At 39.6% G+C, this 72,089-nt stretch overlaps 2 protein-coding genes across 2 annotated transcripts; both read right to left on the bottom strand.

Annotated features, from left to right (window-relative positions):
* Positions 1 to 15,776: 15,776 nt before the first annotated feature.
* LOC306852362 (uncharacterized protein) lies at positions 15,777 to 26,873 on the bottom strand (the record flags this gene model as incomplete). Its single annotated transcript, XM_079389105.1, has 8 exons — positions 15,777 to 16,020; positions 16,461 to 17,091; positions 17,389 to 17,453; positions 18,302 to 18,442; positions 23,157 to 23,813; positions 24,373 to 24,429; positions 25,091 to 25,175; positions 26,851 to 26,873. The coding sequence occupies 4 exons, from the start codon at positions 26,871 to 26,873 to the stop codon at positions 23,160 to 23,162; spliced, it is 819 nt and encodes a 272-aa protein (XP_079245231.1). The 3' UTR covers positions 15,777 to 16,020; positions 16,461 to 17,091; positions 17,389 to 17,453; positions 18,302 to 18,442; positions 23,157 to 23,159.
* A 28,196-nt stretch (positions 26,874 to 55,069) lies between these two features.
* On the bottom strand, positions 55,070 to 61,223 carry LOC306852216 (G protein-activated inward rectifier potassium channel 1-like; the record flags this gene model as incomplete). The annotated part of the gene is made up of 3 exons (XM_079388913.1): positions 55,070 to 55,707; positions 55,964 to 56,180; positions 60,546 to 61,223. 3 exons carry the CDS (start codon positions 61,221 to 61,223, stop codon positions 55,070 to 55,072), a joined length of 1,533 nt encoding a protein of 510 aa, XP_079245039.1.
* Positions 61,224 to 72,089: the final 10,866 nt, after the last annotated feature.

The raw sequence follows: 72,089 nt of genomic DNA, 5'->3' as shown, positions 1-72,089 counted from the left end.
AAATAAGGAAAAGCCTAAAACAGGCCCGATTATATTTTTCTGATTTTTATGTTGCTCTGCTCTGAATACCTTAAAATTGTAAAGATTTTCTGCAATTCAATTTTGTCTGATATGTGAATTATTTATTAGCCTATTTATTTAATCCATGCTGCAAATGCTTTAAAAACAGCTTTAAAAATTACTTTATTGCATTCCAGATGATTTTAAAGAACTTTTCACTAAAAATGAATTGTTGTAGTCTAACCCGATCTAATGAAAGTGCATGTAGCACAATTTTCTGTTTCTATTTGGCATAGCTAATGTTTAGAAGCAGAAATTGACTTTAGCATGCAAAAGACTGATACATTCATTAATAGCATGGCTAGTTCAGTCCACAGAATACGGGACACACGGGCCTATAATTTACTGCTGAAATGTTTGCGGGGCAAATCTCAGGTCAGTCTGAGTGCTAATGGTACGCACAGTGCGTACAGCCGTACACCTGCAGGCACCACAGACAGCTATAGAAGAATTCATGTTCACTTTTTTAATATTTAGCTTCAGTTTGTTTTCTATTCTATCAGTTTAAATAGTTTGTTTTGATATAATATTATGTTAAGCCTATATTATAAACCTAATAATTAATTGACCTTGTCTCTTTGTTACAGAAGCAGACTGTACACTTGGGATAGAAAAAAGGTAAGGTTTATTTGACAGATGAGCAATGGCAGGAGAATGTAACGGTGAGTATCAGATGCAGAGATGTTGAATGATGAGATGGGAATATCACTGAACCATGATGTTTTCTGACAGGAGCTCGTGGATGAACGGGAACCACACACCTCGACGCTTCGTCGTGAAGCTCTAGGGAGGACAAACAGGGATCCAGGACACGGATGGACACAACACTCGGAGGAAACACAAGAGGTAAGTTCACAGGCAGTAAGTAACAGGTAGGTCGCTGAGATAACATTCAAGAGTCCACTTCAAAAGAACGAGACTTTATATTAGATCATATTAGATCAGCAACACTGATAATAATTCAGCATATCAGAATGATTTCTGAAGGATCATGTGCCACTGAAGACTGGCATAATCATGCTGAAAATTCAGCTTTGCTTAACAGGAATTAATTATATTATATTAAATAGAAAATGTTTATTTTAAATTGCAATAATATTTCACAATATTATTTTGTGAAATAATATTGAGTATTTTTTATTAAATAGATAAGAACATAAGACACTTTTTTTTAAACTTTACTGATCCCAAACTTTTGAACGGCAGTGTAGTATACTGTAAAAAAAAAGTTTTCTCAGGTAACCTAAAATGTACATCATTTAGTTACACCAAGGGTCAAATCAAATATAAATAGCACATTATAGTTAAAACTAACATACTTTTTTGTGTGCGTGCTGTACAGGTCTGGTATAAAGAATGTTTTTGCTCAGGTGCCCAAAATGTCCGCCAAATAGAGAAAAGTTTTGCTCAGCAAGAAAAAAATTAAAAATTAGAGGGAACATTGAGTGTACACCATCGTTCAAAAGTTTGGAGGCATCAGGATTTTATGCTTTTGAAAGTAGTATCTCATGCTCACCAAGGCTGCATTTATTTGATTAAAAATACAGTAAAAACAGGAAATTTGTGAAATATTATTAGAACTTAAAATATCTAATTTCTATTTTAATATATTTTTAATTTAATCAATTCTTGCAGTGATTGCAAAGCTGAATCTTCAGTAGCCATTACTCCAATATTCAGGCCAGGGTCAGATGATCCTTCAGAAATCATTCTAATATGCTAATTTAGTACTTTTATTATAACAGCTCAAACCAACTTATGCTGCTTAATATTTTACTAAAAACCACTAAATATTTTTTTATGTTTATTTACATTTTTTTGCTTTGTTTTGTTTCCAGGATTCTTTCCTAAATTAATTTAAAATAAAGATCTTTATGAATGTCTTTGCTGTCATGTAGAATGAATTCAATGCATCCTTCCTGATTTAAATAAAAAAAATAAAATAAAAATCTCACTGACCCCAAACTTTTGAATGGTGTATTCCAGTTACATGAATACATAAGTAAAACCCATAAAAGAAGGGGAAACCCATGGGAGACTAAGATTATTGTCAATATGAATGATGCATGGTATTGCAATGAACCCGTTTTTTATCTTAAAGTATGTTTGCCTTTCATATTTTAACATACCAAACAGTGCAGTGTCTCATACCATACAACATACCAAACTATGTTTAGCCAGGTCACTTCTGATTTTTGAACTAATCAATAATGTTAAGAACTTTACAGTACTTGTTGTGAATTTCACTGACACTGTAGTAGGGTCGCTTTGTGAAAATGTAAATGGTTAATTATAGATATAGTAAGACAGAAACTCACCTGTTCCCCGCTCATATTGGTCTGAAAAGGTAAAGAGGTGTTTCAGGTCTCGGGAGACTAGCGTTGACCTACAGCGCAATCTGCTGTTTTGGAAAAGAAAGTTGCTCAATTGCACGTGTGAGAAAATCTGCCCGCACGCATTTGTGAGAAAAGCGAAGTTTCCTCATAAAAAGGCAAATGAGTCTCACAGTTGTAACACACAATATATATATTTGTCCATACCTCTGCATTTTCTCTCAAATAGAGTTTTGTATTTGCAAATCACTTTGCGTTTGTTTGAAAGTCGAGTTTTTCTTTGCAAAGCAGATTGTTTATTTGCAAAACACTGGATTTGTTTGATGAATATTGGCACAAAATTCGCTCCATAAACACTCCACTTTTTTTGGAAATAGGCTCATTTTACAACTCCCCTAGAGTTAAACAGTTGAGTTTATGAATCCATTCAGCCGATCTCCGGGTCTGGCGGTAGCACTTTTAGCTTAGCTTAGCATAGATCATTGAATCGGATTAGACCATTAGCATCTTGCTCAAAAATGACCAAAGAGTATCAATAATTTTCCTATTTAAAACTTGACACTTCTGCAATTACATCGTGCACTAAGACCGAAGGAAAAGGAAAAGCTGCGATTTTCTAGGCCAATATGGCTAGGAACTATACTCTTATTGCGGTGTAATAATCGTGGAATTTTGCTGCTGTACCATGGGTGCAGCAGGCGCAATGATAATGATATTATGCAGTTTCTAGCCATATTGGCCTAGAAAATCGCAGCTTTTCCTTTTCCGTCGGTCTTAGTATACGATGTACACTGCCCTCCAAACGTTTGGAAACACCCCTGGCAAAGTGGGGTTTTGGACGATTTTTTTAGTGCAAATACATTAAAGTAACTTGGCATTATCATTGAAGACCAGCAATAAAACATAATATTGGCAATATATACGTCAATGTCAGACATGCCCCTTTGGCAGCTGTGATGCCTGGTTACTGGTTTAAACTTGGCCCAGGTTTTTAAAAGATTTTTGGGTCAGCACACCTTAATAGCTTCAACAATTGATTGCCAATTCAAAGTCAATGTTTGAATAAACTGACAGCTCAGATGCCCAGATTATGCAGAGCTGTAATAGCTGCTAATAGTGGATATTTTGATTAATCGAAAATTTAAGTTTTTTCTATGTATAAACTGTTTATGTAATAAAATATGTTTCTGTAGTTTGTGTTGTCCCTTATCAGTGCAAAATTATCACAAATGACAAAGGATTCATGCCAATATTGTCCAAAACCCCACTTTTCTAGGGCGTTTCCAAACTTTTGGAGGGCAGTATAACTACAGAAGAGTCAAGCTTTAGATAGGAAAGTTATCGAAACTCTTTGGTCATTTTTGATGACCAAATACTAATGGTCTAATCCGATTCAATGATCTATGCTAAACTAAGCTAAAAGTGCTACCGCCAGACCCGGAGATCAGCTGAATGGATTCAAAAACGGTAAAACTCAACTGTTTAACTCTAGGGGAGTTGTAAAACGAGCCTATTTCCAAAAAAAGTGGAGTCTTCCTTTAAGCTAATGGATGTAACATGAAAGTCAGGCAAATTTTGGGTGATCTAATTTGTCAAGCAATTATTTTCTTATTTTTTTATTTTAAACTTAGACACATGTGAAATGAAACCTTACTGCAAGATTTATTAACACCCTAGTGGCAAATTTAATTTATGACGGTGAGTGATTTTATTCCTGAGCTCTGGGGCTTGGTGGATTGCTGCTCAGCCAGACGTAAAATGCATTTATATATTTATAAAATGTGAGAATGATGTTGTAACCCGTTTCATGAACATTTGTATGCTGGTCAAAGCAGCTTTTTAAGTGTATGGAAGAACAATCTTTTTTAAATCTGCAGTACTCAGCTGTTCTTTCACATCATGTTTATGGGCTGTGTTGGTTATAGTTTTGTTGTGTTGTGCAGTTTGTAGACTTTGGAAGGAAACATAAAAACTGTACAACAGATACATTTTATTGATTGTAATTAATCTTGTAGTCTGTCTTCCAGTCTTTCTGTATTTGTCTGAGCTTGATATTGACAGGCATTTCTGTGTTTACTGTGCAGATACAACTTTGATTGAGCTATAACGTTTTGTTCTCCCCTCTCTGCAGGACATCTACCTCAAACGCTGCAAAAATAGAGCTGTCAAAATCATCAAGGACTCTAATCACCCTGGTAACCGTCTATTCACTTTGCTTTCATCTGGTAAGCGCTTCCATAGCCTGATGGCAAAAACTGAGAGACTTAGGAAGAGCTTCTTCCCCCAGGCCATCAGGCTCCTAAACTCTAACTCTGTGCCATAACATCACTTGACTCCATGTAAATATCAATATACCTATAAGCTTTTCATATTTTTTTCTACCTCATATTGCTGCTATTTAAATACCCTGTACATCTTTTTTGCACCGTCTTTTGCATATTCCAGTTATATTACTATTTATGTCAACAACATACTGACCTGCACATTTATATTTATATTTTTATATTTATTTTATTCTTTTATTTTTTAATCTACTTTTCTTTTTCTTAATATTTGTATTCTATACAATTGCACTGTCCTTGGAGCAGACCTGACTTACTTTTCACTGCTGGTTATACTCTGTATAATTGTGTATGTGATGAATAAAAAATCTTGAATCTTGAATCTTGGTAGGTGATTTGACAGTATTCCCTTTGGGGCCAACATCTTTTTCTAATCTTTACTTTCTGCATTATTGAAGTATTTTCTGTGTCACTGATCTATGGCATCCTGAATGTATCTATCTGTGATCGAAAAAGCTAAAATCCTTGACTTTGCAGCAAGGTTAACTGCTTATGCCAAAAATCTCTAAAGATTTTCACTTCAAGTCTTTTGTGCTCTCACATATCAAGAGCAATCTGAAGTGTATTCGGTGCTGCAGAAATTATTTCCTCAACTGTTTTCTATTTTTATTCAGTCATACTTTTAAGATGTGCACTATGAGTGTAAGCAATGGCTGTAAACATATGCTTTGGAGCATAGTCGTGTTTCAGTGCTGAATGTAATTGGCTGTTCAGTGTTCTGTGATTGGCAAAAACATTGTGTGAATCCCTGAAGTTCAAAGCCAGTGTCCAAACCTTTTCCTGGAGGACCAATGTCCTGCAGAGTTAAGCTCCAGCCGTAATAAAACACATTTGAACCAACTAATCAAGGTCTTCAGACTAACTAGAAACTTCCAGACAAGTGTGTTGAAGCTGGTTGGAGCTAAACTTTGTAAGACGTTGGCCCTCCAGGGGCAGGATTGGACAAAACTGTTCAAAGCCATCACTGTCTTTGTCTTGAAACACTTGGGCTGCATCCGAATACTGACTTATCAGGCAATGACTTTGCAGGTAGTGTTTGCACATGAAGGAACTTAACCAAACTGATTTCAGACAGGCTTCTGATGCAGCAGAACGGTTTAATAATCTAGAACAAAATAGAGCGATCTTTGGTGATAACTAAGCAAATATGTAATAAGTATCATACTGATTTCTTGCTAGAAGTAACATGAAAAGTGGAAAAAAGTTGATCAGAAACATATACATTTACACACAAACTGACCACTAAATACAACTTTCAGACACATTCTTTCTTTTTTATGCTTATGGAATGGAACACAGAGTATCGTGGGATATCAAAGACAGCAAACAATATATATGCTGCCTTCAAAAATTGATCCGATAGAGGCATGTCAGGAGACGGGAGGTGAACCTGACATTGGATTCGGACATGCCTTGATGCCTTTCTACCTTGCATTGCATCCTCCGAAGGCAGCTTTTTCAGCTTTCGAACAAAGCCTGGATGCATGTAGGATGTGATCCAAATTACATAATTACCTTTCATTGTTCACCTTAATAAATTCATTAATGAGATTTTTTTGTTTTTAAATGATCTGATGAAGATCATGTCCATGTACGTACTGCTACCGGGGAAGAGCAATTGTGCATCTAATACAAAATGTAGCAAATATTCCATGTAAATCAGTTTCAAAATCATTCTGATGGTACACCGAAGTTTCTTTATATGAAGTTAAACAAACAGACAATTTTATTTTATTTATTTATTTATTTATTTCATGCTCCGCCCAAACGTCTGTTCTTGGAGTAACCTATGTACGTTTTATGAGTTTTTTTCCTTGGCAACAACAAATGACCTAGCTCTCCACTGTAATTCCGAAAGTTATATATTTTGAGCTCCAAAATTGCAAAAATACATAAAACTACATACAGTTGCTTTAAGGTAAGCACTCCGTAGATTGAAAATAATTTCTGAATAAGTACAACAAACCATCATGCTGATTACAAGACAAGGTGGGTCATTTTTCAATCTGTTTCACTTTCAGTAGTTTCACGTCAGTTTTACAAAAGGCCATATTTTCTAGGCCAACTGAATTACTTTATACATTTGTCCTCCATGTCCCATTCAATTTCCTACATGACATTTCTGTTTGGTCAGAACTCTCTCTCTCTCTGCTCCGGCTTGTCAAATGACACTTGAGCAGAAAGAGTCATTAACACTCATTTGATCATTCATGCTCCCAAATGCCATTTTGTCCAGAGGCTAACAGGAGGAGAATGGGAGCAATCGAGAGCAGACTGTTGTAGAATACTGATTCGGTATTGAGACAGTTCTCAGAGCTTGAGATTCTATCAAAGTCATATTTCGGACTGCAGTGGAGCACAGTAGGCCTTATCTTGTACTATTCCAAAACGTAATCTGTGTTATGCATACTGATGAAGACAATTACAAAACAACAACTTATTTGTGCTTATTTGTGCATTCAGTATCTCCAGCTCATTTTTTTTTTTTTTTTAATTAAAGCTGATGTTCAGGGTGTCGTTTTCAGTAAACTTGTTTGGAATAGTACCAAAAAGTGGATGCTTTAACTTTCAAAATGTCTTTTGACAATACCAGGTGTACAACTAATAAGTTAAATACATAGCATTGTTATTCAGTGAATACTATAGAAAATAAAAACAAGATTGAACAGACAACCTGTATTGAACTGGTTTATAACGAAATGTCGTGCCTCGCAGGACCACGGTGCTACATAAATACAGACATACAACAATGAAGTAAAAAACACTATAAACCTATACACAACTAACCTACTGACAGATTTAACTATAAGTATACTATATATAAATATTTACCTTATACAAACTAAAAAATAGAAGATAAAAAATACAAACTATACGAATGCTTCACATAAATATTTACCCTATACAAACTAAAAAATAGAAGATAAAAAATACAAACTATACGAATGCCTCACATAAATATTTACCCTATACAAACTATAAAAATAGAAGATAAAAAAAATACAAACAATACGAATGCTACACATAAATATTTACCCTATACAAACTAGAAAAATAGAAGATAAAAAATACAAACTATACTAATGCTTTACAAATACTGTACATGTGCAAAGAGAGACATTTTGAGTCAAGCAGCTGGTTGGGGAACAGTGCAGGATGATTTGTAGTGCATGAGCATGTAAACATACATATATTGCTGAGTCTTTTGTGGGATTGTGTACACGCAGCAGTGTGTGTAAAGTGTCTAGTGCACATATAGGAGAGTGTGTTACTACAGGTGGTTTGTACAGGCCCACTCACCTGTGTGTAGCACACTTCGAATTGCACAGAAAAAAAAAAAACGTTCCATACAGTTTTTCTTTGGTGTGGTAAGGTTGGGGGGGGGGGGGGGTGTTTGAGGCGGGGGGTGGTCCATGTTTCAGGAGGTAGGGGTTTGCATGGGGTTTCAGAGGGGGGCGGGGTGATTTGAGTTCAGGGCTCTCACAGCCTGGGGGAAAAAGCTGTTGAGCAGTCTGGCGGAGTGGGCTCTGATGCTCCGGTGCCGTCTTCCTGATGGTAGGAGCTGGAAGAGACTGTGGGAGGGATGGGTGGAGTCCTTCACGATGCTGTTGGTTTTGCTGGAGCATCGTGTAAGGAAAATGTCCAGGATAGAGGGGAGAGGGGCACCGATGATCTTTGCAGCTGTGCAGTGCACTGCAGTTCCCGTACCAGACAGTGATGCAGCTGGTCAGCACACTCTCAATGGTGCCTCTGTAGAATGTGGTGAGGATGGGTGGAGGGAGACTTGCTCTTTTCAGTCGGCGGAGAAAGTGTAGGCACTGTTGTGCCTTTTTGGAGAGTGACATGGTGTTGGTGGTCCAGGTGAGATCCTCTCTGATGTGCACCCACAGGAATTTAGTGCTGCTGACTCTCTCCACAGTCGAGCTGTCAATGGTCAGTGGGGGGTGGTCAACGGAGCTTCTTCTGAAGTCCATCACAACCTCCTTTGTCTTCCCCACATTGAGGGACAGATTGTTAGTGCCACACCATTCAGCCAGCTGTGCCACTTCCTCTCTGTAGTGCGTTTCATCATTGTTGCTGATGAGACCTACCACTGTTGTGTCATCAGCAAACTTGATGATGTGGTTGGAGCTGAACTTGACAGTGCAGTCGTGGGTCAGCAGTGTGAAGAGCAGCGGGCTGAGCACACAGCCTTGTGGATCCAATTACAAAGGGAATTGTTAAGGCCCAGCAGGTTTAGTATATTTATGAGCTGTTGTTGGATTATTGTGTTGAATGCCGAGCTGAAGTCAGTGAACAGCATTCTAACATCTTTATTCATTCAGTTTGATCCTGAGCAGATGGTGTTTGTCTTTGGCACTGGTTGCTATGCTTGCTTTTCATTAGAGAACAAGAGGTCAGTGTTCTTTCAATTGAGGCCTATAAAAACGTGGATGGAGTGAAAGACAACTCAAGTCAGGGCTTCTTAGGACTGGTCAGAGAGGAGCAGTTTAGTTTATGAGAAGTTTAGTTTCTATCAGAGTCAGAATGTTGACTCAGTTTTAAATACAAGAAATTTGTCATTTACATTAGCCAAAACTTTTATCCAAAGAGTTCTACAACAAAAGCAAAGTCTTTTTTTTTAATCTAGAGTGGCAATCTGCATGGCTGGTCATCTGTGCGATGTATATGGTCCATGAAGTTCAACTGCTCACAACTAATCAGCAGTTTAAGTCAGGTCAGGTCTATTCAGTTGACTATTGTTCCTGGATTTGTACTGTTGCACAGAGGCACTGCACATTTGGAACTGTTTTCGTTGGTGGAGCAAAAATAGACAAAATAAATAGCAATAATTTGTCTAAAATGTATATCATTCAATATGGGTTTACTTGTTTTAAAGAAATAAAGTAATTGCTAACAAAACTCTTTGCATTGCAAATAAATATTCTTTGCAGTTCCCACACTTTTTGCTTTTTTGCTTTCTGTTCTAATCAGAATCAGAATGAGCTTTATTGGCCAAGTATGTTTACACATACAAGGAATTTGTTTTCGTGACAGATGCTTCACAGTGCAACAGAGAGACAGCAACAGGACAGGACAAAGATCATAAAGAATAATACAAATGTCCAAATAGGCAATGTACAAAACAGCAAAAACACAATATATAATATAGACAATTATGTGTGTACAGGTCTGATATGTACAAATTTGAAATGAAAAAAAAAATTTGATAAATAAAAAAGTAAGCAAGTGTGGTGAATAAATAATAGAGTTGTATGTTCCTTGTTTTATTGTCAAGTGTTCATGAGATGGATTGCCTGAGGAAAGATTTGGCATCAGATTTGGCAGCTGAGCTGAACCAGACGGTTATTGAAGTTCAGAGGATGGAATCAATGATGGCAGAGTAGAATTGTTTCAGCAGCTCCTGTGCCAGGTTGAACTTCTTGAGCTGGCGAAGGAAGTACAACCTCTGCTGGGCCTTTTTCACAATAGAGTCAATGTGATTGTCCCACTTCAGTTCCTGAGAGATGGTGGTGCCCAGGAATCTGAATGACTCCAATGCAGTCACAGTGCTGTTCATGATGGTGAGTGGGGGGAGTGCAGGGGGTTTCTCCTGAAGTCCACGTTCATCTCCACTGTTTTGAGTGTGTTAAGCTCCAGGTTGTTAAGACTGCACCATGCAGCCAGCTCCCTAACTTCCTGTCTGTAATCAGACTCGTCACCGTCCTGGATGAGGCCGATCACTATGGTGTCGTCTGCAAACTTCAGGAGCTTGACAGAGGGGACTTTAGAGGTGCAGTCGTTGGTGTAGAGGGAGAAGAGCAGTGGGGAGAGTATGCAGCCCTGCGGAGCTCCAGTGCTGATGGTGTGGGTGTTGGATGTGAATTTACCAAGCTTTACTAACTGCTGTCTGTCTGTCAGGAAGCTGTTGTTCCACTGACAGACAGAGGTTGGGACGGAGAGCTGAGTTAGTTTATTCTGAAGGGTGTCCGTGATGATGGTGTTAAAAGCGGAGCTGAAGTCCACAAACAGGATCCTCACATAAGTCCCTGGTCTGTCCAGATGCTGCAGGATGAAGTGCAGTCCCATAATGACAGCATCATCCACAGAACTGTTTGCTCTGTAGGCAAACTGCAGGGGATCCAGTAACGGCCCAATGATGTCCTTCAGATAAGCCAAAACCAGTCTTTCAAATGATTTCATGGCCACAGATGTTAGCGCTACAAGTCTGTAGTCATTAAGTCCAGTAATTTTGGGTTTATTTGGGACAGGGATGATGGTGGAGCGTTTGAAGCATGAGGGGACTTCACACAGCTCCAGTGATCTGTTGAAGATCTGTGTGAAGATGGGTGCCAGCTGATCAACACAGGTTTTTAGGCAGGCTGGTGATACACCGTCTGGGCCTGGTGCTTTCCCTCTTTTGTTCTTTCTGAAGACCTGGCACACGTCATCTTCACTGATTTGAATTGTAGGTGTGGGGGAGAGGGGGGTTGCTGGAGGTGTTAATGGTTGTGTGGAGAGGTGTTCAGGGAGGGTGTGGGTTGTTTTTTCAAACCTACAGTAAAAGACATTCAAATTGTCTGCCAGTTGTTGATTGCCAGAGTCATTTTGGAGCAGTCTTTCTCAGCCATGTTTCTATACATTATATATGCCAGCAGCTGATGACACATGCTATTATGGCCCAACAAAATCCAAACATTGACCATATTTTACTGTCCCAACCTGCTTTTATGGACCCACGATAGACAGTATAATCAACCACTCTGCTTTCTTCTCATTCGGCACAGCCTTTATCGCCCATGTTAATCTATTACTGACCTATTATCAAATATCTTCCTAGAAAACAAAACATTTTCTTCTTACATTATGTGAATTCTTTTGACAAAATCTTTATATAATCACACCTGGTAACAGGTCTATTATATTAGCCTCAAGCTACACATAAAAATTTATGAGATTAATACTGTTTTTCTCCCAAAAACCTCACTTTAAAACACCATCTAGTGTTTGTAATATCTTCCGATTGCAATCTAAAGTGGACTTTGATCATATGAGGTAGAAATTATTTGTGACTTTCCATATTCGGCTAAATGTTGCATCTGCTTAGCATTTCTCATATTAACATCTTTAATCTTTAATCATCTTTCGGATGAGACGTTAAACCGAGGTCCTGACTCTCTGTGGTCATTAAAAATCCCAGAGTAGAGTAGAGGTGTGACCTCGGCATCCTGGCCAAATTTCCCCATTGGTCTCTGACCATCATGGCCTCCTAATCATCCCCTTACACTGATTGGCTTCATCACTCTGTCTCCTCTCCACCAGTAAGCTGGTGTGTGGTGGGCGTTCTGGCGCACTATGGCTGCCGTCGCATCATCCAGGTGGATGCTGCACACTGGTGGTGGACAAGGAGACACCACCCTTCACAATGTAGAGCGCTTTGAGTGCTTAGAAAAGCGCTATATAAATGTAATGAATTATTATTATTATTATTATCTTTATTCATTTAAAAAAATACCTCAGAATGCATGCAAAACACATACAAACCATATATTGTCATAATCCTTTATTTATTGACTACATAGTTCACCTACAGAATTGTTATCTGTTACAGAAGGGTGGGAGGGAGTTATGACACGTAAGGTGAGTGACAGATCTGCAGCAAATTATCTGTCTGTGAGTAAAGTCATGTGACCCGAAACAGACAGCATTATACGTTACTTCCTGCTCATAATTTAGTGGAATATTAATAGAAATGACAATTCATTCAAATATGGAGTAAACATTTGGCAATCCATTCATGTTTATCCAAATATGCATACTTTTGAACTAATGGACATTGCTTAGTAAATCCCTGTGATCACAAAAGAACGGGGGCAAACGCAGTCTCGTTATTTCATTTGAAATATCAATAAATATTATACCGTTTGATTTCACATGTTTGGTATCTCCTGACAGGATTTACTGTCACTGTGACTGTTTTAATCATAAACAGTGGTCAAATATCAAAACTAGAGTACTAAATCATTCTAATAATATACAGTAGCTTGTCAAGACCAGATAAGATTATCATGGTAGCAGATAATCAACAACAACAACCAGGACCACTGACAACCTTCGAAAGTTAACTAGTTATCTACATTATCTACATAGACAATGTGTTGTTCTTCATGACACTTTATAGCATATTACATGAAAAGGTGCTTGGTAGTATGGTGGATTTGTATTAGATAGATAGATAGATAGATAGATAGATAGATAGATAGATAGATAGATAGATAGATAGACAGATAGATAGCGACATCAAACTAAATGATAGGAGCAATGGAAGCTTGCATTCCACAAAATGCTGTATTCCAGCCATGATCGTACATGGTGTGTACAGCATTAAACTATCCTGTTATGGACCCAAATGCACATTTATGGTAAGAGGTTTTTATGGCTGGGACTGTGCATTGAATTCAAACTGGGGGAGTTTCTAAAACAACAGCAGCCACATCACGGTCACTGCTGCTGGAGTCACTAAAAGGCTTCTTTATATAGGTACAAAAAACGATCAGCCTCTAATTGTCTTACTGTCAGCCTCTGCTTTTCCACAACAGACTGAAGTCCTGAGTGTAGAATGCACTTGCTTTCAGCTGAAAAATAGAAAATACTGCAAAATACCTCAAACTTCTTAACACACAGGCCATCTCAGATTGCCTTTAACCAATGCACAAATCATAAAAAAGTAATAATAACTAATAATAACTTTGTCTTTGCCTAAGATTGTGTGGGCAAGACAGACATTTGGGCAGCCTCAGTCCACATGCACATGCCTAGATTTGGCTTGATCAGATTGGAGCAGCCCTATTCCATATTATCTTGCTGTTTCTGTATGTAATGTAAATGTAAATGTAATGTAAATGTTTCTTGAAGTGTATTAATGAAATCCTCAATATCATGCAATTGATCTAAATATTAGCAAGGATGTGGTTCAGCTGTACGCATGATGATGACATCTCTTGAATGCCATATTAATAAAAAATAATAATATAAATACTAATGTTTTGTTTACACTCTTAAAAATAAAGGTGCTTCAAAAGGTTCTTCAAGCGATGCCATCCCAGATAGCAAAATTGCTGTGGCCCAGATCCGCCCCACACTTGACGTTTTCATCTGGCCCACATACCGCGTGGAAGGATGGCACTTGGGCGGTCCGCTCCTGTTTGCCAGATTTGGGCCACAATTAAGCCATAGCAATGCCGCATGTCAGCCGTAAAAGAAACAAATGAAGCAGAACTGGCCCACATCTGGCCCAGACACCAAAATTGCTGTGGCCCAGATCCGGCCCACACTTGACACTTTCATCTGGCCCACATACCGCGTGGAATGATGGCACTTGGGCGGTCCGCTCCTGTTTGCCAGATTTGGGCCACAATTAAGCCATAGCAAAGCCGCATGTCAGCCATAAAAAAAACAAATGAAGCAGAACTGGCCCACATCTGGCCCAGACACCAAAATTGCTGTGGCCCAGATCCGGCCCACACTTGACACTTTCATCTGGCCCACATACCGCGTGGAATGATGGCACTTGGGCGGTCCGCTCCTGTTTGCCAGATTTGGGCCACAATTAAGCCATAGCAAAGCCGCATGTCAGCCATAAAAAAAAAAACGAATGAAGCAGAACTGGCCCAGACACCAAAATTCCTGTGGCCCAGATCCGGCCCACACTTGACACTTTCATCTGGCCCACATACCGCGTGGAATGATGGCACTTGGGCGGTCCGCTCCTGTTTGCCAGATTTGGGCCACAATTAAGCCATAGCAATGCCGCATGTCAGCCGTAAAAGAAACAAATGAAGCAGAACTGGCCCACATCTGGCCCAGACACCAAAATTGCTGTGGCCCAGATCCGGCCCACACTTGACACTTTCATCTGGCCCACATACCGCGTGGAATGATGGCACTTGGGCGGTCCGCTCCTGTTTGCCAGATTTGGGCCACAATTAAGCCATAGCAAAGCCGCATGTCAGCCATAAAAAAATCAAATGAAGCAGAACTGGCCCACATCTGGCCCAGACACCAAAATTGCTGTGGCCCAGATCCGGCCCACACTTGACACTTTCATCTGGCCCACATACCGCGTGGAATGATGGCACTTGGGCGGTCCGCTCCTGTTTGCCAGATTTGGGCCACAATTAAGCCATAGCAAAGCGCATGTCAGCCATAAAAAAAAAACAAATGAAGCAGAACTGGCCCACATCTGGCCCACAGTTTACAGTTCAAAGGGTATGTGGGCCAGATGAGAGTGTCAAGTGTGGGCCGGATCTGGGCCACAGCAATTTTGGTGTCTGGGCCAGATGTGGGCCAGTTCTGCTTCATTTGTTTTGTTTACGGCTGACATGCGGCATTGCTATGGCCTAATTGTGGCCCAAATCTGGCAAACAGGAGCGGACCGCAAGTGCCATCCTTCCACACGGTATGTGGGCCAGATGAAAATGTCAAGTGTGGGCCAGATCTGGGCCACAGCAATTTTGGTGTCTGGGCCAGATGTGGGCCAGTTCTGCTTCATTTGTTTTAGCCACGCGGTATGTGCGGCATTGCTATGGCCTAATTGTGGCCCAAATCTGGCAAACAGGAGCGGACCGCCCAAGTGCCATCATTCCACGCGGTATGTGGGCCAGATGAACATTGTGGCACTTAAGGCAGTCCACTCCTGTTTGCCAGATTTGGGCCACAATTAAGCCATAGCAATGCCACATGTAACCCAACAACAAACCAAATAAACCACACCTGGCCACAGTTGATTTTTATACAAACCCTGGTCTTTCCCAACATTCCTCATGCAGCATGGAATGGTGGCACTTTTGCAATGCACTCCTGTTTGCCAGATCTGCTCCACAAGTAGGCCAGTTGTTCAGCCACGTTAGCCAAGAATTACATAAATAAACCATAACTGTGTGTTTTTGTGTGTGCATGCTGTGCCATATCATTGACACTAAGAGATATAAACTAAAGAGAAATTTAAAAATGCCCCCTTTTTATGTTAAGAGAAGTTACAACAGATGATTTAAACACATTTCTGAAAACATTTGCATTATTTATTAATATTGTCAAAGAACAAAGAACAACCAAGTTTGTTGAAACTTTGCAAGTTTCCATTTTCAAAACTGGAAAGCAATCTAAAAAAAAAAAAAATAGCAATAATAATAAAAACACAAAATGTGTGCATATAAAGCATCTTAGAACTAAAAAAACAAAACAAAACATGTTTCCAGTTGGTCATCCAAAAATCCCATCTGCGTCATCATGGCAATCTTGCAAGCCTTTATTGGATACACACAAAAAAAAAAAAACACTGTTGAATGCTGATTTTACAATAGTGTTTTAATAGCAATAGCACATTAATACTGAATGGGTAAAAAATGGACTGGAACTACCAGTGCATTAAACAGTTTGGTAACTCTAAGGCCTTAATTGTTAACATTAATTAATGTATTAACTAGTATTAACTAACATGAACTGCATTATTTATTAAGCTTTTTTAATGTTACAGTCATTCACTGTTTGTTCATGTTAGTTCACAGTGCATTAACTAATGTTAACAAATACAACTTTTGATTTGAATAATGCATTAGGGAGCATCACAATGAACATTAACTAAGATTAAGAAATGCTGTAAAAGAATTGTTCATGCCTCATGTCAACTAAAGTAGTTAAAGGGATAGTTCACCCAAAAGTGAAAATTCTGTCAGTAATAACTCACCCTCATGTTGTTCCAACCCCGTAAGACATCCATCCATCTTCGGAACACAAATTAAGATATTTATGATGAAATCTGAGAGCTGGATCACTCCTCCATAGGCTTCTAAGGGATTGAAACTTGCCAGCCCAGAAAACGTATTGAAAACATCGTTAAAATAGTCCAAGTGACTACAGTGGCTCAACCATAAGTTTATCAAGCGACGAGAATACTTTTTGTGCGCAAAAAACAAACAAAAATAACGACTTTATTCCACCATTCATTTTCGGCTGCTTAGTGCTATGCTTATGTAACCTTTTCCCAATTAATGGGTTCAAAAGTAAACCATATACAAACACACCAGCAGTCAAATTGGCATTTAGTTGTAGCAGTTTTTACAAAACAGTTTTATTACAATAAATCACAAACAAGTATTAAAAGAAATAAGAAACATGTCACAATAAAACAAACAACACTAAACCCAGGCAGTACACTGAAGAATAGGTGGGTAAGAAAATAATAAATGCTCTGCAAACCTTAATATTAATATCACTCCATTACCGACTCAGTGAACACCCTCACATCACAGCAATCAAAGTCAATACAACACCACACGTGGACCCACTGGCCCTTCAAGTGCCACCGCCTGGGAAACCTACAAACACAACAAATACCATGTATTACACAATCAATACCTTCCCCTTGATCAAAACTATATTTCTGTACCTCCCAACTCACGTCCAATTGGCAAGGGGAAGGAGGATACAACACATTCAAACACACCATACATACTATTTCCACAAAGTCACAAACCAATAAAACCATACGTCTATACTGCAATATATAAACTCTAAAACCACAGATAACAATCGGTGCCCCGTCCTACAATACAAAAACACACATTAGTCTCTTTAATAAAACACACGCATATATTAACCCGCTAAACAACTACCTTATCTAGTTGCTCATGCTATCCAATGTAACAGTCATCTGCCCTGCTTCTGTGTCGTCAACAAACTGTAACAAAAGAAAGACCCATTACATTTCATCTCTCAAACAATCAGAGTGGAAACCAGTTCACCTACCGCAAGTTCAGCTTCGCCTAATTTAATGTGCATGCTGCTACTTAATCACAACATCCTTTCAGCGCAAACATTCTGTTCAGCTTCACATACCATCCTTCTAATCTGCTCTCTTTAAAGCAGCTTCTCACCTGCTTTATTGCATGATAATTAGTTACATTGCCGTTTCTGATCAGATCACCCCTCATTCTCCCCTGGGTCCTAATGTCCCACTACCACACTTAGTTCAAGTAATTTCACATAGTTTAACTGCGCAGCACATCACACACATGACCAGTGTCGGCCAATAGTGAGCCTGCATGGTAACGTAGAACCCGCAGTTACACTACGTGAACTTGATTGAACCAAGTAGCCAAAAATTAATAGTGGAATAAAGTTGTTGTTTTTGTTTGTTTTTTGCGCATGAAAATGATTCTCATCGCTTGATAAACTTATGGTTGAGCCACTGTAGTCACTTATTTAGACTATTTTAACGATGTTTTCAATACGTTTTCTGGGCGGGCAAGTTTCAATCCCTTAGAAGCCTATGGAGGAGTGATCCAGCTCTCAGATTTCATCATAAATATCTTAATTTGTGTTCCGAAGATGGACGGAAGTCTTACAGGGTTGGAACAACATGAGTAATTACTTACAGAATTTTCATTTTTGGGTGAACTAACCCTTTAACTAATGTTAAAGTTTTACCAATGTTTTAATGTATACCTTGCAGCCAATCAGAATCAAGTATTCAGACAGACCATGGTATTATACACATATAGCAAAAACACAATGTAACTGACTTACAGGTGTCTTGGGACCTCCTCCGTTTCTCCCTTTCTCTTCTCCCTCCGTCTCGGTCACTTGACAGATGAAGCCATTTTTTTATAAATGTTTCAATTTCTTGATCGGTGGCCGCAGCTGTCAGTCTATTGTTTCTGACAGTTCCTAAAAATATATAACATTGTAAATGCAAGGATGGATTAGACAACTTTTGAAAATCTTAGGACACAATTAGCGGGAAGACAAGCATTAGCCAAGTGCATACTTTGCCAGCGCCACTGTAAAGAACATTTTGGCCACGGACAAGGACACTCTTTGTTTCCAGATGCCCAAAATGCACAAGTTTAACCTTTTGTTTAGCAAACCTGGGTGACTAGGAACATAAAATTGTATAGCTATGATTTCTTGTTTCAGAGGAGTTTAAATATGAGCAAACACAAAGGCCAAATTCCCTTAATCATCCATCACTAGGGATGTCAACGATTAATCGACGATCAATTAATTGTCGATAATACATTTAATCGATCATCGATTAAGCAGGTCTTCATGCGCGTGCGTGCTGCTCAACCGCAAAACATGTATAGCGAGCACGCCGGAGTTATGTTTGGGACCATTTTACACCTTAATCATGACTATAAGTTTGCGTGTGCATTCGCAGCCTTTTGTTTTGTGCAAATGTAAGTTGTAATATTGTGTTTATTTTGTGTAGGCCTAACGTATCTATATCTGATATATCTCATATTGGATGCATTTGGTTAAGAATTAACTGTAGTAAAGCATCAGCTTCAGCACGCGCAGCTCAAACGGCAGTGCACGACTAATAATGACTATTGGGACTGTAATATTACATAGCATTATAAAGAGAACAATATTGTAATAAAACATTGTGAATTATTTGGGTTTAGTTGCCGTGTCGCGTTGCTCCAGGAAGAGCACGTCCACAACATGAGTAGTTCTGAATGGCACGTAGTTCAAGTTCACTTGTGCATAAATTTGCGTCATTTTGTGCAGATATAATTTGTAATATTATGTTTATTTTGAATATATCTGATTAATCTCATATAGGATGCGTTTCGTTTAGATAAATAACGTGCTAGCAAAGTGCTCCAGTTTAACGGTAGCAGATTCATTCAGCGCATGCAGTTGTTCCAGGAAGAGCGCGTCCACAACTGTCACACATTCTAAGCGCATATGAGGCGGTGTTGGTGACACATTGTATTAGTAGTTATATTTGATTATTAAATAATTCATTTAATTATCAATCACATCGAAACATTTTACAATCCTACTAGCCCTTTATTTATATGTAAAACCATTATCATTGATTTGGTGCGGAACATAGCGTTTTGAGCAGCATTTGCAGACCCTGTCCAATCAATTAAAGGTGTTACAAAAAATCTGCCAGGAAGAGGACGTGTCTATATTGTCTTAAATTAAGACAATATAGACACGGTGAGGAGGAAAGTTTGATTGGCCAAAAGACTCTCCAAGGATTAGTTGAGTCTTGGGGGTCAGAATGAAAGCATATATCAAACAACCCCTACATTAAATTGCAACTGCTGCGTCTGTGTAGATGAGAGAAGCAAAGTGCACGCACGTTGTGGTAGGCATGGGTATATTGTTAAGGTTTTAATGGTATTACCACTCTTACCGATACTGCTTATCGGTACCGGTACTTTAACAGTATTTTTATCGGTTCTTTTTGTTATATATCTATAAATTACAGAAACATCTGTCTGTCTGTCTGTCTTTTAACTGCATATCTCTCGAACCGTTAGTCCGATGGATTTCAAACTTGACAGGTGTCTTGCTACGGGCACGAGTAAGTGCAGTGCCGAGCTTGACGTTGTTTGGATGAGAAATGCAAAAGATATCGTTAAAAATATCATTTTTAGAAGGTTGTGGTGTAAAAATAAACATTCTGACATAAAGACTCTGTCAACTTAACATAATCCCATAAAACCCCATGGGACCTTTAAGTCAGCTATACTGTTTACTTCTGAATTATATTTTATTCACAGCTTTTCTCAGAGTTCACTGTGTAGCCGGCTCCCTGAATCGTGTTCAGTTTTCCACATTTATTGTATGTCATTATGTCAATATAACTATTTGCTTTCTACTAGGGATGCACGATATTATCGGACTGATATCGAAATCGGCCGATAATGACTTTAAATGTAAATATCGGCATCGGCCTGACATGCAAAATTATGCCGATATGTCTTGCCGATAAGGGGAAGGGGTTAACTCGCATGTGCTCAGGGTGTGCTAGCGATTAGATCTCGTCAGCAATGTGGCTCATTCTTGAAGCAAAGTTTTGTCTGAATGATCAATAGATTGACTGTTTTGGATCACTGCATTTAATGTGTGAAGGCATGTACAGAATGACGCGTTCGGTGTGGGATAGAGTAAACAGTTATAGCACAAGCAGGGGCAGCAGTGACAGCCTCTCCCAGGTCCTAATGCCCGTTCGGTAAGTAGTTTTAATAGTAGGGGCGCAGTTGGCCTACTTCTAATTAAATTAAAAGTAAAATAGCCTACACAAATAACATTTAGACTGTGTTTCTGATTAAATAAAGCAGTAATTGATGTAATAAAATAAGTATGTGTTGATTTAATGGTCAGAAGCTATAGCTTACATGAAAAAAAAAATCACAAACATGACACTTGTAAATTAAATAATTTTATATATACTGATTTATTCATTAATGTGTAACGTTTTATTTTTTAAACAAATCATGAGCTCTAAAAGATTTTCAGAATTTTTACAACTCTTTTGTTTTAGACCATCTACAAATGTTAAATCTTAAAATAAAATATTAGGGTTAACACTGCATCTTTCTGGGGGAAAAAATGCAGCGATTGATATAGTTGATTTATATTTATTTTCAAAGCTTCAATGTACTGTTAAAAAACCTTTATTATTTTTTATTTAATTCTAATAAATAAGTTCTTGTTAAAAACTAACCAAAATTAATCATATTTTGCTTATTTCTGCACAGGAGAGACTTGGTGTTGTTTCCAAACAAAAGGAAATATATCGGTTTCGCCATCGATATCGGCCAAAATGAGTTGGAAAAAATCGGCATATTGAATATCGGCAGAATTCCAATATCGTGCATCCCTACTTTCTACCATGCACAAATAAAAATGTCACTGAACTTTTAATTGTAACAATGAGCACTTAAACACACCAAACCAACAATTACTAAAAACACACACAAAACTGATTTTGCACGGGCACTTGCCATCATTTGTATTAACCTATTTACAAACTGTTTGCTCAAGCGTAGAATTTTCTCGATGTTTACTAAAAACGCACACAAAAACTGATTTTGCACGGTCATTTTGCACTCAATTATGTCACAGAACTTTTGCTGTGTTATTGTAACAATGAGCTCTCAAACACACCAAACCAACAATTACTAAAAACACAAACAAAAACTGATTTTGCACGGGCATTTTGCACTAGTATTAAACAAAGATAAACAATAGATAAAAAATATAAACAATTGAATAAAGATACACATTATATAGGCCTAGTGCTTTAATTTCAGGAAGTTCAACTAACATTACTGTTCAGGTATGGTCTAAAAATTAATTATAATAAAGTAATCAAATATAAAATAACACTGCATAGTTTATCATAGATAGATTAATGCTTATTAAAGCTGAAGTTATTTATTCAAGAGCTGTGAGTGATTTTCTCTTTGCCTTTTGTTGTGATATTCGCCGTAATGGCGCAATCGACAGCATGTTTAATAGAACAAACTCATTTTTATTTGATAAAATTTTATATTCTGACTGTTTGAGTTTTGTTCAAATTAACCATTGGTCATCCAGTGTCATGCAATTAGATCATGATAACTTCCGATAAAACCAGGCATAGCCCTATAGCACCTAACTATCATGGCAAAATGGAACTTTATGGTTTCTATGGTATTTGTATGAAAAACAGTAGCCTAAATACATTATTAAATACGGTAATTATATTCCATTAGTCCTTCAATACATTGTTTACATTAATAATATAATACAATTCAATATGTATATCCCACATTTCATTGTGCAGTTAATATTACTAGGCTAACGTTACAGTAAATCCATGGTAAATGATGTGACTTTGTAGACGGAAAAGCCTTCTAACTGCCTCGTTGCACAGAGTGTTTCTCCTGTTTGTCAGCGCTGTTTCATCTGCCTTTAAACTGGTTTAAATCACTGAGACATTGGTGTTCTTCGCTGAATTCAAGCGCTTCTCACAGGATCTCACAGCACTGTTTAGTGGTCGTGTGATCAAGACCATTCAGCAAGTAAACACATCTGATCTGATAAACGCTGCGCTGCAGTTTGGACTTTGAGCCGAGCGGATACTGTACATGTTCAGTGTGGCGCGAGGTTCAAATGAGTTTTGTTCCGCTTCTGGCGCATAAACATTATCAAACATTTATCAAACTCTTGATATTGTTTTATTGAGAAAAATTATATTGCGATAATTTTCATTATCGTTTTATCGCCCAGACCTAACTGTAAAGTATACTTCTTTTTAGTAAGGGATGGTAATATGCTTCAGCCAGGTTTCAGTCAGGCAGAGTACATCAAAATGATTATCTGTGATCATTTCATTTACAATAACTGCTTTGGGTGCGAGTGATCTAATATTTAGGAGCTCAAGCTTTAAAAATTGTTTTTGTTCGTTTATTTTGCATTTTTCTGGTTTAATCACGGTCAGATTTTTTCTAGATCCTGCATTAAATTTATATTTTGACCTCGCTATTCGGGGAACAGACACAGTCTGTATAGATTGGACAACGCAAGTACTTCTATCTTTTAAGTGGGTAGAACAAAAGTCATCATAGCAGTTATTTGAGAATTGTCTTACTAGTCAGATGGAGCGTAGCGTCCTGAAGATGTTGTCCGACAGGAGTTCCGCTCCGACTCTGCTGGGGTGAAGGCCATCAGCACGGAAAAGCCTAGGACGCTCCCAGAAAAGATTCCAATTATTAACAAAGAGCAGTTTCTGTTCTTTACACCATGACGATAACCATTCGTTTAAAGCAAACAGTCTACTGAACCTTTCGTTTCCTTGTCGATACGTGGGAAGCGGTCCTGACACGATGATCGTCGCCGCGGGCGATGTGCTGCATACCGTCTCGATCAGGCTCCTGTAGTCCCTCTTCAGTGTCTCCGTCTGCCGCAGCTTGATGTCGTTGGCCCCCGCGTGCAGCACGACAGCACCGATGTTCTCGTTGCCCTTCAGGATCGCGGGTATCAGCGCAGAAACATTGAGAACACGAGCACCGGGGAAACAGTGAGTGTGCACTCTACCTTCAGCTGACGTAGCACGGACGTGCCGGACGATGGAGCCTCCGACGATCACAGCATCGTGTTCCGTCTCGCGGAGGGGGGCGAAGCGGTTTCTCGGACGATGGAGCCTCCGACGATCACAGCATCGTGTTCCGTCTCGCGGAGGGGGGCGAAGCGGTTTCGTGTGGAGATGAAGGACATCTGGGAAGATCGCATTCTGGGTGCACAGGGTCTGTGCAGAGAAACACACGGAGTAGAGGTAGACTAACAAATCTAAGATCAGATTCAATCTCTTTTAGTAGTGACACAATGTCATCATGGTCAGAGTTTGAGGCCGAACAAGTAATAATGTTAGTCGAACGATTTTGGAAAATAATCTAAATGTGTTTTTTATTTAAAAATGTATTTTTTTACTTTTTTTTTTTTTACTAATAATGCGATTTAATATACTAGTTTATTAAGCTCTTTATCTTTTTTAATAAATTACTTTTATTATTATTCAATAAAGACAAGCAATACATCATTGTATAATATGGCTGGGAACTGGGAATCTTTAGTCACCTCATGATCATGATTGAGTCACCTCAAAAAATTTTTTTGATGGAATTACATACTGTATGTATTTATAAGAACTGTTTAAAAAAAATAATTACACTTTAAAAAATAAGTTTTACACTTTAAATTACACTTTTAAATTGTAGCTTATATAAACGAAAAAAACTAACAAAACAAAAAACAATTTCCTTGATACTTTTTTATTTTGTACCACATGAAATGTATCAGCAGCTTACCTTAATGGTGACAGTGAACTCTAAACTGTAGGCTATTTTATTCCCACCAGCAGTTTTCTGTAGCAAATCACATTGACGTGTTATTAAGGTGAAAAACATCCTGACTCAAAACATTAAATGAAAAAAAACCAAAAAAAAGCAGGCAAACTAATTTTAAAATTACTAGGGTATACTAAAAATGTGAAATAGCCTAACTTACATAGAGTAATAATACCTGAACCAACTTGCTCAATAATATCTATTAGGCTATTTTTACTTTGTAATCATCTCATAAAAGCTTTTATTGTAAGAAAAAGCATGTAGTAATTTGTGCATTATTGCTAGTTAACGAAAAATGCTGTCACAAAGTAATAAAACTAGTGCAGTTACTGCAGTATTACTGTATGCCCAATGTATAAACATGAATGAAAAATTACACTATAGGCTATTATATATACATTTTTCATTGTTGTGCCAAAATAAGACAGGAGTTAAATACTTTCACCGTGCAGAACTGACTGAAGGTTGGCAAGATCGGAGCAACATGAGCAAATCTAAATGTATTGGCGCGCAGTTCAATCGATACTTGTTCATTTCGCATTCGATAACCATAATAGATCTAGCTTAGAGCTAAACTGCCAAAATAATGTTACTTCGAAATTAGAAGTTATTCCATTAACTCATACAACATGGATATAACGAAGCAATCGCTAAGAAAATATAAATGTATCGATCTTACCTTGATTGTTTGTTTGCAGTATTCGTCCTCCCTCCAACTGACAATCTGACCTTTTGGTTTCGAGCGCCTTTTTCGCGCTTTACGGCTATGTTTAAAATTAAAGGGCCGAATCAGTTAGATTTTTTTTTTTCAAAGACAACTTCAAATGCAGTAAATATTTTGTTATAAACAAAATAGAGATCGTATCTCTAATAAATAAGTAAGCTGAAGCAAAAAAAATTGACAATTTTTTCATGAATGCAGGGGGCTGAAAAAGTTAATTATCAAAATAATAATATTTTCTCACAAGAGCTTTGTCGTTCATTTAATCGTATTTCATCAATTATAATGTCAATTAAAATTGTATATTTTTTTATCTTTAAGAAAGATTATTTATAGCCAAAAAATGACAGTTGTATAAATGTAAATTATATTAAGCCAGAAATGTGGCCTTGAGACACACGCAATTCAACCAGTTCACAGGCTGTACGCCACGCCGTGTATTTCTCACATTGAAAAGGCAATGCTTATAGTCCTATTCTCCACAACAAATCCAGTACATTTGTTATAAAAATAGCCAAATAATAAGAAATATCTTGATTGACTAATTTGTCATAATTTTAACTCATCTTGAGGCCTCATTGGAAGTGTATCCGTGTCTGCTCTAGAAGTTAGGCCTATATGACACTGCTAGCAAGATAAGCAAGGTTTCACCGAGTAGGCTACAACATGTTCCTGGCTCAACATCTTTATTGATCCTGGAACAGCATTCATCGACCAATTAGAATTGAAGTTTGAAGTTATGCCAAGTTTAGGCTTTCAACCATGCTTCTAGATCAGTGTTATTATCAGAAGAACCATTTTTGGTTCCACAAAGAAACATTCTGTCAAAGGTTCTTTAAAGAACCATCTCTTACTTTCCTTTTTATAAACTGAAGAACCTTATTTCACCACAAAGAACCTTTTGTGAAAAAGAAATGTTCTTCAGATGTTAAAGGTTCTTCATGGAACCATTTAGACAAAAAGGTTCTTCTATAGCCTCGTGAAGTACCTTTATTTTTAAGAGTGTATATAGTGGAATAAATACTACAGAACTGTTGTCTTTTAAGTTGGCATAAACTGTCCATTTACATTATTGTGAACAATTAATCCATGCATATGTTTACTTTCTTAATCCCCCCCACACACTTTTCTTTTCTTTTCTTTTTTTGGAATGGTTAGTCAAAATGTTGTGATTCTTTCTGGTGACATACTGTATGCAGGACGTCTCCAATCATTTAATCCACTTAAACCCCATCCCTGCAAGCTCGTGTTCATCTCCCTGCATTGTTTAATGAAATGCCCACATCTTAAAATCCCTTCAAGGACCAATTCCCCGCCTTACATTTTTATTTTCCAATAATCGAGTACATTTGAATTTGTGTCCCAGGTCGGAAGAAAATGTTTCTAGGAATTTTAAATTTGCCTTTCATTGACAAAATATGCTGGCTTGGCCCACATGCCCAAAAACATTTTTCCACCTGGCCCAGTTGTTAGTCAAGTTCAATAGCTCAGACCTACGTAGTGTGGTCTTTTTAAACCAACAACACTGCAATCTGATAAATCACACCCACTCTCAGACCATTCAGAAGCACATAGGTTGACTTTTTAATTTTTTTTAATATGCTGTCACACAATATTTGCCACAGGCAGGACATCAGCTGTCTCAGCTGTGATATCTTGCTTTGTCTGCGAGAGCAGAAAAATGGCGTACTGTTGGGTCAGACAGGATGACATAGCACCCAGTCTTGTCCATCTGCACCATCTTCGTCTGCGATTCAACCCATGACAGTGCTCTGAATCGCCCAGCATGCACATACAGGCACAGAGAGAGAGACTGAATGCTTGTAAGATCCATAGATTTATGTTTACAGATTCATAGAAATGTCTGTTTAAAATCTAAATGATTCCTAGGATGGGTTAGTAATTAAATGGTTACTTCACCCAGAAATTAAATGTCCCCCCTTTCCCATCCACGCCCAATTATATTAGTACCACTAATGTATATGTATTTAAATTACAGCTTGAAACTTGTTTTATATTGCTTTTAACCATTAACTGACTGTTTTATGTGTCTTAGTGTGTTGTGGTTTATGTTATTGTACAAGTTATGTAAGGCACATTGGTCAACATGCTGTTTTAATTGTGCCATACAAATAAAGTGAAATTGACATTGAGAGTGGGCAAAATATAATTTTAATTATTCAAAGTGACCTTAAAGGTACAATTCACACAAAAATGAAAATGTTCTATCATCATGTTGTTATTTTAAAAAAATGTTGGTAACCAAAAAGTTTAGGTGCCCATTTAAAAAGCACAGTAACATTTTTCAAAATATCTTCTTTTATTCATTTTTGAGTTAATTATCTCTTCTACTGAGATTTGCTAAAATGCACAAATAGATGTATGAATTATTGACATAATTATCTCTGTCTGTAATGAGGGCATCTAATCAGCTGTCAGAACTTTCATTAAACTACTTTGGGTCATTACAGACATGTCCTTGAAGGAATCTTTTGTTTTATTTTATTGAGGGTAAGGGACAGGACTTGGAGCAATACTTAAATGATATGCAAAACCTAATTAGTAATGCAAAACCTAATTAGGATTTTAAATAAACTGGGGTAGAGATTTTATAACTGGGACTTCAGAGTAAAATGAGGTCTTTTGGCATTTTCTATTTGTCAAAGCTTTTTTTTCTAATCCGTGCTTCCTTTTCCTCACTATAATTTTTATTTGCATTAAATCTCTGAAAAGTTGGGATTAAAAATTCTTAAAGGTTCACTGAAATGTTATCTGCTTGTTGAATAAGCCATTACATTGTATTTGAATATGCACATTTATAATAATGCAGCATGACCCCAAAATCCCATCTGCAGCCTGATGGGAAAGTTTGCTGTGCTCTCTCCATCCATAAGCAATACAAAGCTTGCAGCTGTCCTTCATGAATACAGATGAGCAAAGGATGAACTGGCATTCGTCCTCATTCCTCCCATCCCCTCTCCCACTATCTTTTTCTCCAGTGACAAGTGCACAGCTCAGAACACACTTCAGCCTTCCGTTCACTGATTGGATTCTAAGTCAGAACAGACGCTGCTGTCACTGCCCCCAGACTGGTACTTGCAGCATCTCACATTCCTGCAATTTCTGCAGTAGGCCCACTGCGGGTTGTTCATCCATGTCCTGTTTTTCAATTGATCAGTTAATATATGGGGTCAGACCGGAATGTTATTGAAGTTTGTATAACAGTCAGTTTGGAGGCGCCTTTCTCAGAGGTTTCTATTGGCTGTGATGATGCTCTGACAAGCTTTGAATTAAAAACCAAGCTCCATTGTGCAAAACATTTAGGGTTTAGGGAGTATGACCCTCTTAGGGAAGTCTTGAACCCACTCAAAGGAAGTGAGTGTAATGTATTGGCATACATCAATTCACCAAAAGAAGTTAATACTTTTGTTCAACAAAGATGTACTAAACTGATCAACTCAGGGCTGTCTATGCTTATAGGGCAGTGTCACAAATGGGCGGGACTTTTTCCCCTCGGTGACGAGAACAGAGGAAGAATCTGAAACAGCTGGTCTGGAGAGACTGTTTATTATTTTTTTAGATTATAAAAAAATGAGTGGGTGGATTTTTACCATTATAGACTGGTTGTTTTCACACACTGCAGCCACACAACTGTGTTCAAACACCTTATAAAAGTGATTTTTGAATAATAGGTCAATTTTGAAATTGTAAAAATCTTTAAATTGCAAAATTATTTCACAATATTACTGTTTTTACTGTATTGATCAAACAAAAGCTTTGGTGAGCAAGATAATTTTCTTACCAATCCTAAACATACGGTATACTGTATGCATGTGTTTCAAACATTTCAGTAATCGTAGTTTGATTACAGGTTGGTCAGACACTTGCATTGACCTGAGGAGGTAACTAACACTTGTAATAACTTGTTCTAGAAAGTCAAATTATATGACCTGGGTTGTACAAAGTATATGAATTTTTATAGGGATTTTTGTTATACAGTCATGGTTGGAGCTGGGTTTTATGGTTAGGTTCAGACTTAATCCATTTCTAACAATTTCACCATATTTTAGGAGTTATTATGGCTTCTCTTGAGACCGGGATAAGGTAACCATAACAGCAATTGTCTGCTCAAACATTTTTCATTCATTAGGCTTATGATTGCACAATTAAATGAAAAACATAAACATGTCATCATTTATAAATTTATTACCACAAATATGTCACAATTTTTATTTATTTTTTTAATAAAGAAAAGAAAAAAATATCTTGGATATTTAAAAAATAAATAAAGACAATTCGGGTAGGTCTAGACGAAGCCCAGCAGACTGCACCCCATTGAAATTCCTTTTAAAAAGTCCCTAAAAAGTCATTGTATAATTTGCACGTTGGCAGCATGGCTGCTAATAGTCTGTGATTATGCAAAGAGCTTCTGGCATAAGTCAGAGATTAAAAGGCAGTTATTAGTTTTTATCTGTATGACTATTTCTACCTATTATCAGAGAACTAGACAAAGCGGAAGGGTAGACAGGTTTTTGTCAAATTTTATGTATTCAAGTCCATTGTTATTTGGTGGGCCCAGAAATCTTCGTGACATGTCTGTTGTTGTTGTCTGTAGCCAGATTGTCTATCATATCCAGCTTGGATATGGCTTGGTGGTTGGCTGGCAGGACATTAGAGAGACAGTGACGATCCAGAGGTCCAGCCTGCTGTCCTGCCATTCCTCAGGCCGGCTGGATGCCCTGGGCCAAGGCATTTTACTGGCCGAGTGTTGGCAAAGCCATCCAAGTGTGGTCGTGTCGACACAGCTTGGTCAAACCCACTAATGGCTATTTATATCCTTTCCCCTGTTGCAATGTTTTTTGTTTTTTGTTTTTTTTTTCCAGAAAAAGGACATTATAAGGTCAGTTTGCCTTTCAGTTGCTGTCTTTCTAAAACATGACAGAACACCAGTCCTAGATTTTATTCACCATCTTCAATGCAATTATTATTGTTTTTTTGTCTTTTTTAATAAAAAGGGAACAGTTTGTGGCTTTTTTTTTTGTTGAATTCATTTACATGATCATTTTACATAAATGTTTTGAGTAAATACAAAAAAGTTGATGATTTTATTTTAATTTAGATATCATAATTAAAAATCAAATCAATTCACAAGATGACACAGCATTTTACATTTATCCTGTATGTGATCATCTGAAAGCATAACTACAAAACATTTAAGAAACATCAGTAAATCAAGCATTTATATATAATAGAATTTAATAAATAAAACTAAATAAAACTAAAATGAAAGCATATTTGTCATATTAAATTTTAAAAGAATTATGAGCTGGTGGTAGTGCTTGAGACATTATTGGTCATTCAATGTAAAAATGTTATACCAATAATACTAATAAAATAATAGGATATAATGAATAAAGCTACTTCTATTAAGATAAAGAGCATTAAGGTCTGACAGGCTGCTAGGCTTACTGTATAGATATTAATCACATTGGGCCTCATTCATGAAACACGAGCAGAACAAATTTTTGTGTAAATCGTTCGTAAAGTTGTCGGATTCATGAAAGTGTTCGTATTTTCAAAATGTTAGTTGGTACAAAAGAAATGTACACCTGCTCCCTACCACCTGTAAATGGTGCGTAAAACGTTCTGTGTTCTTTTTGGCAAACTGAAGACACTGAATTTTGATGCACTGCCATTATAATATTTTACAAGTTCGTTTGCTCTGTTTTTTGTTTGTTTGTTTTTATAGCTGAGAGTTGATAAACTGTTTAGCTTTGGGTAAAACACAGCACTGTCACTTTTTACCCAGCCGTCCAATCAATGGAGGAGGGCGGAACAAATACTACACCGACCAATCATCCTACTTGTACAGCAACTGAACAACAATAGAGGAGTTAATATTGCTATCTGCTAAGGGAACATATAATTCAAGAACAACATACAACAAAAACACAAAACCAGTTATTCAGATTTAATACAACTTTCATATTTCTGCTCTTATCATATTGAATAAACCTTGCTGGTGATCTGATGTCCCAATTAAGTCTCACGATTAAGTCCCATTATATATAAACATGAACTGCCTTTACAATAGAAGAATAAAGCATGATGAATATAACATGTATGTACGTGCATACAAGTGTGTGTAATTGACTTTACGATTATATTATAACTATATGGTAGCTATAAGATAACTGACTATGAGGATATCCTGTTTTTTTAGATACTTATAAATTCTGCACATTATTACCATTATTAATACTATTATTATCATTATTATTATTGATATTATTGTTATTATTATTATCAGTGGTGGACGTAATGGTTGTAGTATTGATATTTGTATATGGTTATGTATGTATATGTATATATATGTATATGTACTGTATGTATGGGTGTATTATTGTATATGTGGGTGATTGTATGTATGTATGTATGTGTATCTGTCATGTATGTAAGTATTATGTATTAACTTAGATGATCTTTATCATTTATAATTAATACTTTATAAGCTCTCAGGGCTAAACACAGAACGTGAATGTATAATAATAATAACTACAACTCAAGAAACTATGGATTTAACTTATATCTGTACCTGTTTAAACTATCACATCCATACATCTATGGTCTGTGCTTTTGTTTTGTTTTGTTTGTGCTATTTTTTTTCTTATCTTCTCTTTTATTTTCTCTCTTTCTGTTTCTTTTGTGTATATGTGTGTATATCTCTACTTATGTATAAGTCAATATGTCAAGATGTTGCTGTCAAATCTATGTAGGCTGTGCCAGTCCGCTCAATAATAATAAAAAAATAATAATAATAATATAAAAATTATTGTCGGTTACTGCATTTTTATATTCAGTAATATTCTTCAAAATGAGATAGTAATATGTTACTGTCGTGGATATTCCTAATCATAGCAACCAAATCGTCTCAGCTGGAAAAACGCTGTGGCTGTTTTCAGAAAAGCGCCTGGCATTTTTCAGCTGGCTAAACGCTTTGATGGACACGTTAATTTAATATTTATTGTTAGGCATATGGCCTATTAGTCTTTTTTGCATTTATGCAATATACTGGAGCCAAACCAGAGAAAGTAGACCAGAATATTCCACTGCGTTCCTGGACAGCAATTTGCGCAGCTGTAATGCATAGGCGGGGATTATGCTAATTGTGAATGAGCATTCACACAAATGTTTGGAATTCATTAACATATGCATGTTTAACTATCAAATCGGAAGTTTAAAAAGCGTTTGTGAATCCGGAGGAGAGTTTTCGGGAAGGTCCGTTGTAAGTGTAAATTACTCCTATATTTACGAGTGTTTCATGAATGAGGCCCATTGTGTGCATTTGCTCAAGCTATTTTGCTAAAATACAATTTTAAAGTTGTAGGTGAGCGCTAGTGAATACGATTACTGCTTGCCCGTAAGTTCCACCCACTGCTGAAGGAACCAGCCAGCATTGGTTTCCAAGTGCTGGGTCTTAAAGCTTTGTTTTACACTAAAATAATGAAGCCTAAAATAATGAATAATTCCAAATGAACTCATTTTGACATACCATTTACATGAAGCGAGTCAGTTCTACATTGTATGTAAGACTCTTTCGGTTTCTCTATCCTATTTTTTAATATTTATTTTTTAGTGCATGCACAGCACACATTCGCTGCATTCAGTAGCCTATCAGAGAAAGCCAATACCTTCAGGTTACAGTGAGCATTATTGCAACTTTATTGCAAGGAAAGCTGACTCGTGTCAGATAAGCTTTTTTGCAAATATTTACTACTGTCACTGTTCACTAGGAGCAAGGAACGACGGAGAAAGGAGTACTTCAAAACACGGGAGTCATTAATAGGCAACACACGTAGGAGACACAGCAACACTTGGAATGACGTTTAGAACCTACAAACACTAACTGAAAGGACTGGGGCTTATAAACACAGGGAAATCAGGGAGGAAGACGAGACACACCTGGAATCAAATAAACAATCAACATGAGGGAAAAACTGGGTCACAGGGAACACATGGGGAGCAAAACGCACACAAGACAGTCCACAATCCTGACAACTACATTTTTAGTCTTTTCCACTGACCAGATAGTAAGACATACATAAGTAAATAAACACCCATTCGTGTCTTATAGCATGTGTGCAAGGTGTTTTTGAATCAAAATGAAAGAAAAAGAAGTCAGATTCAAGCGTTTACATGCTTAATTTATTGTCTGTTGATCAGATCATTTCAGGTGTACATCACCCCTTTTTACATGAAGGCTTTTGAGTCTGGTTAAGCCGTCAATCAATTATAAACTGATTATGTGGGTATCTACAGACTAGAGGATTTTGATCCAAGATGGCGGCGCGATCAGACGCAGCGGTTGCTCCGGGTCCCAAAGACGGTGCTTTTATGTCTTTTAATGTCGTCTGTTCGTCTCCAAATAGTGTCAGTTTACCGCTAACTCATACGGAAATCACCCCAAAACTCATCTATGATCGCCAAAGTCTTTTGGATATCGGCAACGCATACAAACAACAACTCTCGCCGGCGGCTACTGAGAAGCTACGAGGCCTTTGTTTACTGCTGGAGCCGGACCTCGAGACCGCGGCCTCGCCTACTGACGTTACCCGCACAAGGCAGCGTCGCAAGCGGTGTGAGAGAGGACGAAAGCGAGGTAAGCGTGGAGGTATACGAGCTAGGCTAAGAGCTAACCCCACAAGACCGGCTCTTCCAACACTCATGCTCTCAAACTTTCGCTCTCTGGAAAACAAACTGGACTTAATTCAACTCAGTCGGTCTACACAGCATGAGGCAAGGGATTGTTGTGTGTTTGTTTTCACTGAAACATGGCTAAACGACAACATCCCGGATTCCGCCATTCAGCAGCATGGGCTAACCAGCTACCGAGCGGATAGAGATTCATCACTATCTGGTAAGGAGGTGGCTTGTGTGTGTATATCAACAAAGACTGGTGTAACAATGCTGCGGTATTATCAAAACACTGTTTATCGATGGTGGAGTTTATGTTTGTGAAGTGTCGACCGTTCTATCTGCCGCGGGAGTTCACGGTCATTGTTATTGTCATGGTCTACATACCCCTGTGTGCAAACGCTAAGGACGCGCTTCGTGAACTGTATAGCGCCATCAGTGAACAACAAACAAATAACCCTGATGGCTTTTTCATCATAGCCGGTGACTTCAACCACGCAAACTTAAAGACAGTTCTACCAACATGTCAACTTTGCAACAAGGGGAAACAACACACTGGACGTTGTTTACACAACAGTAAAGAACGCTTACAAGGCTGTACCCCGCCCCCACCTCGGGTACTCAGACCACATCACTGTTATGCTAATCCCAGCATATAGACCACTTCTCAAACTCGCCAAACCGGTTCAAAAGCAGATCACAGTATGGCCAGACAATGCCACATCACTACAGGACTGCTTTCAGTGCACAGACTGGAACATGTTTAAAGGGGCAGCCACCTACAACAACCACACAGACCTGCATGAGTACACTGAAACTGTGACTGCTTACATCAAAAAGTGCACTGATGATGTGACAGTCACCAAGACCATCACCACACGTGCAAACCAGAAGCCATGGATGACAGCAGAGTTTCGTGGGCTGCTAAATACCAGAGATGAAGCATTCAGATCAGGAGACAAAGCAGCCCTCAAAACAGCAAGAGCCAGTCTGTCCTGTGGCATTAAAAATGCATAACGGTCATATGCTCAAAAAATCAGCAATCACTTCACAGACAGCAGAGAAACACGGAGCCTGTGGCAAGCCATTCAGACCATCACTGACTACAAGCCCCCGCCACAGGCCTGTGATGAGGACATATCCTTCCCCTATGCACTTGTAACCCCCTAGAGTTTTACACTGTTAAATTCGATGCAGTACCGTAGTTTCCCTGTAGGGGTCGCTGTATGAATTCGTTAACTGAGACGTAGAGATTAGGAGAAGAAAAAAAAACTTTTCAGCTGGTACACAGGAGTTTTTTTTTTTTTATTTAAACAAGAAATAAGAATACACAAATAGAGTCATTAATACAGAGAAAAAAATATAAACCAGAGCAGAGCCAGGGGGAGTTTCAAATAAATACATTAAAGATAGAGCACAACTGAATGGTTTTAGCAGCCTTCTTATTTTTTGAATCATGGATGGATTTGATGTACTGTTCCGTCTCCTTACCAAAAGCAATAAAAGAAGGTTTAGAATTACTAAATTTGGCTTTGTGAATATGAAATTTCCCTAAAATGATCAACAGATTAGTTAGGTATATTTCTTTCTGTTTTTTACTTTTATTATCATGGAAACCAAACAGTACATCTTTCCACAACAAAGAAAAATCAGCAACAAGTTTAACAGTAATGTATCGGGACAGATCTTTCCAGAAAGTGACGGTGTAGGGACATTGCCAGAACAGGTGTACCATTGTTTCTGGACACATTCCACATAAAGAACATTTAACACATATGTCAAGCTTAAACCTAAGGAGATAATGCTTAGCAGGATAATACCTATGTATGAGTTTGAAAGAGATTTCTCTAACTTTATACGTAAGGAGGTATTTGTAAGGAAGGATCCATATATTACCCCAATTCAGGTTGTCAACAAAGTTAGACCAATAGGGAACAACATTAGGGGCGCTGGTGACATCTCTCTGGAATAAAGAGCGAATATTACGATTATTATTCCTCGTTGTGGTTGCGAAACAAATATTACCAACTGAGGTCAGCTTAGGGTCCAAATCTGGTAGGCAATCTGGTTTTCCAGCCCCTTTTAAGAGAGTTAAAATACCAGATGGAATGACATCCATAACAATTGCAAACTCTCTTGGGGTGATTGGAATGCCAAAAGTGTGAAGGAATTCAGAATAATTCAGCAATAATCCATTATCATTTAAAAGTTGGGATACTAGAATTATGTTATTATTGAACCAAGTTTTATAAAATAAGGATTTATTCTTAAATTTAATAAACTGATTATTCCAGATGAAGCACCTATGTGGGGAGAAATTATGTTTGTAGATTAATGACCATGCTAAGAGCATTTGTTTATGGAATTTAGATAAAATTAAGGGGATTCTTTCTATTTTATAATCACATAAAAGTAAAAATTCTAGACCACCAATCTTCGAGAAAATATAATTAGGTATAAAATTCCATGTAGATGTGGGATTTTTCAGAAAATGCTTTATCCAATTTATTTTAAAAGTACAATTAAGGGTTGTAAAATCAAGAAAGTTTAGACCACCACGTTCAACAGTGTTCATAATAACAGGTTTTTTCACATAATGCGTCTTGTTTTTCCAAATAAAATTGAAAAGTGAATTGTCAATGGAATTACAGAGCTTTTTGTTGACAAACAAGGGGATAGCTGCATATGTAAGACGGGATAAACCTTCTGCCTTTGCCAGCAATATTTGTCCTTTCAAGGATAAATCCCTCTGCAGCCATTGATTTAGCTTTTTCTTTGTCTTATCACTAATCAAATTAAAGTTTACTGAGCATCTCTCCTCCTCATTTTTCATTATAGTAATCCCAAGATAAGTGACCTTATCTTTGATTGGTATGCTACAGATCTGGGAGGTGTTGCTTTCTTTAAGGGAAAAAAGTTCACACTTCTTCAGATTTAAGCAAAGCCCAGAAGCTGCAGAAAATATTTCTATTGTTTTGATAGCGATTGGCACTTGGCTGGCATTTTTTTAAAATAATGTAGTATCATCTGCTAGTTGGGTGAGGATAACTTCTCTTTCTGCAATTGAAATTCCTATTAAAGCACTATTTTTAATATGGGTGGAAAGAAGTTGAGTACATAAAATGAATAGGTAGGGGGAGGCAGGGCAGCCCTGTCGGATGCCTCTTTGCAACTCAAATCTTGGGGATGTCCCATTTTTTAATTTGATAGAGCTATTGCCTTTGCAGTACAATGTTTTAACAGCTTTACAAAAAAAATCACCAAAACCAAATTTCTCAATAGTTTGAAAAATAAAATTATGCTCTACTGTGTCAAAGGCTTTGTAGAAGTCCAAGAAAAAGATAAAACTATCATCAAGGCATAAAAATGAATCATCAATTATATCTAATACAAGACGAATATTGTTTGAGATGTGTCTTTTTCTCATGAATCCTGATTGAACATCAGGATTCATGAGAATCCTGATATTAAAAGAATACTTTCTAATATTACTTCAAGTAGAAAGGGAGCTAAATCTTGTGTAAAAGCCTGATAAAACTCTGCAGAAAGGCCATCAACACCCGGAGATTTATTCGTTTTACAATGTTCAATTGCAAATGTAATTTCCTGCAAGGTTATATGGTCATCGCAGAGTTTCCTATCATCTTGAGAGATTGGAGTGACGATAAGAGAGTTCAAGAATGTAGTGGTTGATTGATGGCAATATTTGGACTTGTATAAATTTCTATAGAAGTCCGCACAGAAAACAGCTATGCTCGTTGAATCATCAGTTACAGTATCGTTAATATTAAGTTGCTGGATTAAATTAAATTTCCCATGATATCTTTCTAAGCCGAAAAAATAGGCAGAGTTCTGCTCCCCTTCTTCAATCCACCTTTTTCTTGACCTTATAAAGGCACCTTTTGCTTTGTTGGAGTAAATCTCATTTGGTTTAATTTGTTCCGAAATTAAAGTTAGTCGTTCCTCTTCTAATAAATCAGCAGGGTCCTTCTGGTACAAGGAAATTATTTTAGAGACCACTCTTTCTTCCTCCAATTTACGATTTTTGGTTAAGATACTACCATAATTCCTCAGGTATTGGCCAGCTTTAAATTTCAGAAGTTCCCAATTGCTACCAAAAGCATCCTCGGACTTTGCTTTATTCCAAAATTTCAATATTAGATTTTTTATTTCTGATTTAACCTCATCGTGTTGAAGAAGCGAGCTGTTTAGTTTCCAGTAAGCATTCCTACATCTAGTGGAGGGGGCAGAGTGCAAGGGGATAAAGATGGAGACTGCATTATGATCTGTTAATGGGGTTGTGATTATATTAACTGATATTTTATCAATATTCAAATGATCAGAGACTAACCAATAGTCCAATCGTGAACGTCTGGTGGCACTTCTATTACTCCAAGTAAAGGCATTTATGTTAGGATTGTTAAATGTCCATACATTTATCAAGTTAAATTTTTGCATAAATAATGTTAAGTTATCATTTACTGCAGTGGAAACATGTGGAGGCCAACAGTCAATATTGTGATCCAGAATCATGTTAAAATCCCCCCCTATTACTATACCTGAATTTGGAAAGTTATTAAGGGTATTTTGTATATGCTTCTCTAATGTTTCAAGCATTATGTCGTTCTCATGGTTAGAATTATAGCCATATATATTAACAACTATCAAAGTAAAATTTTCAATGGTTAATACTTGAAAAATAAAATGACCTGATGTATCACTGACAGATAAAAGAATAGTCCCTGGAAAATTATATTTTAGAGTCGCAACACCAGCAGAATGTTCAGACCCATGAGCCTGCCACAGATCATTCCCCTTTTGGGATCTCCATAATCTACCATCGTCTGGAACTGAGTGTGACTCTTGAATGAAACAAAAATCAGATTTGTGCTGCTTGACAAACAAAAATAACGCCTTGCGCTTAACAATATTCCTTATCCCCCTGGCATTGAGAGTAAAGATAGATAAAGACGTATTAACAACAACGGATAGAACAATGTAATAAGTAAAGTTTGGATGAAATTAGATTTTTTAACCTTACTGAAAGGAGCTGCACCAACTAACTTAAAAAAAGGGTGCATAGCGAAACTTAGTGAAACAGTGAAAACTCAGGCGATACCTAGGATAATACCTAGCTAGATACCTAGCTTATCACATACCAGTTCTTAGCACTTAACAGACATAAAATGCTAGTCTATAGAGCAATGCAAATAATTGAACAAGATGTAAAAGAAGCTGTCTTGTAAACATATTCAGTTGAGTGTCATTAAAGTGCTCATCAACCCGTATAAAAATAATAAAAAAAATATAGTGTTTATCAGAACAGATAGAAAAATATACACACAGAGAAAAAGCAATTAGGAAATTATAGCTTAACTCGGCTTAAGGCACATATGACATGTGTGACGTTTACCACTTTCAAGTCTCTGGAAACAGTTCAGTCCCGTTAGCAAAGGCTCGAGCTCCCACGAAGTAAGCAGCTTTCCCTTGTTCACGCGCTTTGGCCACCAGTGGCCACAGTTGCATCCTTCGCTCTCTGACTGCTGGGGACAGGTCTTCGGCAAAACGTAGCTTGTTGTTTTGCAGGAAGGTGGACTTCTTTGCAGCCTTTCAGACAGCGTCGCGGTAAATACGAGCACCAAACTGTAGAAATATCCCTCGAGGCTTGGTGGCATCTTTCTTTAGTTGGCCAAGACGGTGCACTGAGTCAATAACATCAGGGAGTTTGGCCTTGTGCGCCGGCAGGATGGACTGACAGATGTGTATAACCTCTTGGCGGACGTTCTGGTCTTTGTTTTCAGCCAAACCGTAGAGTCTCAGGTTCCACCGTCGCGAATAGTTTTCCAGCTCAGTAATTCGTTGTTCCAATAGGCTCGTCTTTTTCTCCACCACGTTGACTCGGTCATCAATGTGTGTCACTTTACCTTTCACTTCACGAATCTCAGCGCAGGCAAAATCAACAGTCTTCTTTAGCCCCTCAATCTTCAGTGTATTGTTGGAAATCATTCTCTCCACATTCTTTTCCAGAGAGTCGAGTCTAGTGTTGAAAATGACTGAGATTCTCTGCACAATACCTTCACTGTCTAGATCCACGGAGCGCTGCAGCTTCATTTTTTTTGGTGCAGGAGGTTTAGAGGGAGTTGTGGAAGGAGTTATGGGGAGAGAGGGGAAATCTGGGTCCCCGAGGGAGAACACAGGAGCATCCGCCATACAGTAGTCGTGTAGGTTGTTCACAAGCGGATTGTCCGTCGGTACCTGCATGCTGCCGTAGTTGTGGTATGCTAGCTAGCTATGCTGATAGCCGAGGTTTTCCCCCACGTGTGTCGTTAAGAGGCGAGAATTCTACACGATACAACATTAACAATAAGTTGACACGGTGCACTCAAATCTGTATCAATGTCTCTCCAAAAAAATACTTAAAGTAACTATGATTCACTAATATGCAAGTCTGAAGGTGAACAGCTCCGAAGCATACGTGCACTCACACCGCCATCTTGGTCCGGTCCCCGAGCTGGTACACAGGAGTATGTTCAATAGGCCCTTTTCACATGACGTCACGCAACTTCCGTTTTGAGTCGAAGCAGGGTATTTTTACTTCCGCCCGCATGGTAAAGCGCTATCGCTACCAGTATGGAGTTCAACTAGACACTTGTACATCTGCCACAAATACGATTAAAGGATGACTGCAGCTTTCTACTCTCGTCCTCATTCAAGACGAGGCGTCTGGCATCTCAAATGAACTTACCGAATACCTATCAGCGAGATTTGCCTCTTGAAGTCGAGGGAGGAGTTGTGAACGGAGAAGTTGTACTTTCTGATTTCCGCGACTCTTGCGCAGTGTTTGCTGTCTTTATTGCTGTTAGATATATTTGTCAAATATGTTTTAGATATTTGCATGTGGTAACAGAAAGACTATACATTCAATAATTTATGTACTGCTTAATACAGCGTCTGTATGTACAAGAATATTCAACATAAGCCTGTACTATTTAAATATCAATAAAATGGGGTCTATATTTTTCCACTTTATTTTGATAAACATGACACAATTTAATTCATAAATAAATAAATGGGTCATTCTATGGAAATGTCTATTTTTCTGTCCCTAGCCTTTACAGAAATATTACACTTGAATATATATATAAAAAATTCTTTATATTTTAAAATGAAACAATGTTATTTGAAAAATTACACCTTATTGAGCCATCAATGTTGCAATATTTGTTTTTTAATTAATTATAAAGAATTCCAAGCACCACAAAACTGCTTGTCCCCACAACAATGATGAGCAGCAAGTGCTTTATTTTGAGGTCAAAAATATATATAAATGCTGAATAAATATGATAAAATGTATAATGAAAACGGTGGTCCCATGGAGTTGTGTCACTGGTGTTATACCCTTCAACAAAAATCATTAATTTTGATATAAACATGACATCACTTGACTTCCTCCTTCCTATTTTCTAAACATCTATGAAAAAAGGCCCATGTTATGTCCACTGTTTCCTATTCTTGAACTGGATAATACTGGGTTTCTTTTCAGACCACTTGCATTTATGGATGTGAAACTTGTAATATGAGAATATTTATTATAAAAAATATGATTTGTGTCCATGCGATTTTTCCCATAGTAAAAAAAAAAAAAAAATGACATTTGTCTTTTTTTATTGCAGAATAACAACACTTGCATGAACATTTACAGTGTACTCACTATTACGATATTAACAGCAACTGAAATAAAATAAATTATCCAGGGAATAAACCGAAATAAGTGAAAAAATTTTAAGTAGGCTATATTTTGTGTGGAGACGTAAACGTTATCATACAAATCTGAACTCAAATCTATAACATTGCTGCAGGTTAGCCTCCAACCATCTAAAGCAAAGATGTAGAATAACGTTCGCAAAAGAACCCGACTGTAAGTACATTAACATTATTAGTTAACTCTTAGCGTACGTCTTTAGATTTCAAGTTGTTCCCGCATTTTCCCGAGAAGTCTCCGGTGTAAAGGTATAACGGAAGTACGGATCCACTGCTTTGCAGAAAAGTGGAAGTTAGCTGACGTCATTGTGAAAAGGGCCTATTGTTCATGGGTTTCAAAAGGATTTCATATTGATGTCGATCGAGAAGTTATTTCTACAAACTCTGGTGAGTTTCTGTGTTAACAGAAATGTTAAGTTGATGTGTTTTAACTGATCAGTGATCGAAAAATTGTATATGGGTTACAGTGTAACGTTACAAGAAAAAAAACAGTTAAAAAGTGTTTATTGAATGTTTTTTTGTATTTCAATGCACTATTTGCAAATGGAGATCAGGGAAACGAATAGATTTTATTTTTGTTAAATTTTAAATTTTATTTTAAATTTAAATTTTATGATGTTCCCTGTTTACTTATGGGAAGAAAAAAAAAGATTTATACATGAAAGTGAGTATTTTAAGATGCAGATAATCAACCTGTGTTAAACAGATTTATTTGTGCGTTTAGTGTGCTCGCGTGTATTGACCTTAGATTGCTAAGCTAACACGTGTGAGTGAAGCTTGTGAGTGATGCTTCTGACAATTTATTTACTTGTATGGAGTTATTGTGAAAAGTTAATAGGAAATCTTAAGAGATGTTAACTCTGAATTGTGTTGTTCTGTGTAGACTGTTTTTTTGATTGCCCGATTCCACCCTGTGACATGATCAACTGTGAGCTTTTGTGAGCTATGGCGAGCCAGACCCTGTGATTCTGTGAACGGCCTGCTGCCGACGTTCAACTCGGACCAGTCTGCATCGTGGGATTCTTTTCAATTACAGCTAAGCTGTTACTTCATACACACACTACCCGGGTAGTAGGATAAAACAAGGCCTTGTGCATACATTCATCTTACATTACACACACACCAACTTGCAAAGGAACCAGGAGGACTTTTGGACATTTTCTTTTTTTCTTCTTCTCTTTCTTTGCTTCCTCGGACCTGTTATGCACAACCTGGACTAAATATCGATTTTTTTCCCCATTTCAGCAGTGTTGTGTTGGGACAATGCAGCAAAATACTAATTTGTTCTTCTATTATTTGTTTTTTTTGTTATATGTGCAATAAATGTGCTGGCTGTTAGCTGCTTCATACCATTTGGCCCAAATTTCATTTTTATCCTCCCAAGAGTCGAACCTAGCCCTCTATCTATTCAGAGTGATATAACACAGTGTTATACTGACAACTTTTGCCGTGTTACACACTCAACCACTTTTATTCACGGTTTGAAATGCAGAATGACACACCTGCACAAAAATTGCCCACACCTCCCAACGACTGGGCGCTCTGTCTGTCTCCAGTCGACGTAAGGAAGACCCTATCTAGGATTAACCCACGCAAGGCTGCGGGTCCTGACAACATACCTGGCCGTGTTCTGAGAGACTGTGCTGCACAGCTGACAGATGTGCTTACAGATATCTTCAACACCTCGCTGAGCCAGGCAGTCGTCCCCACATGTCTCAAATCCACAAGAATCATACTGGTACCAAAGAAATCACCTGTGTCCTGTCTAAATGACTACCGTCCCATAGCACTGACTCCAATCATCATGAAGTGCTTTGAGAGGCTAGTCATGCACAACATCAAAACCAGCCTCCCCAACACACTCGACCCGCTCCAGTTTGCATACCGTCCAAACCGCTCTACGGACGATGGAATTTCCTCCACCCTCCACCTGGCTCTTACCCACCTAGAAAATAAAGACTCCTATGTTAGAATGATGTTCATTGACTTCAGCTCGGCATTCAACACAATAATCCCACAACAGCTCATAAATTAACTAAACCTGCTGGGCCTTAACAATTCCCTGTGTAATTGGATCCTGGACTTTCTAACCGGAAGACCTCAGTCAGTCCGTGTCGGCCACAACACCTCGAGCACTACCACACTGAGCACAGGTGCCCCACAAGGCTGTGTGCTCAGCCCGCTGCTCTTCACACTGCTGACCCACGACTGCACTGTCAAGTTCAGCTCCAACTACATCATCAAGTTTGCTGATGACACAACAGTGGTAGGTCTCATCAGCAACAACGATGAAACGCACTACAGAGAGGAAGTGGCACAGCTGGCTGAATGGTGTGGCACTAACAATCTGTCCCTCAATGTGGAGAAGACAAAGGAGGTTGTGATGGACTTCAGGAGAAACTCCGTTGACCACCCCCCACTGACCATCGACAGCTCGACTGTGGAGAGAGTCACCAGCACTAAATTCCTGGGGGTGCACATCACAGAGGATCTCACCTGGACCACCAACACCATGTCACTCTCCAAAAAGGCACAACAGCGCCTACACTTTCTCCGCCGGCTGAAAAGAGCAAGTCTCCCTCCAACCATCCTCACCACATTCTACAGAGGCACCATTGAGAGTGTGCTGACCAGCTGCATCACTGTCTGGTACGGGAACTGCAGTGCTGCTGACCGCAAGACCCTCCAGCGGACAGTGAATACAGCTGCAAAGATCATTGGTGCCCCCCCCCACCTTACCACACCAAAGAAAAAACTGTATGGAACTTTTTTTTGTGCAATTCGAAGTGTGCTACACACAGGTGAGTGGGCCTGTACAAACCACCTGTAGTAACACACTCTCCTATATGTGCACTAGACACTTTACACACACTGCTGCGTGTACACAATCCCACAAAAGACTCAGCAATATATGTATGTTTACATGCTCATGCACTACAAATCATCCTGCACTGTTCCCCAACCAGCTGCTTGACTCAAAATGTCTCTCTTTGCACATGTACAGTATTTGTGAAGCATTCATATAGTTTGTATTTTTTATCTTCTATTTTTTAGTTTGTATAGGGTAAATATTTATGTGTAGTATTCGTATAGTTTGTATTTTTATCTTTAAATTTTAGTTTGTATAGGGTAAATACTTATATAATATATATATATATATATATATATATATATATATATATATATATATATATATATAGTATACTTATAGTTAAATCTGTCAACTTCATTGTTGTATGTCTGTATTTATATATATTGTGGCGGGAGGAGCCAACGACAGACACAGTGGGTGTGGCGTCAAGCCTCGGAGAGGTTTTTATTAAACAATAAAATGTACAAAAGTGTCCAAAGGGGGGAAAAGTGTCCACATAAACGGGGAATCTGGTGTCCTCGTTGTGCCGCGGGGCTAGTGAAGGAGGGTAGTGTTCGTCGGGGAAGGGTCCAGGGAAGGGGCGGAGTCCGGTGGCCGCACGCGCTCCCCTCTCGGGGCCGGGAGCGAGTGGCGGCTTCGTGCGCGGCTTCGTCCATCTTGCGCGGCTTCGTCCATCTCCTGGGTTCCCGACGCTTCTGGGGGATTCGGCGGCCCGGCATCCTGGCCCGTCAGCCGCCTAACGGGTGCGGCAGTCCTCCTCGACGCTCCCTTCCTGGACCCACGAGGACACCAGCGTACATGCACGGGGAAGAGACCGGTCTCCCGAGGAGAGGCACGCTCGGCGTTTAAACAGCGGCGGTGATGAGGCTCTATTCACGTCAGGTGCGCCTCATCAAACGCCGCCAGCCCTGCGTGTTCAGCGCCCCTCCTCTCTCACACACCCACTCCCGTCGGGAGCCTGGTGAAGGGCGGCGAATACGGGACGGGGTGGTGATGATGGACAGGGGGGAGGCAGCCGACTCGTCACAATATATATATATATAAATAATTGTTTTAAAACACATTTGATACTCAATGTGCTCTATTTCTCTGAGGAAAACCTAATATATTTTAGCATTAAGAATAAACTCCTCCTTGAACTGCCACCTTAACGTGGTGGAGGGGTTTGAGTACCCGAATGAACCTAGGAGCTATGTTGTCCGGGGCTATATGCCCCTGGTAGGGTCTCCCAAGGCAAACAGGTCCTAGGCGACGGGTCAGACTAAGAGCGGTTCAAAAACCCCTTATGATGGAGAAAAATCAGAGGACCGTGACGTCGCCCGGTATGGCGCAGCCGGGGCCCCACCCTGGAGCCAGGCCCGGGGTTGGGGCTCGTATGCGAGCGCCTGGTGGCCGGGCCTCCCCCCATGGGGTCCGGCCGGGCTCAGCCCGAAGGAGCGACGTGGGGCCACCTTCCCGTGGGCTCACCACCTACAGGAGGGACCGTAAGGGGCCGGTGCAAAGAGGATTGGGCAGCAGTCGAAGGCGGGGGCCTCGACGACCCGATCCCTGGACACAGAAGCTAGCTCTAGGGACGTGGAATGTCACCTCGCTGGCGGGGAAGGAGCCTGAGATTGTGCGTGAGGTTGAGAGGTTCCGACTAGAGATAGTCGGGATCACCTCTACGCACGGTTTGGGCTCTGGAACCACACTCCTCGAGAGAGGATGGACTCTTCACCACTCTGGAGTTGCCCATGGTGAGAGGCGGCGGGCTGGTGTGGGTTTGCTTATAGCCCCCCAGCTCAGCCGCCATGTGTTGGAGTTCACCCCGGTGAATGAGAGGGTCGTTTCCCTGCGCCTACGGGTAGGGGATAGGTCTCTAACTGTCGTGTGTGCCTACGGGCCGAACGGCAGTGCAGAGTACCCGGCCTTCTTGGGGTCTCTGGGAGGGGTGCTGGAAAGTGCTCCAACCAGGGACTCCGTCGTTCTACTGGGGGACTTCAATTCCCACGTGGGTAGCGACAGTGACACCTGGAGGGGCGTGATTGGGAGGAACGGCCCCCCTGATCTGAACCCGAGTGGTGTTCAGTTATTGGACTTCTGTGCTAGTTACAGTTTGTCCATAACGAACACCATGTTCAAGCATAAGGGTGTCCATCAGTGCACGTGGCACCAGGACACCCTAGGCCGTAGGTCGATGATCGACTTTGTGGTCGTTTCATCTGACCTGCGGCCGTATGTCTTGGACACTCGGTTAAAGAGAGGGGCGGAGCTGTCAACTGATCACCACCTGGTGGTGAGTTGGATCCGATGGCGGGAGAGGAAGCTGGACAGACTCGGCAGACCCAAGCGTACTGTGAGGGTCTGCTGGGAACGTTTGGCCGAGTCTCCTGTCAGAGAGATCTTCAACTCCCACCTCCGGCGGAGCTTCGACCGGATCCCGAGGGAGGCTGGAGATATTGAGTCCGAGTGGACCATGTTCTCCACCTCCATTGTCGAAGCGGCCGCTCGGAGCTGTGGCCGTAAGGTCTCCGGTGCCTGTCGAGGCGGCAATCCCCGAACCAGGTGGTGGACACCAGAAGTAAGGGATGCCGTCAAGCTGAAGAAGGAGTCCTATCCGGCCTGGCTGGCTTGTGGGACTCCTGAGGCAGCTGACGGGTACCGACAGGCCAAGCGAACTGCAGCCCGGGTGGTTGTGAAGGCAAAAACTCGGGCCTGGGAGGAGTTCGGTGAGGCCATGAAGAAGGACTATCGGCTGGCCTCGAAGAGATTCTGGCAAACCGTCCGGCGCCTCAGGAGAGGGAAGCAGTGCCCTACCAACGCTGTTTACAGTAGAGGTGGGGGGCTGCTGACCTCGACTGGGGATATCGTTGGACGGTGGAAGGAATACTTCGAGGATCTCCTCAATCCCGCCGTCACGTCTTCCATTGAGGAAGCAAAGGCTGGGGGCTCAGAGGTGGACTCGTCCATCACCCAAGCTGAAGTCACCGAGGTAGTCAAGAAACTCCTCGGTGGCAGGGCACCGGGGGTGGATGAGATCCGCCCTGAGTACCTAAAGTCTCTGGATGTTGTGGGGCTGTCTTGGCTGACACGCCTCTGCAGCATTGCGTGGCGGTCGGGGACAGTGCCTCTGGGGTGGCAGACCGGGGTGGTGGTCCCTCTTTTTGAGAAGGGGGACCGGAGGGTGTATTCCAACTACAGGGGGATCACACTTCTCAGCCTCCCTGGGAAAGTCTATGCCAGGGTACTGGAGAGGAGAATACGGCCGATAGTAGAACCTCGGATTCAGGAGGAACAGTGTGGTTTTCGTCCGGGCCGTGGAACACTGGACCAGCTCTATACCCTCTACAGGGTGCTGGAGGGTTCATGGGAGTTTGCCCAACCAGTCCACATGTGTTTTGTGGATTTGGAGAAGGCATTCGACTGTGTCCCTCGCGGCGGCCTGTGGAGGGTGCTCCGGGAGTATGGGGTCCTGGGTCCTTTACTAAGGGCTGTCCGGTCCCTGTATGACCGAAGCAGGAGCTTGGTTCGCATTGCCGGCAGTAAGTCAGACTTGTTCCCGGTGCATGTTGGACTCCGGCAGGGCTGCCCTTTGTCGCCGGTTCTGTTCATAAGTTTTATGGACAGAATTTCTAGGCGCAGCCAGGGGCCGGAGGGTGTCAGGTTTGGTGACCACACGATTTCATCTCTGCTTTTTGCAGATGACGTTGTCGTGTTGGCTTCATCAAGCCAGGACCTTCAGCAGGCACTGGGACGGTTTGCAGCCGAGTGTGAAGCGGCTGGGATGAGAATCAGCACCTCCAAATCCGAGGCCATGGTCCTCAGTCGGAAAAGGGTGGTTTGCCCACTTCAGGTTGGTGGAGAGTTCCTGCCTCAAGTGGAGGAGTTTAAGTATCTTGGGGTTTTGTTCACGAGTGAGGGAAGGATGGAACGGGAGATTGACAGACGGATCGGTGCATCTTCTGCAGTAATGCAGTCGATGTACCGGTCTGTCGTGGTGAAGAAAGAGCTGAGCCGCAAGGCGAAGCTCTCGATTTACCGGTCAATCTACGTTCCTGCTCTCACCTATGGTCATGAGCTTTGGGTCATGACCGAAAGGACAAGATCCCGGATACAGGCGGCTGAAATGAGCTTTCTCCGCAGGTTGGCTGGGTGATCCCTTAGAGATAGGGTGAGAAGCTCGGTCACTCGGGAGGAGCTCAGAGTAGAGCCGCTGCTCCTTCACATTGAGAGGGGTCAGCTGAGGTGGCTCGGGCATCTGTTCCGGATGCCTCCTGGACGCCTTCCCGGGAAGGTGTTCCGGGCGCGTCCCACTGGGAGGAGACCCCGGGGAAGACCCAGGACACGCTGAAGAGACTATGTCTCCCGGCTGGCCTGGGAACGCCTCGGTGTCCCCCCGGAAGAGCTGGAGGAAGTGTCTAGGGAGAGGGAAGTCTGGGCATCTCTGCTTAGACTGCTGCCCCCGCGACCCGGCCCCGGATAAGCGGAAGAAGATGGATGGATGGCATTAAGAATAAATAATTTAGTCGTGGTGTAGGTGAAACCATTCTGGAATGAAGTGGAAATGATCATTTTTAATTCATTTAAAAATACAACTGATTATATGTGGAAAATACACTTCAAAAACATTAGATTTCCTATTCAGAATTACAGAGAATTAAACACTTTGATTTGACCTGGGGAGGTCAACCCCAAAATGAATTGCTGTAACAAAGGAATTTAAAAAAGGCCAAATATGTACTATACATGCTTGCTTTTGATTTTTGTCCTTGTCAAGTTCAAAGCAATCCCCTCACGAACATGTAGTACAATTAAAGTGGCATGTTAAAGCATGCATTTAAGAGTAAAGTGGGGGTGAAGCTTGAGAAGGAAATTCTAAATAAACAAATATTCACTGATGTTGAATTTTAATGCAAAATGTTTGATTTGTGTCTTATAATCTTAGGAGGTGCTAATTTAAATGGCTGGACAAGGTTATTTCTCACTGGTTATCCTCGTTTTGTTGTGTTTCATGTACAAATTATTGAGATCTGTGTGTAGTGGGGTCTAATTTATGTAAACTGTAATTGAAAAGCTACATCAAGATGCATGGAAAATTGAGATTTTTATGAACTGCACTAAATCTGGAGATTTAAAATGGACTCTTTTAGAAGAGGCTATATTCATGCACTTCCATTGAAAAATGCTCTGGAGAGAGTCCTGCACTTAAATGCTGAAGATTAAAGCTTTGTGTTGTGTGCTCTCCACATTAGCAAGTCAAGGTCCTGGCATGCCATGTTTTACATTTCAAAAGCATGTTTATTTAGTGTGCATGTATTCTATGGAGTGTAGACACAGTTCTCAGGAAAATTAATAGATATAAATATTTTTGGTCATACCATAAATAATAAAATTTAAGCAAGACAGCACAAGTAGTTCAGCCAGGGCTTTGCCCATAAACAATGCATTACAGTTTAATTATATATCAACATATTATTAGATGCTAGCAAATGTGCAGTGAGAATGAATATTATATTGATGTATTAGTCAGAAATTAACTTTCAGGTCCATTACATTTTAATACACCAGTTTCTGATTAAACATGTGGAAAATAGCTGGTTGTAAATTGTGTTTTAGGAAAGTGTTGGCTAAGGGAAGCTAATTATTCTGCTACAGCAGAGAAGAATAATAACAGGGCTGATAAAGTGGGTTTTAATGATTTTGGCACAGGAACTCTTCACTGTAGTGCTTCACCACAGGAATCGTTCAACAAACCTGTCAGGCGCACAAATTCAGCCTACACCCATAATTGTCATAGCAAGCAACCAGATTTTTTGATTGGTTCAGTCATTCAGTGAAACAGAAGAGACCGGGGCTAGTTGTCACACTATAAAAAATTAACCATGGGTCTTGTAATTTTCATTTTAAATAATTAAGGTGATAATTAAAAATAGTGTGTATATGTTAATAAAGAAATTGAGGTTCATTGTTTTATAGGAAATACTGAGAACATTTCAGTGATAAAACCATGAAATACGTTTTCCTCTTCTTTTAAGGAAACTTAAGCGTTAATGTTTATTGTTCAGTTATGTTTGACATTTGAAAGACTCTGTTATGTTTGAGTTTCTGTCATTACCATTGTACAGAAGAGCAGAGCTTATGGTAGGTTAACTGCATGTGCTACAATGATGCTTTGTTCAATGAGCAGTAGCTTTGCTAATGTTAGTGCAGTAACAAGTGCTATCCTTGAGCTATCTAGCTGTCACGGTGCACACGCGAGGAGGAAACAGGAACACGCAGACGAGGACATAAACTCAAATAATAGTCTTTAATGTAGACATCAGGACAAGACATGGCAGGACAAGACATGGCAGGACAAGGCAAGGCTTACAGACAGGAAACACCGGGGGTAACGAGTAAACCAGACGGAATCCAACTGACTATAAATACACAGGTAAATCATAGATAATTAGACAAACACAACTGGACAAGAATTAACTAATGATTACATTTAACAAGGACAGGAAACAAACCAGATATGGAAACATGAGGCGGGAACACATGACACACACGACAGATGACTGACACTATTTTTAACTGCACAAAATAATTCAAAGTCAAATGCAAATAGTCCTTACTCAAAATCAGACTTTTTGAGAATGAATTTAAGCACATTAAACAAGCACATTTCACTAATAATATTAAACATTGTGTCATAATATGACAAATGTGTTTTTAGCAGTGGTTTTGTATATACGTCTAATTAAAAAAAAACTCAAGACAAGAATCAGCTATGTGATGTAAATCATTTTTAACTAAGAGGTTCAACCTAAAACTGTGGTAAAAAACTGTCAATGGGGCAAGTTATCAAATTTTAAATGCTATAAATGTATTCAGTTTATAGTATTTGTTGGCTGAAACAATGGTTTGATATTTTTGTTATAATACTTTTGCTGTTTTATTAAGTTGCTTAACTGTTAAAATTTTTGTATTTTACTGACAAAATATCTTTTCTTCTGTGCAATTATGGTGGAAATGTTGAATATTCGTTAGAGTTTGTGTTTACAACTCATCTCAAAATGAGTTTATGAAGCACATGTGACAACAAGCATTTATTTTTCTTTAATTAGGTTTTGTCATCAGTGTGGCACCTGTCACTGAAGTTCAGCAGAATCTTATGACTTCCTCATGTAAATGCAGAGAAACTTGATTAAAGCATTTTATTAAATCAACATATTAACAAGGATAGGACTCTGGATGTCTCCTGACCTTATGGAAAGTTTTCCATCTTGAGAGAGGGGCAAATACTTGTAACTGAAGCTGTAAAGGAAAGCAGTTTTTATTGATTAAGATTCAGGGCCATAGCTGACCGTGCACTTTCTCTAGAATGCCAAAGGCCAAGCCTGCAGCGTAAATATGTCATCGACTGCTCAGGATTGTGTCTCCGGCTTTTTCGAAAGGAAGCTTGATGTGAAATGGAGTTGCAGACACTTCACGGTGCCTTTTTTTCAACCACCTTGAAGGGCCATCAGAGAATGCATTTCAAATACAGTTTACACAAAATACTGACAGATACTGAAAAATAACAAAGGACTGTACTTTCAAGCAGTTGGCATTGAAATAATAAAAAAAGTGAGTTTCATGGCAGATTCCACTGAGCATCTGTCAGGCCTAGAGGGGTTTAAAGAATTTGCATGTGAACATGGATACTCCACAAACGATTTCCTTTTCTTTCTATGGTATCACCTCACCCTTGCTTATTCACATGGCGAGGGGCTAATGTCTTTTGTGTGTGTGTGTGTGTGTGTGTGTGTGTGTGTGTGTGTGTGTGTGTGTGTGTGGTTTGGTTTAACACAGAATTTACTGAGCTCATTAGGTATTAATGAGCATCTGGAATTGTGTTCTAGAGCACATGGGGAGCATGACTGTGAAAATTATGCTTCAATGGAAAAATACTGTTACTGCATTAAAATTGAGAACAGGGCTGCTCAGGACCAGGTTCAATGAAAGATGGCTCTAGTATGTTTTAAACAGTGCACTATGGTAAAACATGTAAGGTGCAGTCTGGACAGGAAAATGTAGCTAAAATTTTAGATCTATCCTTGAGCTGTTGGAGGAAATTCGATCCAAGTTTGAGTTGGAGAAAAGCTGTTTGAATATTAATATTGAATATTTATCAAATGAGAAGGGTGTTCAAATCATAGATATGTACATATGTGGATGCATTATTAGCAGATGTTTCTATGGGCCTCAATACGTATAAGCCATCTGCCATATTGGAACGGAGCGCAAGTTGCCACCAGTTATACACATGTATGGATATTTAAATCTGCAATGGACTAAAGATGATTTTGCTACACTAATACAATACAACAAGACAAAACCATTTATGAAACCTGTAATATTGAGTTAATAGATTAAAAACACAAACCAACAAATTCTTATCTGTAAACCTTTGTCCAGTTTCTTTGGGTATTTAAAATGCAGCAGCTTTTACAACCAGACTCCTCGAAGTTAAATTGCACTTTTTTTCGACCAAATAATTTTCTTCTGTGTTGTTGTTAGTACATAATAGGTCAAAAAACATAAGCTACATGTCAAATGCAAATGGTGGATGTATTATATAGGGGAATTTATTTATATTGCACATCAACCTACTTAAAAAGCAGGTCATACATTTTTGATTATTCCTTTATTTAGAAAAGAACATATTTTGAAGAACATTGGGAACCAAATAACATTGTAGCCCATTGACCATCAATGTATGAACAAAAATGTGAACTGGGACTCAAACTTGGCACACTTGCACATGAGGCTATCGGCACTGATGATGACAGAGTTTTTACTTTTGGGTAAAGTGCTTTTTATTATCACAGTCTAGTTCTTCATTGTATATGTGGTACATAGTATGAAAGTACCTTGAATTGGATGCATAGGCTCTGTTTGACCCTAATGGGCAAGTATACTGTAAAGACTCTTACCATCAATACTGGCCACTGTGTTGAAACGGCTGTACTGACTCGGGTATATCAGACTTCTCTGGTCATGATTCCCATTTGCCCTTTTTCTGAGAACATTTACACGCTTCTATGCTGCTCCATCTCTAGAGAAGATATTATTCAGATGTAACATTTGTCCAAGCTGATGTGATGGCGCCCAGCGATCGATACTTCGTCTCAGTCATGACTGCAGTGTCTCTTGGCACCCAGTCAAACAGAGGAAAATAACCTTTCCATCAGAGTGAGGGTCAGCTCCATCATGATGGAAAAGCACTTTCTCTGGTCATTTGCTTCATGACCCTGTACAAGTGAATGGAGAATTTACACCCAAACTCATGGTATTCAGTTTATGAAATAATGTTGAATTACAAAGGCATTTTTTTTTCAAATAAGATAATTTAATCATGTAAATTAGGTTGATTTCCTAATGCTCAAGTTTCAAACTGATCAAACTGATTTATGTTGACACTAACTGAATTAGGAAATTTATTTCCTGTATTATTTTTTTCCTTATGGTTTACATTAATGGGAATTAAATGCATGGACTTACTGTGTGCCAGCCATGATAAACTGTACTATTATTTCACATTTCCGGCTGCTGCTGCGTTTCCTTAAAAATTAATTGCATGGGTAATGAACCTCCATGCGTCTAATTAAGAGTAATGGCAGTTTATGGCACGTCCCTGTACTGAGTTACTCTTTCTTGGAGATAAATTCAATTACTTTCATTTCTGCCTACTGCCTGAGGTAAAGATCACAAGGTTTCCAAGGAGATGATAATTAGTGTTAGCTTTAGAAGATGCACAGGTCTCTGGCCCTAAACACAGATGGGACCTAATGCAAATACCCTGATTGAAAGGTTCAGTTACACGCTAAATGTGTCATGCCTTGGTTAGCTTTTCTGGGCAATATAACTGGCATACTTGTAGATGCCAGTCAGAAACATCAAAACAATGCTTTCCAATTTTTTTATTGTACTGTTTCATAGAAATGAATAATGAAATTATTAAAATAGTCAGAAATGTTGATTCAAAAGCACAGTCATTTTCATCTTTGCACAGTGTCTTCCAACGAAACAATATGAGAGACATTTGAAAATGTTCTCAAATGAAGAAAAATGTTTTGACAAAGAAATAAAGTTATTTCAGTACTTTCGGTATCGATGAAAACAGTTCACATACCAATATTTCTTATAACATTGGTTGCAATAAACATGAATTTTAAAGTATATATACACATATATATATATATATATATATATATATATATTGCTGACAGTAATGTGACAAAAAGCCTTACACAATTAAAGCCTGTACATCAGTAAAGTTCCTCTAAATAAATACTTAATAAATAACTTATACTGTATAAATAAATGCATGTGATATTTTTGTTCATACTATAAAGGTGCTTAATCATTTAAAAGTAGCTGAAGCTTATTTGAATTCAAACTGAATTAGGAAAATCTACAATACTCATATTACTGAGGGCAAAGCAGGGAGTTTAAGGGACGTGGCTCTTCCATAAGCATAGAGAAGAAGAATCACATTATAGTAATTTTTAAATAAATATTATTCAATATTAAATGATAGAGAATTATATCTACCTCCTAAGCCTCAATGGTCATCTCTGTGTGAGAAATAAAGAAAGACCCATTCAGTGGTCTGCATTCATTCTGCGTAATTTTGGGGGGAGGTTGTCCTCGGGTCGGCCACTGGATGAAGGCAACGGATTAAGGCTAGGCCCTGGGACCGGAGCAGGAATTGGGACCAGTCTGTGATGCTCCAGCTCTCCTGCCGACTGGGTGTGGGCCTCTGAACCCAGCTTAAGAGGTTTGAGCTGGAGCTGATTTTCCGCTTCCACTTGACCCACAAGGGATCCGAGTCGCTGCACCCTGAGGGGCAGGTCACCCATGCTGGAGGCCTTTTCTGTTGGCTGCGTGCTTCCGGTTTTAAGGACCTCTTTTCCATTCTTAGAGCTCATACGCTGGAGCTTGCTGGGTAATTTGGAACCAGGTTCTTCGGTGTGAGGAACCCCATTGAAAGAGAAGATGCGCTCTCTGCGATTATGACCATCAAGCACTGTGGGTGAGAGAACAGGACCGGGGGAGGGCAGGGAGTATTTTTCATCCTGCTCCTTCACACTGTATGGAGGAGTGGGCACCTCAAAAGTGTTGTGAAACTGAGAGTAATCCACCCTGAAGAATCCCTCCTCCAGTGACATGACGGGGAGGAAGCGGTGACCCCACAGAACCTCGTCCTCTGTGTAAGAAGTTCGTGCCTGGCACGTCATGCCTGAAAGGGAAGCCATAGATTCATATCAGAATGAAAAGACAGAAACAGAATATATCAATATAATACAATATAATTGCTAAACACAAACTGCTAGACAGAACCAGTGTGTTGTGGTGCATGTAATACTCAGCATTGCAATTACAAATGATTCACATTACTCGAATTGTTAAGATGAAGTTAACGAAATAATATGTTTTGAATTTGTTAGAGAGTGTGTGTGTGTGTTTGTCACATTGTGGTAATGTCTGATACTAACCTGTAGTTTCTACAATGCCTTCTAGGATGACGACAATCTCAAACTGCTCATTCATGAGGGAACGCTGAGACAGGTCGAAAAAAGGGCTATTGGAATTGATCTCATGACATATTGTGAGAGGGGAGACAAGAAAAAGTTGGTCAGCACCTGTTCCAAATCCCACATCCAATTCCCGCTGATCCAACGGTAGAAACTCTCCCTCAGGGGTTTGACGAGACTAAAGCAAACACAGGGTGAGATAAGCAGTTAAGGCACATTCACGAATTCTTTTTCATATACTAGAGTTTGTAATGCTACATTTAATCTCGCCATACACTTCAGAGGATTTTGTAGATAAAGTTGTCAGCCTGTGGTGCTCAGGGGTGAACTAAAAATTAATAGTGCTGATAGTAATGTTTATTTGCACACACTGATGTGGTGTTGTTGTATTGCATTCACTGAATGAATTATGCAAATCAGGTAACAGCACAAATATGCCCCAAAAATCAGTACTGAGCACAGTTTGCATGATACAATTGCCTAGACTTTAGAGGATGAGTGTGAGTGTTGTGCAGGATGTAGCTAACTACTGTGATTTAGCACACTTTACTGGGATTGTATAACATCTACAATTCAGGAACCTGAATCACTCTTTACCTTGTTAAAAACGTTTTGCCGGAAGTAACTGATCTCTCAAGCTGGTTAGGCTGATCTATTGGTCAGTTTTAGAGAGACCGTGGCTGCCCAGCTAAACCAGCTAAAAAAGACCAGCAGATCTTAAAGGAACACTCCACTTTTTTTTGAAAATAGGCACATTTTACAACTCCCCTAGAGTTAAACAGTTGAGTTTTACCGTTTTTGTATCCATTCAGCTGGGTCTGGCAGTAGCACTTTTAGCTTTTAAGCTTGAAAGTAGTCCCCAGCTATATCATAACTAGTTACCTAGCTGAGGACTAGTTTCAGGCGCTGCGTAATATCATTATGCCTGCTGCACTCACGGTACGGCAGCCAAGTTCCTTGATTATTACGCCGGAATGAGAGTATAGTTCCTAGCCATATCGGCTGAGAAAATACACAATGTAACTACAGAAGAGTCAAGTTTTAAATAGGAAAATTATCGAAACTCTTTGGTCATTTTTGAGCAAGATGCTAACGGTCTAATCCGATTCAATGATCTATGCTAAGCTAAGCTAAAAGTGCTACCGCCAGACCCGGAGATCAGCTGAATGGATTCAAAAACGGTAAAACTCAACTGCTTAACTCTAGGGGAGTTGTAAAATTAGCCTATTTAAAAAAAAAGTGGACTGTTCCTTTAAGGTCAGCAAACGACTATTATGAATAAATTTGTTTAAACGTTGTTTAAATATTTTTTTAATAACATTATGAAAAAGAAAATATATTGAAAATTCGTAATTTAAAAAATTATATCAATAAGCTAATTTACATCAAATACCTACATTGTAATTAAGATTTTTTTTTTAATATATGTAAGTGTATATTTAGAAGTGTATATTTTAGATTAGTCACCATTTCTGGTCCGAGGTTGTTGTTTTTTAGTCATATTTTTTTGCTGTTTACCAGTGGTCCAACAATCATTTTTAAAACTACAGATATTCCATGTAGACATATGAGGTTATAAAATCAAATATGAAACAGTACGGCTATTTAAAAGAGTTTTCATTCAAGTATAATATGACAGTGACAGCTGTGTCCTGACCGTGTCAACTACCCACCCACAGACAGAACAAGGGTCAAAATTACATGACATATACCTCTGGTTTTATATATAATATTTACAGATGTCTGCATGCACAACAAAATCATTTAAAGGGCATCTTCAGTCAACAACCACAGTTTGTTAATATACCTTTACACATAGCCTTGCATTTCCATTTTAACATTAGAGATTGGCAGTGAAGTCAGCGGGGTTGGCTGCCTGTGCCGAAGGCCACAGATGGTGAACAGACTGAGAGCACCAATCACAGTGGTGTTCTCAGGAAAAGAGTGAGATTTTTCACAAGTATAGTTGCAATGCCACTGTCACACAAACACACACACACACGTTCTTATTTTAAGGAAGTTATAATACACAAGAGCAAAACCTTCAAAGGGGAACAGAAGATGTGTCATCTGCTGGTGTGATAAAGGTAGTGGAGAAACATCTGCTGACAGTCCTTGACTGCTGCTGAAACTAAGTGTGGATTGCACTTCCCACATATGTGTGTGATCTCAAAGCACATCACATATCAGAATGTCATCAATGTAACTTTTGAGGTGTCTTTTTTTCTCTCTCTCTCTGCTTTTGCTTGCAAATTTAATTGTAATAGTTAGCTATTTTTTATTAATTTTTTTTAAATGTTTTTGTGAATACTTTACACATTTAGATGTAAACACTTCCAAAAAAAAAAATTAAATCTCATAATTATGACAGATGTTATAAATAAAAGGTGGTTTTAATTATAGAAGAATATTATGGAAATGCCCAAAAACCAAGACTACAGCTAAACAAATATGCTTGTCAAACTTTGCAGAAACAGGGGGGAGGGGGGAATGAAAGGCTATGACAAGATCAATTTTTAACGTCTTTTTTCAAAGCGAGGCTGCAAGGGGAGGCAAGACAGTTCCCTGGAGTTCAGAGGTAGAGAGCTTTGAGACAAAAATTATCTTCGTTCCTCGCAGCTCGTACCCAGCATGAAGTCCCTGGTGATATTTAATAATTTTTGTCAAATCCCTCAACCTGAGTGAGATGCTATAGAAAGCCTTGCCATTCTAACCACAAAACTCGAGGGAGGCCATCATCTTCGCATGCAAAAGTCCACATGATTTTCTTTCAAATATCTCTAGAAAGAAACACGTCAAAGCTTATGGAACACAGCATGCAGTTTTCAGTTTAGACAAACGAGTGCAGATGGGTTTTTCGTTTGTTTGTTTGTTTGTGTGTATTGCATGGACGTCAAATGAACTTTTTTGACCTGAGGGAGTTGCAAATTTCAATGATTGACAACCTTTTAATTTACAAAATATTGATCATTATCTTTTTGAGCCGCTCTCAAGACCAGTAAAAACACTATGGTATAAACACTTCTCAGGCATTAGCTATAGTAAACAGTAAAGGAAAGAAAAAGAGACTGTAAATTTCAGGAGCAGGACAGAGTGCTTACGCTGCAGGCCGCTCTGAGAGCGATAGATGGGTTGCTGGGTTTTTTTAGTGCTCTGAATAGGTCAGTAACAAGCAAGGGCAAAATGGAAGGGAGGAAGGTGCTTATGAAGTCAACCATCCGTCATCCCGTGCTCACTGCATTGCGCCTACTGTGGTGTGGTGAGAGCCATGTGTCAATCATGATCTTCTTTTCTCAGAACACAGCCTCCCACTCCAACAGCCGCCTTCTGTGCTCTTTTCAGCCCCATGTTTTGCGTATTGCTTATCGTAAATCCTGGAGTGCATTTTCTTTGCCCTTTCCCCATGTGTTCTCTCGCTCTTACATCATTCTCACTGGAGATGCACTGGTGAATTCTGCCATTTGAAGATTGTCCAGTGTAAAAAAGTTATGGCAAAAGTGTGTTAAAAAAAGACTTATGACTTGCATAAACCTAACTAAAAAACAACAACAAAAAAATAAATTTGTCAAAAAGCTAAATAAAACAATAATAATGCAAGATATATTCTTGAAACCCAGATGTAATATAGTAATCTCATCCATTTTCTCAAGCTATTTTATGTAAATGAAGCCTATAGATATTTTTACTAAAAACAAACCAAAAACATTGATTAAAATGTTTTATTTTGCTGTGTTCCAGTTCAGATCTTTTTGTATTTTCTGTCAAGTAATTATTTTGGTTATTTTATTTTTTGTAATTTGTTTTACCAAGTACAGCTGAAAGATGAGCTGGGTAGGTGATATGGTAACTCATGAAATAACACACTGTATTTGCTTGGACATGTGATTCGCTTGAAATACTTAAGATGGCATGGAATTTTAAGCAACATAGGAACATCTTTGCCCTTTTAATGGTCATGCAATGTGACCTTGGACCTTACAAAGTGTTACTCTCCTACTGTCTGACTTTTTGAGCTGAACTGAGCTGCTGGTATAACACTCCGCTCATATTTAAACTCAGGCTTCAATAGCTTAGTGACAGTTTACATCGAGCCAAAAGAAATGTACTTTGTGTCCAAGAAGCATATGCTACTCTTACCGCAAGGCTTCCCACGGGAATCCATATAATCAGAATGGGAATGTGTCCAATTCATTTATGCACGTCATTGCTCTTTGTTCTGAGAGCAAACAAGATCTATATGCAAATCAGAGACTGCTGAGATCGGATTGCATTACATTAGAGGTGCAAACAGGCATTGACCAATTTTACAGTATGGCGAGCTCTGTTTAAAATCAATGCAAGCTCCCCTCCCCATGCGTCACGTGAAGCATCAAAACATCCAACACTGCTCTTAACTACGCTCGGAACAACATAATTTTATGTAGGATATTTTCGCTATTGTTGAAAGATGCGCCTTTGTGCTCTTAAAACCTGTGCGCAAACACAAACACACCACCATCCACATGTTATTGAGATTAATAGTATTTTCTACAGAAAGCCCTACCTTGATGAGTTTGCACCTGATCTGCGCCGACACCATGTGGCTATTCCTGAGATTTCCGATCCTAAACATGAGGCAGAGCTTCCCGTCCCGTTGTGAGATGACCGCGTCCTGGCTGAACATGAGGGTCTCTGCGCGTTTCTTGGGCTGAGACATCTTAATGAACATACAGCCGATGAGAAACGCGTCCACGATCGAGCCCAGCAACGACTGGAACAGGAAAAGTATGATGCCCTCCGGGCACTTCTCCGTTATGTATCGGTACCCGTAGCCTATAGTCGCCTCAGTCTCGATGAAGAACAGGAAAGCGGAGGGAAAGTTGTAAACGTTGGCGACGCACGGCGTGTACGATTCGTCGTGGCCGTGGCCGTGGCCGTGACCGAGATCCCCGCGGATGTACGCGATGATCCACCACATAGATGCCATGATAAGCCACGCGACTGTGTACGTTAAAAGGAAAATGAGCAAGTTCCAGCGCCACTTGAGGTCAACGAGTGTGGTGAAGAGGTCAGAGATGTACCTACTGGTCTCGCCGCCAAGGTTACCATGCTGGACATTGCAGCGCCCGTTTTTGTCCACGAACCTCTGGCGCTTTCTTTTGGCCGGGGCAGAAAAGGACATAGCCCGGTTGGTGTTCACCACCTGATAGTCTTCGCCGAATTTTCGCCTGATCGTAGACATGATGCGCGAGCCACAATTATTAGGTAAGTACGCTAGAAGGGTGTCTTAAGTTTCGCCGTGGCGCTCCATAGATCGACAACTTCGCTTGCAGCCTTTCAGTTAAGATTATTTCTGTTAATCTCAAATTGATCAAATGTGTGGATGCGCAAAAAAGCTATTTAGTAAAAACAGAGCAAGTATTCGCGTGTCTTTCTCGCAACTTCTCAGCTTGGAGATAAACGTGTAGTGTTGATAAACTGCGGCACCGAATCTGAACTGACGTGCGCTTCTACTTCTACACAGAGAGAGAGCGCGAGAGAGAAAGAGCGCGCGAGAGAGAGAGAGATTGAGATTGAAATCACCTTTATTTACAACATATAGGTAATGCCATACTGTGTTACTACTGCAATATACATTTCACAAATCTTCAGTCTCTATTACAAAACCCCTATGAATAATAATAATACCAACAAACTATTTCAAAAAATACAATAAACAATAACCAAAACCAAAAAAATAAACAAAATAACTTTAAAAAGCTAACACCAAATCATCATTTTCATTGACTTCGCATAACACTCCATTTATGGCCCAAGTATTCACAAAAATTGGTAAACACCCAACAAGTTTATAATATCCATGTTCTATCCTGAGTCTTGATGCTACTAAACCAAAAAACATCAACAAAGGATCTAGTGTATCTTTACCAAGCATCTTATTTTTCCTTGTTTTCCAGATGGCAAGTTTAGCAGTTCCAAACAGAAAATTTAATAAAACCAAAACATTTTTTTGACCAACTAAATATTTTGGCCCCAAAATAAATAATTGATAAGAAAAATCTTCACCTAAAAGTGATACCCAATGTGTTAAAAAAGAAAACAAATTACTCTAACGTACACATTGTACAAAGAGATGAAAAATTGTTTCATTTTCAGTACAAAAAAGACAACCCACCCCTACATTTGGATTGAGGTGCACCACATGTCTGTTCGTGGCTATCGCACCATGTACAATCCTCCACTGTAAGTCACCAGTCCGTTTGTCGATTGGACGTTTGTAAAGTGACCGCCAGCTTTTTGATGACATTTTGATGACATTACTCCAGATAGAAATTGTGCATTGGTCACTTTCACACAAGTCACATACAGAGCCTTTTTACTAGCAGACTCAAAATTATCCAGCTGAGGTGTTTTAAAGGACAATATAAGATTTTCCTCTTCATGCCAATCCCTTGAGTCAGCATTTATCATCAAGGATGGAAAATCATAATCGCACCCAATCATCCATTCTTTTATATAATTAGAATTGTTGATGAAAAGTCGTTGATCAAAGTCCAGCTCTCCAAGCAATTCATCAATAACCTGTTTCAGGAACCGGATAGATTTTATCCCAGTTCTCTCACCCAAAGTCTCCAAACTGATGCTTAAAATGTGACCAAGTTTTACGCATCCAGCAGCTATTAGCCGCAATGACAGATTGGCAGAGCATAAATGTCTAGAAGGTAGAAAAAGATTCTGGAACAATGGCTCTTCCATCAGCCAAAAACCTGCACATATTCCAGCAGGTCTCGAAACAGAAACGACTTTCCAAGCTTCCATCATAGATCTATAAAAAGGTGTCAAATCTGTTAAAACGGTTTCATTCAATTCCATTAAGAAAAGATGTTTATCAAGTCCCATGTTGCCTGCTTTCCTCAAGAGTGCAACCGCAGTGTTAAGCCATGCAATATCACTGTTCTACAGCAGTCTCTGAGCAGCTTGCAGACGGAAAGCCATAAGTCTAGATCTAATATCCACAAGACCTTGCCCACCTTCTTGCACAGGCAAAAATAGGACAGCTGATCGAACCCAATGCTGTCCTGACCAAAAAAAATTCACCAGCATCCTTTGAATATCTTGAAGTAATCCAACGGGAGGCTGTAATACAGTAAATTTATGCCACAGAGCAGAAGCGACCAAATTGTTGACAACTAAAACTCTCCCCCTGTAGGATAACTGGGGTAGCAACTAGTTCCATCTAGACAATCGGGTGCACACTCTCTCCAAAATTCCCTCCCAGTTTTTCTTTTGAAACTCAGCAGAACCCAAAAACACACCAAGTATTTTTATCCCTGTTCTGTTCCATTTTAGATTACCTGGTAGATGTGGGAGATTTTCCAAATTCCTTTGACCTGACCAAAAAGCCTCAGTCTTATCCCAATTTACTTTTGCCGACGATGCCCCTTCATATATATCAATGACTTTAGACAGAGCTTTTATATCCTTATTGTCATTAACAAAGACTTTAACATCGTCGGCATAAGCATTAATTACAGTTCTTAAATATTGAGGCATTGTGGGTATTGACAAACCAGTTAGAGTTTTCTTTATATTAAAAAGTAATGGTTCAATGGCAATACTGTACAATTGACCTGATAGAGGGCATCCTTGTCTAATGCCCCTTGAAACCACAATGGGCCGACTTAGACCACCTCCCACTTTAACCATACAAGAAGCTCCAGTATATAACAATTGTATCCATTTGATAAAACCTTGACCAAACCCAAAAACAACAAGCAGATTAAAAAGATAATTATGATCAACACGATCAAAAGCATTTTCTTGGTCTAAAGCAATCAATCCGACCTCTGCATCAAACAATTTGCAGATATCCAAAGTATCTCTCACCAAAAAAAGGTTATCCATTATAGATCTCCTTGGAATGCAATAGGTTTGGTCTTGATGGATTATCAAATGTAAAAACTTCTTAAGTCTATTAGAGAGACATTTGGATAAAATTTTATAATCTGTTGTTAATAAAGCAACAGGCCTCCAGTTCTTTAACAAATTCAAGTCTCCCTTTTTTGGTAGTAAAGTCAATACAGCACGCTGACATGTAACAGGTAAAATGCCATCTTTATAACTTTCACAAAAAACTTCATAGAGGTCCGTTCCAATAGATTTCCAAAAATGCTTGTAAAAATCAGAAGTCAAACCATCAATACCAGGAGAGCGACCTGGCTTTAACTGTCCAACAGCAATAGTAAGTTCTTGAAAAGTAATTTGCATATCCAAAGCAGTCCTAGATGTAGAGTCCATTTGAGGAAGTTCATGAAAAAGCTGTGCTTCACAAACAGAATTGCAGTGATCAGCTTTATAGAGAGAGGAATAAAAATCAACAGCATGACAACGCATTTCTGTAATGTCATTTGTAATCTTCCCATCTGGAAGACGTAAACATGTCATCTGCTTATATTGTGCCACTGAACGTTCTAATTGAAAAAAATAAGCACTTGGTGCATCCATATCAGTCACTGATGTAAATCGTGACCTCACCAAAGCTGCCTTCACCCTCTCATTCAAATGGTAACTTAACTGTTTCTTTTTCTGTTGTAAGTTATCAATAAAAGCTGGATCATTCCTTCTTAATATTTCTGTCTCTATAGACTCAATATCTCTTTCCAAAGCTTTAATAGTTTCTCTTTGAGTGGTAGTACAATATGCAGTGTACTGTTGACAGCAAAGTTTTATTTGCTTTTTACCAACCTCCCACCATTGTTTTAAATTTTCAAAATCATTTTTTTTTTCTCTCCAATAGTTCCAGAAAACCACAAAATATTCAGAAAATGCAGCATCCTGCAACAATTTAGCATTAAAATGCCAATAAGAGGATTTTCTTGGAAACTGTTCTATATTTACTGAAATAAAAATCAAATGGTGATCAGAAAAACCTATAGGAGAAATACAACAATCCACAACCCTATTATTAAATTTTTTTGAAACATAAATTCTATCTAACCGAGCAGCACTCACTCTATTATCTAAAATTTTTACCCATGTATATTGTTTGTCAAATGGATGCTTAATTCTCCACATATCTAAAAGTTCAGCATCTTTCACTAATCTTGACAAATGGGTGGAGGAAAGCATAGGCTCTACATTGTTACGGTCAACATTAAAACACTCTGTACAATTCCAGTCTCCACCAATAATGATGTCTCCATCACTAAAATCTTGTCTTAAGACATTAGTTAATATACTAAAAAACTGTAACCGCTCATGTCCCACATTTGGTGAATAAACATTTATAAAATAAATTGTCATCCCTTCAATAATAGTTTTAACAAGAACAAGACGACCTTTTATAAATTCTTCTGTCTTTTCAATACTAACTTTTCTTTCTGGAGAAAAAAGGAGAGCAACTCCCGCGCTCAGATTTGTACCGTGACTAAGTATATGCTGACCTTTCCACCACTTCCCCCACTCTATTTCATTCTCAATATCACTATGAGTTTCCTGCAATAAAATAACATGTAACTTTTTATTCAACATAACTTCAGATACTAAAGCTAATTTATGTCTATCCCTCCCTCCATTAATATTTAATGAACCCACCCTCAAAAGATCCATATATGTATTTAGGAAGGATAGATTAAAAACAACAGAAAAAGAAACCAGCAGAAAAAAAGATAAGATCACCACGTGATGCATGGATAACCACTTACAAGAAAGCCTTTAGCCTCTTCTTTTTATCCACTCTTTTACCTTTTCGAATGACTGTAACATGTTTTTTTAAACGAAAACGTTTCTTTTCACTCAACTGATCAAGATTCACAGTCTTTTGCAGAAATGCCACTGACCTCTCAAATTTAACAACATCAGGAAAAAAATCCTTAATATTAACTTGTTTCCCAAATGTCTCATCAAGAAACCCATTAATTTCCTCTAATGTATACAAAGAGGAATCTTCAATGGATACATCCTGAGAATCACCTCCAGGTTCACAAACAGAACCTCCTTGTGAATCACATTCATAATCAATAGAACCATTCTCGTCTGATACATCTTCCATTGCACTAACATCATTGCTTAGGCACAACTCTCTCTTTCTTGAACCCAACCAAATAGGCTCCTCACATCTACTTGAACTGGGCCCTGCAACTACCACAATATTATCTCGCCGCTCGTCTGCGGCAGATGAGCAGCAAGACAACACTGCGGCAGTTAGATGATCTGCCTTTATATTTTGTACAGTTACAGTGTTTGCAGTATTTTCATTCTGTTGACGTTCATTCACATTAGTATCTATATCATTACCAACATGCTCATTTGCTTCTACAAAATCGCTTACCTCTGATGCACCTGCTTGTTCCACTTGAGCAGTATGCTCCGCCACTTCTCCTTCTCCCGAAACAGAAGGACTAACGTTATTCCCTGGTTCCCGCTCTCGATTATGTGGACAAGCAAACTTTTTATGGCCTAATCCACCGCATTCGAAACACCTTAAACTACCAGTTGTTGCATAGACCGTATGTTCTCTCTTCATATCGTACTCGAAATGAAACATCTAGCGTATTTTCAGCAGAGTCCAGAAACATAAAAGCCTGTCTTCTAAAAGATTTAACGTGCCTCAAAGACGGATGTTTACAGCCTAACGTAATTATCTTGAAACCACTAGCAAATTTGCCAAACCGAACTAACTCCCGCTCCAACGCGTCATCAGGAATAAAAGGTGGAACATTTGATACCGTAATTTTCGCTGTTGGAGCTTGTAACGGAGTAACTTGAACAAAGTTATCATTTATAACAAGGCCGTTCTCAATTAGTTGGTTAACAAAATGTTGTTCTTTCAAGAACACGACTACAGCTCTATTCATACGAGAAGCGGATACAATATTCTCATGTCCTACTTCCCCGCCAGTCGAAATGAGCACGTTCTCCACTGTGACGCCCTCCTCCGGCACACACCTGAAACCATTGCGCAAGGACAAAGACGGCGTCTCCTCATGAGACGCCATCCCTCCCTGTACAATCTCTACAACAAAATCACCTAAGATTAAAATCAACCTTAAACCATACAAAAAAGAAAAAGAAAGAAAAAAAACCGTGATTAAGACTAGGTGAATTCACACAGCTCAGATCTCACCCAACACCACTCTCATGCCACCTCCCAGCATGCACCTCGAAAGAGAGAGAGAGAGAGAAAGAGAGACAATACCCACTATTAATTAATATTCAAAAGAGAGCTGTGAAATTCCACCAGCACCTGAAATACAGTGATCCGAGCTCTTACCAGGCTAAAGCCCTGCAGTGGTAGGAGCAGAACCTGCAGAAGAGTGCACTTTTACAGCTGGTACTCACACTACACCCAAACCAGCACAGCACATTCAGACTCAACCAAATCACACAGTTACAAAAACAAAAATACATCACCTACTGGAAAGATGCCACTAAAATACAAAAGAAGATGGAGTTGTATTTACACCTGAAAAGAGACTACAAACCAGCAGAATACCTGAATACCTGTAAAAGATCACAAATTAAGAAAGACACTAACAAAATACAGACTGAGTGATCACTCTCTGGCTATAGAGAGAGGACGACAGCCGCGAGAACAGAGACTGTGTTCACTGTGCTCGCAGAAAGAGCTGGAAACAGAGGAACATTTCTTGCTGCACTGTGATTACTATCACAACATTAGAGCTGCATATTTCACCAAATTCCAACAAATTAAACCACATTTTATGGCATTACCAAATGCAGAAAAATTAAGTCACATTTTAGGAGAAAATTCCAAAATGATCACAACAGCAGCAAGATATGTATCAGCCTGCCACAAACTAAGACTATCAGCCAGTGGACAAAACTGAAGCAAGATCATTTCTTACATGTTGTACAATGGTGTTTTGTTTTATTATTATTGATTTTTTTTTTTTTTTTAACAATGTCTTAAATATTTTTCTTGTTTGTGGAAAAAAAAGAAAGAAAAGTATACATGTACATATTTACTTAATTATTTTCCAGATCTATTCTTGTTCTATTATATAATTGTTTGTTCCTTATTCATGTAATGGACAATGCTTTGGCAATACTGTGCAAGTCATGCCAATAAAGCTCATTTTAATTGAATTGAGAGAGAGAGAGAGAGAGAGAGAGAGAGAGAGATTTGATTTTTAACCACATATTTATTAACTACACAACTTCAAGTACAATTTACAAAATTCACATAGAATTACTCAAATTCTTCAACAAACTGCAATGTGTCATTTTCAAACCAACACAAAATATTTTCTACACTCCAAACCTCTTCAAATTTCTTCATATGAGAGTAGAAAATAAAATCATGTTTTATTCTAGCTTTTATTAGTCCCTTGAACAACAATTCAACATTTTTATTACTGCCATGAGCAAATTTATGTTTCCTACTAATATAAACTGCCATTTTGGCTTGACCCAAAATAAAATTTAACAACCGTCCTTTCCTCTTTTTCCTTTTGCAATATTTAAAACCAAAAATAAACACAATCATTGTAAACATTTCATTAACATTAGTAAATAAAATCTCCAATAAAACAAACAAAGGTCTTAATCTCTCACAATACATAAAACAATGAAATATGGTTTCTCTTTGATCACAAAAAGGACAGCAATCTTGCACATTTGGATTCAACACTGAGAACGCATTTACAGCAACAATCCCATGTAAAATTCACCATTGAAGATCACCCACATTTTTCGTCAATGGTGGTTTGTAACAAGAGCCCCAAAAAGGTTTGACTTCGATATCAGCACTTAAATGGTCTCTCCATGGTGTATCCATTCATTTTAATTTATCTTTATTTATCACCTTCACACAAATTTTGTACGAACTCTTTCCACCCATCATATCAAAAAATATGTCTCTCAAATTCTCTGAGGTCATTAAAACATTTTCATTTTCAATTACACTTTTAGAGATCATCATACAAGGAAAAAGATCCGTTTTATCAGGAAGCGCTTTACTCGACACACAGTTCCAATCTTCTTCGCTCAAATTTTCTCGGCACTTCTTTAACAAAAGATGGACTGTCCTTGTTGATTTAATTCCAAGTCTCTGCGCAAGTGCATCAGCATTGTCCAACGTAATACCAGCCACTTCTATTAAGTCTTTCATTTGAACAACTTTGGCTTTTGTTAACGTTTGCATCAACCATAAAGTTGTATGTCCACAAAACTCCAGTCGAGCACCATTAATCAAAGGTTCTTTCAAAAACCAATACAAAGACTTACATGACATTGATCTTTTAATCTGCACCACACACCATGCTTTTCTTACACTCTCATACAAGGAAGAAATAGACTTCAAATGAAAACTCGTACAATCTGTCCAGAAAATATTTCTTCTAAAACCCCACCCTCCAACCTTACTTAACAGGCAACAGGCTGGTCCAAACCACAATATATTTGGACTATATAAAAACTTTTGAACAAACTGTTGTCACAGAATGGCCCGTCTTCCCCGTCACTCATCACTGTCACCTGTTTGTCTTCAATCATCACCCGCACCTGCACCTCATCAATCTCCAATCACCATGCTCATAAAAGCACTTCCCTCAGCTCACTTCATTGTCCGAGCTTGAAGTAACATGCTGCAAGCTGTTGTGACTACAAGGACTGACCTCGTACGAAGCTACTGGCTGAGTATACTACCTGAAATTCCCTACCTGTCTTACTTCCCTTCTGCCCTGTTCCTCTTTGCTCTCAGGATCCAGCTCCTGGTGAACGCCGTCTTCCCCAAGCTCTCTGATACTCCAGTTATCCACGGACCTGCAAAGAAAGAAGGGACTGTTAGAATCCTGACGATCTATCACCAAACTCACGGAGAATCACCACCCCCCCTATTTCCACGTCGTCCACCTTAGCTGTGTGTTCACCAACTCTGTTAATAAACCCTTTCACTTCAACCACTCACCTCTGTGTCCTGCAGTTCCGTTACAGAAGATCGGACTTAAACCGAAGATAAGGCGGTTAGTTTTAGTTCCCCGTAAGGAAGGTTTGGGGATCGGCAACCCGCCATTCAACTCGTCGAAAACGATTCCGCTGTCCGCGGCGCTGATGGTCCTGCCGCTTAAGACGGCGAAGAGGATGCCGCCCACGGCGACGATGAAACCGCCGCAACAGGCGATGAACGTTGCGCCGTCCTCGGCGAAAATGATTCCGCCACCCACGTTTAAGAGGGTCCCTCCAACACTGAACAGGGGGCTACTGGATGAGGCTCTTCCCCCGGATTTCTCGGCTCCCGTGCTCTCTCCAGTGCCTGCTCCTCGCAAGTGCTCTCCAGTGCCTGCTCCTCGCAGGTGCACTCCAGTGCCTGCGGCTCGCAAGTGCCCTCCAGTGCCGGCCCCGCGTAACAGCCGTCCAGAGTTCCCGCTGGTCCCGTCCAGAGTTCCCGCTGGTCCCGTCCAGCCGTCCTGTAGTCCCGCTGGTCCCGTCCAGCCGTCCTGTAGTCCCGCTGGTCCCGCCCAGCCGTCCTGTAGTCCCGCTGGTCCCGCCCAGCCGTCCTGTAGTCCCGCTGGTCCCGCCCAGCCGTCCTGAAGTCCCGCTGGTTCCGCCCAGCCCTACTTCGTCTCTGCTGGTTCCGCCCAGCACCGCGCTGCAAGAGCGCCCTCAGGTGTCCGCGCTGCAAGAGCACCCCCGAGAAGCCAGTTCTCAAGTCACGGCCAGGAGTGCCGATCCCGATCCCTGAGAATCCAGTTCTCAGACCACGGCCAGGAGTGCCGATCCCGATCCCCGAGAATCCAGTTCTCAAGTCTCGGCCAGGAGTGCCGATCCCTGAGAATCCAGTTCCCAGACCACTGCCAGGAGTGCCGATCCCGATCCTCGGAGATCCGCGCTGCAAGAGCGCCCCACGGAGATCCGCGCTGCAAGAGCGCCCCACAGAGCCCGCTCCTCCAGAGCGCCCCACAGAGCCCGCTCCTCCAGAGCGCCTCCTAGTGTCCGCCCCTCCTGAGCGTCCCACGGAGCCCGCAGCTCCAGTATGGCCCCTTGTGGGGAACATTCCCAAAGAAATTTTTGGGGGGGCTATATACCTGTAATCCTGGTAGCCATAGTGGCCTTGCTAGGGACATTGGTCGGAGCAACTATGGCTCAATCCTCATGGCCTCATGATTCCCTTTGGGCTTCCCAAAAAATATGGCCATGGCTGCCCAAGCTTCTTGATCCGCCATGGCTGCCCAAGCCTCCTGTCCCGCCATGGCATCCCAAGTCTCCTGATCCGCCATGGCTCCCCGAGTCTCCTGATCCGCCATGGTCTCCCGAACCTCCTGATCCGCCCTGGATGACCTTCTTAGGTCTAGGTCCTCCTCTGACATCCAGGGCGCCCACCCCCCTCCCCGGTATTGTCACAGAATGGCCCGTCTTCCCCGTCACTCATCACTGTCACCTGTTTGTCTTCAATCATCACCTGCACCTCATCAATCTCCAATCACCACGCTCATAAAAGCACTTCCCTCAGCTCACTTCATTGTCCGATCTTGAAGTAACATGCTGCAAGCTGTTGTGACTACAAGGACTGACCTCGTACGAAGCTACTGGCTGAGTATACTACCTGAAATTCCCTACCTGTCTTACTTGCCTTCTGCCCTGTTCCTCTTCATCCTCTTCGCTCTCAGGATCCAGCTCCTTGTGAACGCCGTCTTCCCCAAGCTCTCTGATACTCCAGTTATCCACAGACCTGCAAAGAAAGAAGGGACTGTTAGAATCCTGACGATCTATCACCAAACTCACGGAGAATCACCACTCACCTATTTCCACGTCGTCCACCTTAGCTGTGTGTTCACCAACTCTGTTAATAAACCCTTTCACTTGAACCACTCACCTCTGTGTCCTGCAGTTCCGTTACAACTGTAGCCTAAAAGCTACTTTCCTACTTATAAGATCAACAACCCCTTGTCCACCTTCTTCCTCTTGAAGATAAAGAACATTTCGTGGTAACCAATGTAATCTATCCCAAAAGAAATGTATCATCTTGACCTGTATTTTTCCAAGAACCCCTACCGGAGGCTCTAACACTGATAACCTGTGCCATAATGAGGAGGCTACTAAATTATTAATAATCAATGCTCTCCCCCTAAACGACATTTTTAGGTAA

The sequence above is a fragment of the Barbus barbus genome (genome assembly GCF_936440315.1).
Source record: "Barbus barbus genome assembly, chromosome: 32".
NCBI lineage: Eukaryota > Metazoa > Chordata > Actinopteri > Cypriniformes > Cyprinidae > Barbus > Barbus barbus.
The sequence above is the reverse complement of the archived record's forward strand: the minus strand, read 5'-3'. Positions and strand labels throughout refer to the sequence as shown.